We start from the raw sequence: 72089 nt of genomic DNA, 5'->3' as shown, positions 1-72089 counted from the left end.
CAGACAGAAGGAGCTCAGTACTGTAGCTTAGAGAGACATTTTGGAGATGGCTATTGAAAGCAGACTTTTGTTGATGCTTTGGAGATACTAGCCCAGACTTTGCCCTGAGAAGCTAAGCCTAGAGACATTTTGGAGAATGCCATTTTGAAATGCAACTTGGGAGCAAGCAGACACCAGCCATGTGCCTTCTGAGCTAACAGAGGTTTTCTGGATGCCAATGGCCTTTCTCCAGTGAAGGTATACTCATGTTTATGCCTTTGGACACTTTTATGGACTCAGAACTATAAATGTTAACCAAATAAAACCCTTTGTAAAAGCCAATCCATTTCTGGTATTTTGCATTCCAACAGCATTAGCAAATCAGAACAGATACCAAAAGCCTCTTTGACAGCTCCCCAAAGCCATGCTTTCCTGACCTGCCTGGAAAATGGCCCCATTCAGCAACCTGCTCCCTGCAGCCCTGAGGAGGCCTTGAGTCTAAATCTCCACCACCTCTGCCTTTCTCTGGTGCTGATTTGAAATGATGGCTGCCACCACATTTTTCTGGGGCAAACTGAAACAGTAGCTCAGAGCCAGAACCCAGCAATCCAAATTCACAAATCAGAAACTGGGATCAGTGCTTGGCTGTGCCCCCTCCCCTGGTTTTGGGGAAGAGGATTTTTGTGCCCCTTACTGTCACCAGCAGCTAGCCAGGGAGAGGATCCCAAGGCAACTGGCTGTGAGAGAGGAGGATGAGTGCTGGTATCCATCACACAGAGAGAGCTACTTACAGTTCTTTAAAGTAGTTTATCAGCCTCTTCTTCCCACTCTTTCTTGGATGCTGCACAGTGTTCTTCTGCCCTCTAGAGCCCCAGAACAGTTGTTTCAGACATTCTTGCCTGTTTACTGGCTGTTTTCTTGGAGTAACAGAGTCTTGGAGCTCTCTACTCTGCCATCTTCCCCAGGCTAGCCCAATGATAGTTTTTTTCATATTTTTAAATTGTAGAATATAACATATATGCATAGAAGTGATAACTCTCCAAGTGCAATTTAACAAGCAGTCAGAGACCAAATTTCAAAGAATATCATAGGTCACAGTTTCATAGTTTCATTCACTTCCCCATTGTGGAATATAACACATACATAAAAAGGCAGTATCTTTCAAATTACAATTTAACAAGTAGCTATTGAATGAATTTCAAAGAGTGCTATAGGTTACAGTTCCACCATTTCAATTCTTTTCTTCTATTTTAATATCCTACCAAGAAAAAGAAAATTATATAGAGATTCAGTATTCATAATCCATTGTTAAAATCCATCTTGTCTGTTTCCACCCCTTCCTCTAGTTTAATCACTTTCCTGATCTTCATGGATGTCTAGGCAGTGACCACCCTAACTTGTTCATGTTGAAAACAGCTGTTGACATTATGGGAGAAGGGGACACATCTGGTTGATATTCTTGAAGAGCCTACCGCCTCTAGGATTTTGGACTTAGCTGGAATAGGGATTCTCTGAAGGATTTAAGATTCTGGAGAATAAACTTAATGAGTGAAATTTTATAGAGACTCAGATAGGGATTCAGGTATTCTTTAAGGTTTGGGGACTATTATTGACTTGGGCTTATCATACTGTGGTCATTTGGCATATCTACATGAAGGTTGCATAAGAGTGACCTCCAGGACAGCCTCTCGACTCTATTTGAATTCTCTTAGCCACTGAAACCTTATTTTGTTGCCTTTCTTTCCCCCTTTTTTCGTTAAAAAGGCATTCTCAATCCCTCAAAGCAAGGGTCAGGCTCATTTCCTGAATCCATGTCCCACATCACCAGGAAGACACATTCATCTTGGGGTTGATGTCCCATGTTGGGGTGAGGGAAGGGTGATGGATTTATTTGCAGAGTTAGGCTTAGAGAGAGAAAGTCCACATTTGAGCAACAAAAGAGGTTCTCTGGAGGTGACTCCTAGGCATAATTATAGATGGGCTTAGCCTACCCTTTACAACTGTAAGTCTCACCCAAGCAAGCTTCAAGATTGAGGGCTTGACTTATAAAAGTGTGGGGTTCCTAAGTTCACATAGCATATATTATGTCTATGAAAATATCCATATTGCACATTATCATCACTTAGTTGTACAGTCCTCATCAATCTCCGTTTAAAACACTTCTTCTGACACAAAACACCTCGTAGCTCTTGTCATCCCTTAATTGTTTGTCCCTAGTATTTGTGTGGTACTAGTGTGGTATTCCCATTAATTACAGTCCCTAGTATGCAATAGGTAGTATTTTTGATAATGTCAATATTGTGCTTCTTCAAGCATAATCACCTCCCTGAAATTCATTATACATTATGGAACGATTTTTTTAAGAGTGTGGTTATTACATAGTGGAAAATATTTACTATGTTTATTATTATATATTTTCCTGGGGTTGTTGTGAAGTGGGGTGGATATGCAAAGGACATAAAGAGTGACTCAGACCCACTATATTCCTACATTGGGTTAGGAGAGATAGAAAAAAATCTAGGAATACACAGGGAGAAAGCTGCCTTTCATTTTTTTGCAGTGAAACTGCTTTAGGTTTAAAAGGAGAATCAAACCCAAAGAAAACCTTGTTTCTAAAGGGAGTTTAGCTAAAAAGACTAAAATGTTTCACTGACTTTTTTCTCAGAAATCCCATTATTTAAAATAATTAAGATTGAGTCACAGTGCTTCAGGTCTAGTATTTTCACAGCCCAACTTTTTCAAACCCCTGTGCTTCTGAGCCATGCACAGCCACACATAGCATGAGTCAGTTACTTGCTGGTATGCCCCAGCAGTCAGGTCATCATAATCCAGGATTTGGCAGCCTGTCTCCATGAATGACCTTTACAACTTGAACATGCGACTTCAGTTTCAGTAGCTTTGAGAAGTATATAATGCTAACAAGATTAAGGATATTAAATATATTAATTAAGAAACCAGTTCTTGCCAACTTTCTTCTGAAAGATGACTGCGCAAAGCAGCTGACATCTGGCTACTCCAGGGTTTGTGCTTGGAGCCAGAATAGGTACTTTAACAGGATTAAGCAATGTTTATAAGCATATTCAACTGGAATCTGTGGTATGCATTGATAAACTATGAGTCAGCTCAAAGAAAAGGGGCATAGATTAAAGACAGGAAAAAGTCTCTTCAGCTAACAACTGCTAAACAAAGTATATGAGGGTATCCCAGTTTATAAAATGAAATACTTTGGTCTCAAAGCTTTTTGGTGCATTTTTCAGATGTAAGTTAATTCAATCTTATAAAAATTACAAATGTAATGAGGAGGTGGAGGAGGTTGTTTTTCATATGAAAAATTCTAGGTATTGGATGATTTGTCCTAAGTTGATGAGGGGCAGAATCATAAGAAATTAAGGAGACACATACTATACAGTAAGTGGCCAGGTATATAGAGGCTGTGACTCATATTGCAGATTTATTTTCAAGAGAAAGTGATTCTGACTTACCTAGCAGATTATTGCCTTTGGCTCTGATTTTCAACTACGTCAGGATCACCCATTAAAGGTATTTGTATCCAAACTAGAAAATTCAAGCTTATCCTTAGCTCTTCTCTGTCTCTATATCCAAATCCAAAGAGCACAACTTTGTCTGATTATGTTCCAAGAATTCTGTTCCTCTCTATTCTTACCTTCATTTATTTGTATGAGAAAAATCATTATTTCCTACCCAGACTTTTGCAAACAACAATAAAAATTTCTCTCGTCTTTCACATAACTTTTTCCTCATTCTGCTTCTACTCCAGATCTATCTTCCAAAAAAGCAAATTTGATCTCTCTTTCTCATGCTTAAAAAACCCCTTTTGCATTCACATTGCTTACTAGATAAAATCCAAACACCTCAGCATGAGTCTTTTTCTTCTCATCTCAACTTCTTTCTCCAAGTCCATCTGCTACCACTTTCTCCACTATCTTTCAAATGCATCAGGTCCTTAAACACCCTTTCTCTTGCCATGCTATTGCTTTTGTTTTCAATGTCCTTCCTTATTTCTATGTGTAGTCAATTTCTAACCTGTCTTTGAAACCAATATCCATTACTACATTTCTGAAGCTTCCCTGAACTATTCCTCTGGAATTAGTAGTTCCATGCTTTATATAGAGAAGTTCAATATTCAGGGTACAACTCAAAGTCCAATTCTAAATATTTTGCTACTCATGTCTTCCCACTGAACCAAGTATTTGTGAATTTATCCCACCTTTGAGATAATATCATTACAACTGCAAAAATTTCCTTTTAAAACACAGGCAACTTCAGGAGAACTAACACATTTACAAAATACATGGAATTTACCTAACATTTTGCAGTTTATAATACATTTTCAATTATTGGATTTCAAATCAGGAAGACAAATATTTATAATCAATCACCTTTGAGGAAAATGTCTTGTCTATTTTATATTGTTTCTCTTCAGCTAAGTGTTTTCCTAGACTTCTTTTTTTTCTTTATTAAAGAATTTGTGGGTTTACAGAACATTCATTCATAAAATATGGACACCCGTACACCATGCCACCAACAACACTTTGCATTTGTGTGGAATATTTGCTTCAATTGATTATAGCATATTTTTTCAATTGTACTATTAATTAAAGTCCATGATTTAACTTAAGGTTCACCATGTAGTGTAGTTCAATGGATTTTTTTAAAAAAATTATTACAATTTAACGTTTCCCCTTTTGATCATATTCAGATATATATCTCAGCCCTGTTAATTACATTCACAATATGTGCTATCATCACCACCATCCACTACCAAAATATTTCCATCATTCTGAATAGGAACCTTGTACATTTTAAGCCTTAACTTCCCATCTCTTTCCCCATTCCCTATTCTTATTCCCATTCCCTATCTCCTGGCAGCCTGTATTATAGAATCTGCTTGTATGAGTTTATTTATTCTAATTATTTCAAATTAGGGAGATCATACAATATTTATCATTTTGTGCCTGACTTATTTCACTCAGCATGATGTCTTCAAGTTTCATCCAAGTTATTGCAAGAATCAGGACTTCTATAGGTGAATAATGTTTCATTGCATGCATATACCACATTTTAATTTTCCATTAATCAGTTGATGGATACTTGGGTTGCTTCCTTCTTTTGGCAATTGTGAGTAATGCTACTATGAACATCAGTGTGTGAATATCTGTTTGAGTCTCTGCTTTCAACTATTTCGGATATATACTGAATAGTGGAATTGTAGGGTCATATGGTAGTTCTATACTTAACTTTCTGAGGGACCCTAAACTGTATTCCACAGCAGTTGCATCATTTTACATTGCATCCAGCAATGAATGAGTGTTACTATGCTCCACTTCCTCTCCAACATTTGCTATTTTCCATTTTTTAAATAGCAGCCATTTTAATGGGTGTGAAATATTATCTCATTCTGGTTTTGATTTGCACTTCCCTGATGGCTAATGTTATTGAGGATCTTTTCATGTGCTTTCTGGCCCTATGTATGTCTTCTTTGGAGATATGTCTGTTCAAGTCTTTTGCCAGTTATTTATTTATTTTTTCTTGCAATTTTATTGAGAGATAGTCACATCCATGCAATCATCCAAACTGTACAATCAGTTGTTCACAGAATCATCATATAGCTCTGCATTCATCACCACATTCAATTTTTGAACATTTTCATTACTCCAAAAAAAAAAAAAAAACAAAAATAAAAACTAAGAATAAAAATGAAAGGAAAAGGAGCACCCAAAACCATTCATCTTCCCCATTCCCCCATTAGTCATTTACTTTTTTTCCCCCATTTCTCTACTTATCTGTCTGTACAGTGGATAAATGGAGTGTGAGCCATGGGTTTTCTACAATCACATGTTCACACCATAAAAGCTATATACTTATAGACTTGTATTCAAGAAACAAGGCTACTGGGTTGCAGTTCAAGAGTATCAGGTAATTTCCTTGTAACTACTCCAATACACTAAAAACTAAAAAGGGATATCTATATAATGCATAAGAATAACCTCCAGAATGACCTTGACTCCATTTGAAATCTCTCAGCCCCTGAAACTTTACTTTGTTCCATGTTGCTTCCCCCTTTTGGTCAAGAAGGCATTCTCAATCCCACAGTGGTCTGTGCAGAGTCATCCCTGGGAGTCATATCCAACATTGCCAGGAAGATTTACACCCCTGGGAGTCATGTCCCACATAGAGGGTAGGGCAAGTTCACCTGCCAAGTTGGCTTAGAGAGGTCACATCTAAGCAACAAAAGAGTTGCCTTGGGGGTGACTCTTAGGCACAATTATAAGTAGGCTTAGGCTCTCCTTTGCAGAAACAACCTTCATAAGGGCAAGCCCCAAGATCGAGGGTTCAGCCTACTAAATTGGGAGCCTTCAATATTTAGGGAAAGCTACCCAACTCATTCTATTAAGCCAACATCACCCTAATACCAAAGCCAAAGATGCTACAAGAAGAGAAAAGTATAGACCAAGCTCTTTAATGAATATAGAAGCAAAAATTCTCAACAAAGTACTCACAAATCAAATCCAGCAGCACATTAAAAGAATTATACATCATGACCAAGAGGGATTTATTCCAGGCATACAAGGCTCGTTCAACACAAGAAAATCTATTAATGTAATACATCACATCAATAAAACAAAGCAGAAAAAACACATGATCACCTGCGTTCTCAACTTTAACTCTCAAAGTTTCCTCATTTATGTTAGTTCATATTAGTGAGACTATACAGTATTGGTCCTTTTGTTTCTGGCTAATTTAGCTCAACATAACATCCTTAAGGTTCATCCATGTTGTTAGATACTTCATGACTTTATTCTGTCTTACAGCTGAATAATATTTCATTGTATGTACACCAGAGTTTATTTATCCACTTTTCTATTGATGGACATTTGGACTGTTACCATCTCTTGGCAATCGTGAATAATGCCACTATAAACATTGGTGTGCAAATGTCCATTTGTGCCTTTACCTTCAGTTTCTCTGAGTATATACCTAGTAATGGGATTGCTGGATCATAAGGCAATTCTATGCTTAGCTTCCTGAGGAACTGCCACACACTACTTTCCAGAATGGTTGCAACATTTTATATTCCCACCAGTTGTAGATAAGTGTGCCTCTTTCTCCACATCTGTTCCAGCACTTGTAATTCTGTTTTTTTGTTAATGGCCATTTTAGTAAGTTTGAGATAATATCTCATTGTGATTTTGATTTGCATTTCCCTAATAGCAAGTGAAGTTGAACATCTTTTCATATGTTTTTGAGCCATTTGTACTTCCTCTTCAGAAAAGTGTCTGTCCATGTCTTTTGCCCATGTTAATTGGGTTGTTTGTCTTTTTGTTGTTGAGTTGTAGGGCCTTTTTATATATTCTGCATATTAAACTCTTATCTAATGTGTGGTTTCCAATTATTGTCTCCCATTGAATAGGCTGCCTTTTTACTTTTCTGGTAAAGTCCTTTGATGCACAAAAGTGTTCAGTTTTGAGGAGATCCCATTTATCTATTTATTTCTTTCAATGCTTGTGCTTTGGGCATAAGGTCTAGGAAACCACCTCCTATCACAAGATCTTTAAGGTATTTCCTATATTTTCTTCTAAAAGTTTTATGGTCTTAGCTGTAATGTTTAGGTCTTTGATCCATTTCAAGTTAATTTTTGTATAAGGTGTGAGATAGGAATCCTCTTTCATTCTTTTGGATATGGCTATCCAGTTCTACAAACACCGTTTATTGAAGAAGCTGCTCTATCCTGGTTGCATTGGCTTGACCACATTATCAAATATAAACTGTCATCAGGCCAAAGGATAAAAGACAATACTGACTGGGTTTTAAAACTACAACTTTTGTGTGAGTCCAAGGGAGGAGATGTTTATTTGGTGAAGGATCTATATTTCCTATAGTACCCTAGATAATTTAACTTGTGCGATCAGTTTGTTTGAACACCATAGGTGCACGAAGCATTGAATGGGAAGTGGGATTTGGTAAGTTTGTACAGGATGGGGTGAAATTCCAATATATCCCAGAGTGATATCGTCAGAGAGTAAAAGTGTATTTGCAGGACCTCCCAAAGAACTGGGGAGAAATGTGGAAATGTTGGACTTTCCCACCTGGGTTATTGCTGATTTTCTTGCTAATGTTGATCACTGCCAATTTGGTGGGCCAACCCGTTGATCTGGCACTTCCCTTGTGAGGCTTGTTGCTGCAAAGGAGAGGCTAAGGATGTTGAATTCTGTAAAATGCCTTTTTTTGCATCAATTGAGATGATCATGTGGTTTTTCCACTTTGATTTATTAATGTGGTGTATTACATTAATTGATTTTCTTGTGTAGAACCAGCCTTGCATACCTAGAATAAATGCCATTTTGTCATGGTGTATAATGCTTTCAATGTGCTGCTGGATTTGATTTGTGAGTATTTTTTTGAGGATTTTTGCATCTATATTCATTAAAGACATTGGTCCATACTTTTCTTGTAGTATCTTTGTCTGGCTTTGGTATTAGGATGATGTTGGCTCCATAGAATAAGTTAGGTAGCTTTCCCACCTCTTCAGTTTTTTTGAAGAGATTGAACAGGGTTGGTACTAATTCTTTCATGAATGCTTGGTAGAATTCACACATGAAACCATCTGGTCCTGGACTTTCCTTTTTTGGGAACTTTTTGATGACTGATTGAATTTCTTTACTTTTGATTGGTTTGTTGAGGTCATCCAATTCTTCTTGAGTCAATGTTGGTTGTTCATGCTTTTCTAGGAAGTTTTGCATTTTGTCTAAGTTGTCTAGTTTATTAGCATATAGTTGTTCATAGCATCCTCTCATTATCTCCTTTATTTCTGCAGGGTCGGTGGTTATGTCCCCTTGCCCACTTCCAATATTATTTATTTGCATCCTTTGTCATTGTTTTGGTTAGGCTAGCTAAGGGTCCATTGATTTTATTGATTTTCTCCAAGAACCAGCTTCTGATTCTGTTGATTCTTTCTATTGTTTTCATGTTTTCTATTTCATTTATTTCTTCTGTAATCTGTTATTTCTCTCCTCCTGTTTGCTTTGGGGTTAGTTTGCTGTCTTTCCTCTAGTTCCTCCAGGTGAACAGTTAATTCCTTGATTTTTGCTCTTTCTTCTTTTTTAATATAGTCACTTAAGGCAATAAATTTCCTTCTCAGTGCCACCTTTGCGGCATCACATAAGTTTGATATGCTGTGTTTTCCTTGTCATTTGCCTCAAGATATTTACTAATTTCTCTTGTAATTTCTTCCTTAACATACTGGTTGTTTAAGAGTGTGTTGTTCAACCTCCAAGGATTAGTGAACTTTTCAGTCTTCTGCTTGTTATTGATTTCCAGCTTCATTCTATTATGATCTGAGAAAGTGTTTTGTATAATATCAATATTTTTAAATTTATTGAGACTTGCTTTGTGACCCAACATGTGGTCTACCCTGGAGAATGTTCCATGTGCACTTGAAAAAAGGTGTATCCTACTGTTGTTGGGTATAGTGTTCTATAAATGTCTGTTAAGTCTAGTTCATTTATTGTACTATTCAACATCTGTTTCCTTATTGAATGTCTGTCTAGATATTCTAGCCATTGATGAGATCAGTGTTTGGAAGTCTCCAACTATTATTGTAGAGGTGTCTACTTCTCTCTTCAGTGTTGTCAGTGTGTGGTTCATATATTTTGGGGCACTCTGGCTCAGTGCATAAATATTTATGATTTTTATGTCTTTGATGAATTATCCCTGTTATTAATATATAGTGTCCTTCTTTGTCTCTTTTAATTGGTTTACATTTGAAGTCTAATTTGTCTGATATTAGTATAGCTACACCAGCTCTTTTCTGTTTGTTATTATGAAAAAATACCTTTTTCCAACCTTTCACTTTCCAGCTATTTTGTCATTATATCTAAGATGAGTCACCTGTAGGCAGTATATAGATGGGTCCAGTATATAGTGGGTTTTTGAACCCACTTTGCCCATCTATGTCTTTTTATTGGACAGTTTAATTCATTAACATTTAATGTTATTACTGTAAGGGCAGCACTTTCTTATACCATTTTGTCTTTTGGATTTTATTTGTCATATCTTATCTTTTTTCCTCTCTTTCCTTTTACCATTCTTGATAGTCTTCATTTCCACACTCTTTGCAAAACCTCTCTCTCTTGTCTTTTCCTATCAGCCTGTAGCAACCCCTCAACTATTTTTTGTAAGGCACGTCTCTTATTCACAAACTCTCTCAGTGTCTGTCTGAAAATGTTTTAAACTCTTCCTCATATTGAATGACAGTTTTTCTGGATATGGAATTCTTGGTTGGCAGTTTTCCTCTTTCAGTATCTTAAATATGTCATACCATTGCCTTCTCACCTCTATGGTTTCTGCTGAGAAAATTTGCACATAGTCTTGTTGAGCTTGTCTTGTATATGATGCATTGCTTTTCTCTTGCTTTTAGAATTCTCTGTCTTTGACATTTGACAACCTGATTATTAAGTGTCTTAGAGCAGGTCTATTTGGGTCTATTCTGTTTGGGGTATGCTGTGCTTCTTGAATCTGTCATTTTATGTCTTTCAAAAGAGTTAGGAAATTTTCAGTGGTTATTTCCTCCATTATTTTTTCTGCTCCTTTTCTCTTCTCTTCTCTAGGACATCCATTACACATATATGCATACACTTCATTTGTCTTTAAACTCCCTGAGACCCTACTCACATTTTTCCGTTCTTTTCCCTATCTGTTCCTTTGTTTGTAGGATTTCAGATGTCCTTTAGTTCACTAATCTTTTCTTCTGCCTCTTCAAATCTGGTGTTGTAAGTCTCCATTGTGTTTTTCATCTCTTCTATTGTGCCTTTCATTCCCATAAGTTCTGCCATTTGCTTTTTTTAAACTTTTGAGTTCTTCCTTATGTTCACTCAATGTCTTCTTAATATCCTTCATCTCTTTTGCCATAACTTCCTTCAACTCATTGATTTGTTTCTGAATTGATTTTGTTTGAACATCTTTAATTAGTTGTTTCAACTCCTGTATCTCATTTGAAGTGTTAGTTTGTTCCTTTGACTGGGCCATATCTTCATTTTTCCTAGTGTTACTCATAATTTTGTGTTGGTGTCTAGGCATCTGGCTTTCTTGATTAGTTTATTATAGTGGTTGTTTTCTTTCTTTTACTTTGGATTTTCTCTTTGATTGGCTTTGTTCTTTGTTCTTTGGCATTCCATTCAACTGTTCTAGACCTCTAACAACTTCTGTTTAACTGATAAGAATTTTTCATCTTTTTTTATTCTGTTTATTGCCCTGTCCATATGTCTCTCTTGATAGCCAGTTGTCAGATTAGTTCTGCCCCCAGTCTTCTCTTATAGCCAGGCACTCATAGCAGCCTGCCTCTGGAAGGCAGGCACTGGGCACTAAAGCAAATTTTCTGTGTGTGGATAAAACAAGTCTGCCGGCACCCATTGGTTTTCTGTTTTTCACCAGTCAGCAAGCCCTGGGTTTGTTTTAGAGCACCACTTTAACTGTTGTCCATATTTTTCAACTTAAACAGGGTCAGTTTCTCATGAATGGGTGTAGACCAGCTCCACTGGGCCTGGGATAAGGTCTGGAGATGTTCTGAGAATTCTTAAAATTTCCTTGCACTTTCCAGTGTGCCCAGCAGATGGCACTGTTCCGTGACTTAGTTGTCCTCAGAAGGTGTTTACCTTCTGGATCCAAGGCTGTGTCTGACCAGGTGAGGCTGAATTATCTCTTGAAGCTCAGCTGTGTCTGGCTGGGTGGGGATTGATTATCTCTTGCAGCCCATCTGAGTCTGGTTGGGTGGGGCTTAGTTGCTTCCATGGAAATAATTTAATCAAAGGTCTTGTCATCAGTTGACTGAGTCACATCTCCATGGAAACAATCAACAGTTTCCACCCAACAAAATTGGATTAAATGATAATGACTCTTCTCCATCATTCAGTGCCCTATAGTAGTGGACATATACATAAAGCTAAAGGATTTAACAAAACTGTAAAGACAAAATATCTTCAGGGATTTCAAAATTCTTTTTTTAGAGGACAGTGTAATACCTATTTGTGCCATTAATACTTGTTAAAAGATTATATTTTACCATTTCAAAAATGCATTGACTTAAGTGTTTTACTTATTTTGCATTGTTCTAATAAGTTTGATTTTGATGGTAATTGTATGTCATAAGATGTTTGCTTAAAAACGGTTTCTGGAATCATTTTGGTAACTTAAAGCCTTGTCAAATTTATTGACCTTTTTGAAGAATCAACTTTTTGTTTTGCTGATTCTATTTTATTTTGGTTTCTCTTTCATTTTTTTTCCACTTTAATCTTTGTTATTTCCTTTCTTTTGATTGCTTTGGGTTTAATTTGCTCCTCTTTTTTCCTGGTTCTTCCAGTTTTCAAGTTAGATCTCTTATTTGATGTCTTTTGACTTTTATAATATAAGCATTTAGAACTATAAATTTCCCTCTCAGCACTGCCTTACTTGCATCCCATGTTTTGGTATGCTGTCTTTTCATTTTTATTTGCCTCATTTGCCTAATTTCACTTTTGTTTTCCTATTTAACTCATTGGCTGTTTAAGAGTATACTGTTTAACTTCCACATATTTGTGAATTTTTCATTTCTCTGTTATTGATTTTTAGTTTCATTCTGTTGTGGTCAGAAAATATACATTGTATAATTTCAGTATTTTTGAACTTATTGAGATTTGTCACCTAACATATGGTCTATCCTCAGAATGATCCGTGGACACTCAAGAAGAATGCATATTCTGTTTTTGTTGGGTGAAATGTTCTATATATGTCTGTTAGGTCTAGTTGGCTTAGAGTATCATTCAATCTTGTATTTCATTATTGATCTTCTGATTAGGTGTTCTATTCACTATTGTGAGAGGTGTATTAAAGTCACCTTCTATTAATGTAGAACTGTTAAATTCTCCCTTTAATACTGTCAATATTTGCTTCATATGTTTCAGGGATCTGCAACATATATAAATATATATATTAGGTGCATATATATTTATAATTGTTACTTCTTGTTAAATTGTCCCATATCAAAATACAATCACCATTTTTGTCCCTCATAACTGTTTTTGACTTTAGTCTATTTTATCTAATATTAGTATAGCTACCCCAACTCTCCTTTGGTTACTACTTACATGGCATATTTTTTCCATCCTTTCACTTTCAACCTACTTGATTCTTCAAATACATGGTGAGTCTGTAGAAAGCAAATAGGTGGGTCTTATCCACTCTGCCATTCTTTACCATTTGACTGGAGATTTTAATCCATTTACTCTTAAAGTACTACTGGTAATAAAGGATTTTTCTGTCATCTTGCTACTTAGCCTTTGTGAGTCTTATGCCTTTTTTGTCTCTCAGTTCCCTTGATGTCTACATTTATATTTATTTGATTTTTTGTGTTGTACCATATTAAGTGCTGTTTTAGTTTGCTAGGCTACCAAAAGCAGATGCCATAAAATGGGTTGGCTTTTAACAATGGGAAATTATTAGCTTACCAGCTTCCAGTTTTGAAAATGTCCAAATTAAGGCACCATCAAGGCAGTGCTTTCTTCCCAAAGACCAGCTGCTGGCAATCCTGGACTTATCTGTCGCATAGCAAGGCACATGACAGCATCTGCTTGTCTCTTCCTTCTCTTCTAGGTTTTGTTGCTTTCAGATTCTTGCTTCTGTGGCTTTCCCTCTTCATCTGAATTTCATTCTCTTATGGAAGACTCCAGGAAGAAAATTAAGACCCACTCTGAATGAGGTGGGTCACACCTTAACTTAAGTAGCTTCACCCCAAAATCCTATTTATATTGGATCCACACCCACAGGAATGGATTAACTTTAAGAACTTTTCTGGGGGGTACATACAGCTTCAAGCCACCATAAATACCTTCTCATTTCTCAAACAAATGTTTTATCTATTTTCCTTGTGGTAACCACGGGGTTAAAATTCAGCATCCTAAATATATTACAATCATATTTGGTTTGATACCAACTTAACTTCATATGCTTGCACATATTCTTTTCTTATACCCTTTTTCTTTTTTACTTGTTACCATTATTTCTATGTGTCCAAAGACTTGGATAACATAGCTTTATCATTACTTTTTGTGTGTTTGCCTTTTAGCACCTGTAGGAAGTAAGAAATTGAGTTACACATTAAACAAGTCACTAAAATAATACTGGCATTTATAATTACCCAAATAGTTATCTTTTATGACAGGTCTTTATTTCTTTATGCCACTTTGACTACTGTCTTGTGTCCTTTCCTTTCAGTCTGAAGAACTCCATTTAATCTTGCTTATAGGGCAAGACTACTGGTAATGAACCCCTCAATTTTTGTTTATCCTAAAGTGTCTTAATCACACTCGTTTCTGAAATTCTCACCACATACAAAATTCTTGGCTGGCAGTTGTTTTCTTTCAGCACTTTAATTATTTCAACCCACTGCCTTGTCACCTCCATTGTTTCTGATGAGAAAGTGGCATTCAATTTAATTGAGGACTCCCTTGTATGTAAAACATTGCTTTTCTCTTTCAGTTTTCAGACCCCTCTCTTTATCCTCTGCATTTGATAGTGTGATCAAAATATGACAGGATATATTCTTCTTCCTTTTTATCCTGTTTGGTGTTCTCTTGGCTTCCTGGAGGTGCATTTTCATGTCTTTTGCTAAGTTTGGGAAGTTCTCTGTCATTGTGTCTTTGAATATTCCTTCTGCCCCTTTCTCTCTTCTCCTTCTGGGACTCCCATAATGCATATATTGATGTGTTTGATTGTGTCCCAGAGTTGTCTTAGGCTATTTTAGCTTTTAATTTAATTTGTTTCTTTCTGCTCCTCAGCCTGGCTTATTCCAAGCATCTTGCCTTTGAGTTCACTGATTCTTTCTTCTGCCAGCTCAAGTCTGCTCTTGAAACCTTCCTGGGCATTTTTCATTTCAGTTCTTGTTGTTTTGTTAGGTTCCTTTTTAAAATTTACACACAAAGGGATCAGCATCTCAGAATTCGGAGATAGCCATTACAATTCTGGAATAGCTGTGACTGCTGTAAGAGCTTAAAATCTAGGGATCATTACAATAAGCGTTCCCCTGATAAGCTGTGCTCTAAGATTCAATTCTGAGCTTACACATTATAGTTAGTCCATATTGGTGAGGCATTATAGTGTTTGCCTTTGTTTCTGGCATACTTCACTCAAAATGCCATCTATAGGATCCATTCACCTCATTGTGAGTCTCACAGCTTCACTTCTTCTTGCAGTTACTCAGTATTCCATTGTATGCACACACAATGGTTCACCATTCTGTTCCTCAGTCGATGTACCCTTAGGCTCCTTGTGCATTTTAAAGGTCATTTTTAAGGTCTTTGTTTGGCATGTCCACATTCTCATCATCTTCATTGATATTTTCTGGATTTTTATCCTTTTCTTTTGGGTGGGCCATCATAAACTGTGTCAAACTGCAGATGACATCTTGTTAACCTGATTTTATCACTACTAGTATATTTTGAATATTTTCATTTCTTTGGCCTTACTTTGAAGCTAAAATTTATAAAATATACTTTGAAGTTCTTTGGAAAACTAAGAGAGGGTCAACTACAGAGTTAAGGCAAGTCATGGTTCAGTTGTGTACTGGTGCTTGTCCAAGGCCACATGGAATGACAGGGCCTTACCTTATTTTACTAGAAAGATGATGACCTACTTTAATTCATATATTTAATTGTCATATATTTTGACAGCAATTGAACTTTCTTTCTCTCCTCTTTCCCTCCCTTCCTCTCTCTCTCTTTCTCTGAACTAAGGTCCAGAGGTATTTTTCTAAGGCTATATTACTATCTATCTATCTATCTATCCATCATCTATCTACCTACCTATTTCTTTTTTCTATTACATATCTATTATTGCCTTATACAAATCCCTCTGGGACTTAGTTTCTCCATCTATAAAATGAGTGGTAGCAAGATAATTTAAAAGCCTTATCTAACCCTTATATTTCCAGTTTCTGAATCAATTTTCCAGGCTGTTGCTTAAATATTATCAACCTAATATTTATCATTATAATCCAAGTAGTTGTTATGCCATTCTTTTCAATGTTATAACAGTCTTGTTCAACTAATTTCCCAGCAATCTCTGGTAGGCCTATGATTTTGCAAACTGGCTGCTACTTCAAGACTTTCAAACAGAGGCTAAATTCAATGCCAAACCTCAAACTATGTTACTTAGTAATATGTTCTGTTTCTTTGAACACCAGATTCTTTAGCACTGGTTTATGGCCAAGTGATCTATTTTTCATATTCTACACTGCATTTCTAATGCAACTCTAATTGTAATTTAGCTTTTCCCAAGTTACTATGACAGTAGTTTCCAAACTTTTCAATTCTGAAAACTTAAATCAGTTCTCCATCTTAATTTTCACTCCTAAAAGTATAAAAAGATCAAATACATGATAAGGTAATTTAACATTATCAGAGTTGGAAGAGACCTTAAAGTTGGCCTTGCCCAACCTTCTCACTGGACAGTTGTGGAGGGAACCTCAGGTTCAGTGAGAAATGGTTTGATTCTAGTCATACAGGAAGTTTGGGTCAAAGCCAGGAGGGCTCCCAGGTCTACCAGTTTCTAACTCAATCATCTTTCGACAATAACATGTTGCCTTTCTGATGTGGGTTTGTAAAAGCATCTCTTCTGATAAGTAATCAGAAATTTTCCTTTATTTTACACTAAAGGAAATGGTGTTCAGCAATCACATTGCTACTTTCCATCCTCCTGACCTTTAGATTTTATGCTAAGTGATTTCCTGGAAGTGAATCTTACCACATCAGATACTTTATTTTTCCCAAAGTCATTAACTTGTTCTACCTTCTGAATTCATTGTGGCTCACAGCCCCTTGAGGAATTTCTAAATGTCTTAGACGTTTCAGAAATGTTCTGGGTCAAATTACCATTTAGAAAGAGGACACTTAAATTAGAGGAGAATAAAAGAGTTGAAAATCAACTGATTTACTCCCTGAAGGAAGCAGGAATGTCTCAATTATGCGCGGTATCAGGTCAGACTTCTCTGGAGATTTTACAATGATATATGCTTCCACTGTCCCTGAAAAACCAAGCATTTATGGATAACCTAATTTAGTTTTAAAAATAATTGCTATAAAGGTCAATATTCACCTTACATCAGACTAAAACATATGCCTTTTAAAATTCATTAGAGCATTTTGATTCACTTAGAAAGAAAAACTATGTACTTGTTATTACATCTTGATTTTCTTTCTTCATTTTGTTTTCCTGGTTCAAATCCTGTTCACCTTTTGGGTTCACAAATCTTCCTCAATTCCAGGTGCTCACCACCTCTCAGAAACTCTTATGGCACTTTGCCCCTCTCCTGTGCCACTTATGCTTTGTTTTAAATGAGAATAAATTATGCTTCTATATTTTCTCCCCCAGTACTGTGTAAACAAATTATGTAAGATGCCAAACTGGATTCATTCTTTAACCCCAGAAGCCAATATAGGACCTAGAATATAGGACTTCAACAGATGCTTGGATCTTATTTAGCAAGAGCTGATACATGTTTTGTTCTGTTCACTGTGCCACCAAGAGAAATCCTTGGAAATGTATGAGTGAATGGTAGTTATAAAAATAAGTGTTTTCTTAAAATCAGTGCCAAGAGATTCCAGATTGTTCTATGTGTTTTCAAAGGAATAGAAGTTATCAGTTTCATGTTTAAGGCTAAAAAAAGAGAGTCAGATGATTTTGTATGTAAGGAAAACAAAAATTGCAAACCATTTAAACCACCCAACCGAAACACAAATAGGAATGGGTGTTACATATTTACATTTGACTGAACGTTTACTTTTAAATGAGGACTGGACCTAATGTTAGCTCAGTTTCCAAAAAGTGATAATTTACCAGCAAACAGTCAAGTTTGCCTGCATGGCAACAGGCTTGGCAGTGCTGAGAAGAGGGACCAAACAAAGAGAAGTGAACAAATTACCCAAAGTGTCAACCCAGCCTATTTATTTGACACTTTTCAACTTCCTCAACAAATAAAGGCACAAAAGCTGAGTTAGGTCAGTCACTCTTCTTGGTTTTTGTCTTGGGGAACTTATTTTACTCACAAGCAAAAGAATGTAAAGTTAGCTTTTCCAACTTGTATGAAAGCATTTAACAATATGAATCAAATCCATAAGGCATCAGCTGAAACCATTAGCTTTAAAACAAACCCTGATGGAATTTAAGTCAAATCTTTGTTCTCAAAAGATCTCCTAAATTGCAGGTCAATTTTACATCTGCCAACAAAATGCCCACTGAACTAAGAGTGAAGCAATGTAGTCATGGGAATGATGAGCTGCCATATTTCTTAAGATCATAAATTTTTTATATGGGATTAAAAGAACATCAAAGTGAGGAATAAATAAAATACACCAAATCTCACATTATTGAAGATTTACCATTGGAAGAAATCCAAAATGTTATTGATACCTCATCTGTCTCTCAAGCACCCATACAAATGATTTCAGTCTCCTTTGAATATCTGCAAGGGCAGGAAACTAATTCAGTACCTACTAGAGCAGTCCATGCCATCTTTAAGTGAATTTGTTAGAATATGTGTCAATATCTGTTACCTTGAAATTTCTATTCATGGTGCAATTCTATTTCTCATAACCACAGAATATCTATTCTGCCCTCATGACAAACTTTCCAATAGCAGAAACTTGTAACTTCTCATCTTCTCCAGGTGAAATACCCTTACTTTCATCATCTGTTTCTCTTGTGTGATGTCAACATCCCTCACTATTACTGTTTTTCTCCTTTTCACACACCAAAGTATATGTTTATAAAGCTTAGACTTAAATACAAAGCACAAGACATTTTTTCCATGGTTCATTTCCTGGTTTGCCTTATTCATTGATGGTTTCTTAATAAAATATACTAATAATTAATGCAAAGTATTTTACAAAGGTAAGATTACAAAATGTTTAAGGATTAATCCAATGAAAAATACTCATAGTTTATATAAATTAGAAAGAGCTTATTATATAAAATAAGTACAGAAACATCTAATGATTATAAAGATTTCAATTTTTACAAATTAATTGAGTAATTCAATTTTCCTTCTACATGATTTTTCTTAGAACTGTATAATGAAAAAATAAACATATGGAAACATAAACAGGTAAGAACATCAAATAGTATTATAAAAGGAACAATGGACATAAATTTAAACATATTTTAATAAATTAAAACTTATTTTACTGATAAAACATGCAAAATAGAAAATTGTTCACATATGAATTTAACATATTTGAGGAGGCATTTGCAAAGCAATGGAGAACTTGGGCTTATTTAATAATAGTTAAGGAATAAATGTTTAGAAATTTTTAAAAATTATTTAACTTCTCAAGAAGTGCCAAAATTACATAACGGCAGATTAAAAAGTCAAATACATAATAAGGAAATGTAATCAGTTTTGTAAAAGAATAATATTTTGTAAGTTTTAAAGTCATAGAAAATTACAAAGTTCTTGCCAACTTCATCCTTACTAGGTCCAATTAGCATCATGGATCAGTATAGTGATCTAGCATAATATTATGTGAAACTTAAAGATAATCAGTGTCCTTGCTAACTATTGTGATATGGAGAGTAGGAGAATTAACATAGTCAGTGTCAAATAATAAATTTGTATTGCTATCTATCCTATAGAAACACATTATTTTTTCCTTTATTGATGGGGAGTTTGAAGAACACATTCTCAATATCATTAGTTGCAAGCCACATGCAGATTTTCTTGCCTTGTTTCAATAAGAATCCACATCTGATACTACAGCTGCAATTGGTCTTAACATTCGGTTAGGGTGACTGTATTTCTCTGTCATCTGCCGTGACCCATCTGAGCTTTGCAGGCATCACACACCTGAACTGAATAGGGGATTACCACCCTAACATACTTCATATCTTTGATGATGACACTAATCTCTGCAGTTCCTATGTAATACTGTTTCTGACTTTATCTTGGCGGTGAAGTGAAGCAGTTTTAGGGGCTTTCACTTGACCCTTCTTATCATAATATCTCTTACTCCACAGTCAAGAAAATCAATGTGAGGGATCTACCAGTTGCTAAATTTGGACACTTGGAACCACAGAAGTGACCAGAAGATGTGCTTACAGAGCTGTTTCACAAACAGTGAGATGTATTTGATGATAATTCCCTCTAACACCTGGCCTCTATAACTCCTCATCCTAACAGAGGGGGCACACTGGCAATTCAGAGCCCATGGGTTTTATCCAGTGCCAGTTCACATTCTGAATCAAACTTCCCTAGAAAAATCTGTTTATTTCCTTTTCTCCAGTGAACTGTTACTCTAGTAAATGACTGTAGGTTTCTTTGAGGGAGGGTTTGAGGAATTTTGATTTTACGTACATGAGGTGACACTGTAGAATCTTTCCTCAGAAACATAAAGCTTTCTTTATTCTTAAGGGGCACTTAATTCTTGGAATTGACTCATCTAAGGAAAGTGGATGGGGGATGACTGTTTTCCTTTCAAGTGGCTATCATCAGCTTTCAGCTCAACAACGGAAAAGCAATAGACTGTTTTTGGTTATAAAATGACAGTCAATTTATCTTATCCCTAGGACCACTATGGTCAATTAGTCATCATCACAGATGCCTCAGGTTCTGGACACCCTGGTTGCCAAATCAGCCTTCTAGATATATCCAGCTTAACTTCGTTGGTTAAGTGCCAATACCTGGCATGTGCTAGTCCAGATCCAATTATACTCATTGAAACAGGATTCCAGCTCCATGTGCTACCTGCTACAATCAACCTTGGCTGGTAAAGCACAGTGAGCATGGATATTCTCAATAAAACCAATACTCCCTTCATTTATGTGTTCCTATGGCCTTAGTGAATAGCTTGTCCTCTGGGCCTTCTTAGGGAATATAGAACAAGTGATTGGCTCTCTAGTTGCCCACCTACATTATAACTTGCCTGTCTCCCTTTGCCTCTGACCCTTTACACACATTTCTGCTAATGAAGTTCCGTCATTTCCATCTCATTTCTGTTTGTAATTTTGTCCAAATTCTGCAAAACCATTCCAGAAGTGTTTTAAGAACATCCCTAGGTGCCCAGGCCATAATGTTAATTCCTGAGTAGGAGAATTCTCCTGTATCAATAAATATTCTCTTATTCTGCTTTGTATTCAGCCCTTTCACCACAGCCCAATACTCTCAGAGTACACATCCTCATAGTTTTACTGGTTCCCTCTTATACAGATTAGACAGAAGTTGAAACATTTTTGGCAAGAAAGCTATCTATGATCTGAGCAGGGTCTGTATTTCTTTTCTCAATCTATGCTGAAACTTTGCCCTGGTTTTTGGTCTGGGGGCAATGGACAGATCTTGGGGAAGAAGAGCCTTCTTTTGTAAGATATTCACCACACATAAGGTCTTTGCATAGAATCCAAGCAAGGAGAAAATGCCCTCTTCTAGTAAGGAGAATGGAATGGCTTCTTCCAGTCAAAAGGATTCAATGGAGTATGGAACTTACGGTTCTCACACAGGCTTACCCAAATATTTCTATCTCAGTTCTCAACATCTTTTTCCCTCCCTATGAGAGCCATGACTTTAGCGTGGAAGACTCATTACACTTTCGCATTTAGTCTTCTTTGCAATCTTTCACTCTAATAATTATATCCTGAGCCTGATTTTAAGATCAGCCTACCCTTTGAATTAAAAAAATAAGGGTATTTTAAATTCTATTAGGGAAATATTTTGGCCTTCTGAGTCTTCCCTGAGTTAATCATTGGCTGACTTGATCATGTCTTTCTCATTCTTCATGGCTTCTAAATAAATTAACAAAAGTCTGCCAACTCCACAATACTAAAAATTACCATTACTCTCACAATGTTCAGGTGTCATAGGATCATTGACTCTGTTTTTCTGTCATCCCAATTCACCACAGAGTCTTAGCATGTTGTCACCATCCCCGTCACCTCCTAAAGAGAGGTCCTTGCACCCATCTGACTGGTGAGTGATATAATTCCAAATTCCATCCTGTGTGTCTAACTTCTAAAGCTTTTTTCATTGTCAATTCTTTCAGTCTGAGTTCCTCTTAAAGTGGACTCTAAAGCAAGCAGCTTATAGTACCAGAGAGCAAAAGTAAGCAAATGAGAAAAGTGAGGCAGGGAATGAACACAAATACCAGTAAAAGAGCTGGGCATCACTGTGGAGAACCAGGGATTAATTCTGGCATCCTCTAAAAAACAATGTGGAATACACCTCAGAATTATCCCTGGTGGATGAAAACCTTGGGGACATTTGTCCACTCACTTCTATGCCCCATTGATTGAGATTTCCTTCAGCAGTATTAATTACCCTATACTTAGAGGTTATCTCTGTCAGAGCAGCTACCATGGCTTTGCAGGAAGCAAAGCTGGGAGTCTCTGAGATACACTTTTGATGGGAGACAAAGGAAGTACAGGGTACTATCTATCATAGCTTCACTGAAAACAGATGGGCAGAAAGAGCAAGTGTGTCTTGCTGCATCACATATATAAGGTAAAAATTATGATTATCATGCCAATTCCTCTTTATAGAAGTATTTTTTGATTTATCTTTTTCTGCAGGACAAGTTCCATACTCCCTAGCAAGTCATACAAGATCCTCTTTAAATTGACTTTTACTTACTCTTTTAACCTCATATACATAGAAATCTATTCCCTATATGCATGTGGTGGGTTTGAAGTTGCATGTACCACAGAAAAGATCATGTTCTTTTAATCCATTCCTGTGGATGTAGACCTATTGTGGGTGGGACCGTGGATTAGTATATTTTAGTTGATACATGCCTTAGGTGGGTCTTAATGCTCTTATTAGTGTCATTTATAACAGGATAAAACACATAGAGAAATTCAGAGAAACTCACAGAAGAAAGTCCCAGAGAAGCTGAGAGAGAAAAGAGAGAAGCTAAGAGAGACAGAAGCTAAAAAAGAGAAACACACGGAAGCTCAGAAGAAAGTTACAGATGGAGGAGCCAGAAGCTGAAAGCAATGGAATCCAGGAGAGAAGAACTGGCAGATGCCATCATGTGCCTTCTATGTGACAGAGAAGTCCCAGATCACCAGTAGCCTTTCTGCAGGAAGAAGATTTCATCCTACTGATGCCTTAATTTGAATACTTTCACAGCCTCAGAACTGCAAACTTGTAAGCTAATAATCCCCATTGTTAAAAGGCAGTCCATTTCTGGTATATTGCAGTTTTTCAGCTTTAGCAGACTAGAACAATATCCCTCTGTCTATTCATCTCTCTATACATCTATTCACCATATAATGCTCCTTCTTGGTGTCCACAAGGGTCTACATTTCCATAACATCTTTTCTTTGCAGTGCTATCTCCTCTACCTGACATATAATTAAATTTCACCACCCTTCTTATACAGAATAAACTTAAACTTCCTTGCAGTATTCAAAGTCTTCTACCACTGGAGTCTTTCCTGCTTCATCATCATAGCATTACTTACAAACACTCTAGAAACTTCTTATTACTTATTTTTTTTTTAAATCTCAATACAATGGTCATATGTAATGTGAAGCATTTTGAGTCTCCCTCTCTGTACCCCCAAGGATGGAGTGAGTCACAGCAACCTCATTCTTTCTTGGTGATTTTTTTATATTACTATTATACCACTTGTCACACTACACTCTGATTATCTGTCACCTCCATTAGAATGTAAGCTGTTAACAATTTGACATATTGTCTAATTTGGATCTTTGTATCTACAATACTAGATGCTCATTAGTTAAGTGTTGAATCAATAAGGGACAGAAGGTCAGATTTTAAAATTTTATATAAAAATAAAAATAGTGCCATAAAAAGTGACTCTGCTGATTCAAGACTATTTAAAATTAAATAAACATGGATTTTAAATGTAATATTATACATATATATTTATACCTTAAATTATAATAAGAGTGACTGAGTTAAAATTTTATGAAACATTTCAGTGAAAATAGACCTAAATTAGGGTAGACATACAGAAAGTAATGTGTATCATTGCATTATATTTCTAAAAAGAACAGAAAATAATTCAAGGTATTTGGATAATGAAGCAATAAACAGAAAGATAGGACATATTTGAGTAATGAATTATATTTCATTCAAATTTGTGGAGAAATATTATGAATAATGTAAACATACCATCAATAAGGATGCTGATATTTTCAAAAAAAGATTCAATATCTGGCAAGTGTGAATATATTTTTGTAGAAAAGTAAGATTTATTTGGTGGAGAAGGAAAAGCTTTTATTTCTCAGAGAGCAACAGCTTTTTGACAGTTGAATTAAAAAGATTAACAAATTATTTAATTTTTCTGGTCTTTTTCTTCAATAATAAAATGAGGAAGATGGACTATTTAAGCTGAAATTATGATTCAGGTGAATAAAAGTATTAAGATCTCTGCTTCCACCACCAAAGGTATCATATTTTAGTACTTTAAACAACATTTTTTCCTACTTTATGAAGAAAAGATCCAGCACTTTAATTTTCCACTAGGCCTCATTAATTATGTAGCCAGACTTTTCCTGGGATATGGATGTTCAGGGCAGTGTGCAAGTGTATCCATGTGACTTGGACCTTTTTAAGTCTTCTTTCAGATCACAGTTGATTTTGTCAGGATATTTCTTGTTAAGAACACATTTAAAATTCCAGAAAGATGTCAGAACAGGAGAGGCAGAACAAACTTCTCCTCTGTGAAAGGGACTAGAGAAGGGCAGAGGGCACCCAGAACTGTGATTCCAGGGTATGACTGACTGGAGAGGGAACTCAACAATGCATAGTAGGGACTTGGATGGAGAGGTGAAGAGACTGTGCCTAAAGGCTGGAGTGAATGTGTTTAACCAGGACTGGAAAATAACCCTTCACAGCCCCACAGTTGAGAACTCCTGTGAGGGAACTTGGGATTCAGTGGACTTACAGTGACTACATTTACTCTTCCTCTACTGAAACCCACAGTGTGCATGGGTAAAACAAAGCAAAAGGTGAGTGCCATGCACAGAAGTGCCAGGAGCCCTTTCCCAACCACAGAGTCTCATGGGCACATGGTGGACAGGATCATGGGTGCATTTGAGCTAAGGGGTGAGACACATGGCCCTGAAGCATGGGGGTGGTTGACTCAGAGGCCTGGGAATTATTAGACACACTTTGCCCTGAAGCAGATTCTCTGCCATGCTGCACATGCCCCATCTCCCCAATCCCAGGGCTGGCAGCCCACAGTGCACATGGAGAACTGGTGTGCTGATTGGATTTCCACCTGGTTTGGACCCTGTACAGCACATAGGCAAAGTTGGGCGAAGGCTGGCTTGAAGTGAAAGGTGTCTCAAGAGCTCCATCTGTTGGGAAGACAGGGAAAATGCACTCCAGCAAGCCATAGCTCTGCCAAATTATAGATAATTTATGCATATCAAATAATCCTGCATATCTCAAAATAACCATATTTATGCATATCAAATAATCCTGCATATCTCAAAATAACCATATTGAGATAAGAAAATGCCCCAAAGCCAACAAAAAATCACAAAACATATGAAGACTCAAGTAGATATGGATGAGCCAAATGACCAAATTAAAAAGCCAGAGGGGACACAGAATCTGGAGCAATTAATCAAAGAAGTTCACACAGATAGCCAAACAGCTTCAATTGGTTGGCTAAATAAATAAACAATATCATGAGGAGTCTAGAAGAGTGTAAAGAAGAATTTGAAAGAGCAAATAAATAGCAAATCTTATGGAAATAAAGTGTACTTAGATCAAATAAAAAATACGCTAGAGACACACAACAGCAAATTTGAGGAGGCAGAAGAAAGAATAAGTGAATTAGAGGACAACACAATTGAATGTGAATACACACAAGAATTAAAGGTGAAAGAAATAAAACAAAATTTGAAATGGATCTCAGGGAAATGAAAGACAACATGAAGCATGCAAATATAAGAATCAATGGTGTCCCAGAAGGAGAAAAGAAGACTAAAAGGATAGGGAGAGTACTTGAGGACATAGTTGGGGAAAACTTCCCAACCCTTCTAAATGACATAAATAAGCAAATCAAAGAAGCCTAATGAACTCTAAATAGAATATATCCAAATAGATCCACTCTGAGACATATGCTAATCAGATTGTCAAATGCTGAAGAGAAGTAGAAAGTCCTGAAGACAGCAAGAGAGATGCAATTCACCACATACAAGGGAAACCACATAAGACTAGGTACTGACTACTCAGCAGACACCATGGAGGTGAGAAGGTAGTGGTATGATATATTTAAGATTCTAAAAGACAAAAATTGCCATTCAAGAATTCTTTATCCAGCAAAGCTCTCCTTCAAAATTGAGAGAGAGCTTAAAATTTTCATATACAAATGCTGAGAGAATTTGATAACAGGAGAACTGCCCTGCAAGAAATACTAAAGAAAGCTCTACCAGGTGAGAAAAAAAAGAAAGGAGGGAGAGGTTTGGAGAACGGCACAGAACTGAAGAATATTAGTAAGGATAACTTAGAAGAAAAATTAGAGAAGGGGGAGAAATAGATTTGATAATTAAAAACCAAAGGAAAAGATGGCTGATTCTAGCACAGTCTTCACAGTAATAACTGTGAATGTGAATTGATTAAACACCCCAATTAAAAGATACAGACTGGTAGGGTGGATTTAAAAGTATGACCCACTGATATGCTGTTTACAGGAGACTCATCTTAGACCCTGTGACACAAAGAGGAATGAAAGTGAAAGGATGGAAAAAAAAATATTTCACACAATTTGCAACCAAAAGAAAGCTGGGGTAGCTATACTAATAGCAAACAAAATAGACTTTATGCAAAGATATCATAATAGACAAAGAAGGACACTATGTATTAATAAAAGGGATAATTCACCAAGAAGAAATAACAATCATAAATGTTTATGCACCCAATCAAGGAGCTGCAAAGTACATAAGAAAAACATTGGCTAAACTGAAGGAAGCAATAGACATAGCAAAAGCAATATACATTTCTATACACCACTCTCTTGTATAGATAGAACAACTAGACAGAGGACCAATAAGGAAACAGAGAACTTAAACAATGTGATAAATGAGTTAGACTTAACAGACATATATAGATCATTATATCCCAAAGTACCAGGACATACATTCTTCTCTAGCACTCATGGAACATTTTCCAGAATAAATAATATGCTAGGGCATAAAAAAAGTCTTAATAAACTAAAAAATATTGAAATTATTCAAAGAATGTTCTCTGACAATAAAGGAATTCAACTAGAAGTCAGTAAGCAACAATGAACCAGATCTTTCACAAGTGACACACCCATAAACAATCAGTGGGTCAAAGAAGAAATTGCAAGAGAAATTAGTAAATATCTAGAGATGAATGAAAATAAGAACACAACATATCAAAACCTATGGGATGCAGTGAAGGCAGTGCTCAGAAGGAAATTTATAGCTCTAAATGCATATATCAAAAAGGAAGAAAGAGCCAAAACAAAAAACCTAAATGAACAACTGAAGAGGCTAAAGAATGATCAGCAAACTAACCCTAAAGCAAATGGAAGAAAAGAAATAATAATGATTAAAGCAGAAATACATGAGCTGGAGAACAACAACAACAACAAAACAATAATGAGACTAAATAAAACCCAAGGTTAGTTCTTTGGGAAGATCAAATAAAACCAAAATTTGGGTCCTTGACAAACCCTCAGCTTGACTGACAAAGTCAAAAGGAGAGAAGACCCTAATAAACAAAATCAGAAATGAGAGGGGCATGTCATTCTGGATCACAAGGAAATTTCAAAAATCATAAGAGGATATTATTAACTGTACAACAACAAAATGTAGAATTTAGAGGAAATGGATAATTTGCAGGAAACACATGAACCTAGATTGACCAGAGAAGAAATAGAAGGCCTCAACAAACCAATCACATGTAAAGAGATCCAGTCAGTCATAAAATAGCTTCCTACAAATAAAAGCCCAGGGCCAGATGCCTTCATAGGGGAATTTTACCAAACTTACCAAAAAGAAGTGACACCAATCCTACTCAAACTCTTTAAAAAATTGAAGAAAATGAAACACTACCTAACTTATTTTATGAAGCCAACATCACTCTAATACCAAAACCAGATAAACATGTTACAAGAAAGGAAAACTACAGGCCAATCTCCCTTATGAATATAGAGTCAAAAATTCTCAACAAAATACTTGAAAATTGAATCCAAAGACACATTAAAAAAATCATACACCATGACCAAGTAGGGTTCATCCCAGGCATGCAAGGGTGGTTCAACATAAGAAAATCAATCAATGTAATACAACACATAAACAAATCAACAGGGAAAAATCAAATGATCATCTCAATAGATGCGGAAAAAGCATTTGGCACAATTCAGCATCCTTTTTTGATAAAAACACTCCAAAAGGTAGGAATTGAAGGAAACTTCCTTAATGTGATAAAGGGCATATATGAAAATCCCACAGCCAGCATAGAACTCAATGGTGAGAGACTGAAAGCCTTCCCTCTAAGATCAGGAATGAGACAAGGATGCCTGCTGTCACCACTATTATTCAATATTTTGCTATAAGTGCTAGCCAGAGAAATCTACCAGACAAAGAAATAAAAGGCTTCCAAATTAGAAAGGAAGAAGTAGAACTGTCATTATTTGCAAATGAAATGATCTCACATTTGGAAAATCCTGAGAAATTGAAGACAAAGATACTTGAGGTAATAACAAATTCAGCAGAGTGGCAGTGTGCTGGTTCCAATCTATTATGTACTCCAAAATGCCATTATCTTTGGTGCAATCTTATGTGGGCAGACTTATTAGTGTTGATTAGATTGTAATTCTTTGAGTGTTTCCATGGAGATGTGACCTACCCAACTGTAGGTGATAACTCTGGGTAAGTTCCATTGGCATATGGCCCCACCCATTCAGCATGATTAGTTTACCAGAGCACTAGGTAAGCTCAGACAGAAAGAGTGAGTTTGCTACAGCCAGGAGGGATACTTTGAAGAATGCACAGGAGGGGAGAGAGGAGCTTCAGCTTACAGAGATATTTGGAGATGATATTTGAAAGCAGACTTTTGCTACAGAGAAGCTAAGAGGGGACAAATGCCCTGAGAGCAGTTAAGAGTGACATTTTTGAGGAGCTGAAGCCTAGGGAGGAACATCCTGGGAGAAAGCCATTTTGAAACCAGAACTCTGGAGCAGATGCCTGTCACATGCCTTCCCAGCTAACAGAGGTTTTCTGGATGTCATTGGCCATCCTCCATTGAAGGTACCCAATTGTTGATATGTTACCTTGGACATCTTATGGCCTGTGTAACAAAATTAACCCTCTTTCATAAAAGCCAATCCATTTCCAGCAGCATTAGCAAACCAGAACTGATTTTGGTACCAGAGAAGTGGGGTGCTGCCGAGTATGCAAATACCAAACATGCTGGAACAACTTATTAAATTGATAGGGGGAAGATTCTGGAAGAATTGTGTGGAACTTGACAGAAAAGGCCTCAAGTGCTTTGAAGAGACTGTTGGTAGAAATATGGACTCTAAAGATACTTCTGATGAGGACTTGAGCAGAAATGATGAATGAATTGTTGTGAACTGTAAGAAAGGCAATCTTTATTTTAAAGTGGCAGAGAATTTGGCAACCTTGAGTCCAAGTAACAGGTGGAAGGAAGAATTTGAGAGCAATGAGCTGGGATACTTGGCTGATGAGATTTTGAAACTAGAAGTTGTAGACATAGCGTGGCTTCTCCTTGCAGCTTATAGTAAAATGCGAGCAGAGAGAGATAAACTTAGAACTGAACTCTTGGATTCAAAGAAACCAGAAACTGATGGTTTGGAAAATTCTGGGCTTCCAAGAGGTGGAACCCCAGAAGCTACAGCCCAACATGAGGATTTAACCAAACATGGAAACTGGCTGCCATTTTAGTACAAGCCAGGTTTGGAGATGGATTTATACAGAAAGGATTTATGGAAACTCCTGTTGTCTGATGGTTTTGTCCCCAGTGAACTTCATGCCAAGCCAACAAGAATTTATGAGATCTATTTAGATGGAGACACTGCTGGTCTGAACTGGAGAAGGGATAGATTGAAGGAAAAGTTTCTTCAAAGACAGAGCCATGGAGATTGATGTCTGGAGTCAAGAAATCTTGGGCAGGGAGAATGGAGCAGCGCACAGGCATGGAAAGGGCATTCTGCCTCGATGCTCAGGAAGAGTGTTTCCACCCCAGGCCTCAGAGAGGGTGGAGCACATTCCCAGTGGATTGAGAAGAGTCTGACTACCACCCCCAATGTTCTGAAGGGGTTGAGCATGTGCCCCAGAGATGGAAGAGAATCTGGGTGATGCCCCAAAGTTTGAGGAGGGTGGGCCAAGAAGGTGGGCTCCCCAATGTGTGGATATGTTGGAGCACTCACCCCAGAATTTGGAGAGAAAAGGGCTGCCATGAAGGCGGAAAGGGTTGGACTCCCACTCTCTCAAGCCCCAAGGGTAAATGACTCTCAGCCTTTGAAGTCTAAGGAATTTGCCCTGCAGGTTTTAGGAACTATTTCGGTCCCTTAAATCCTGTTTTCCTCACTGTTTCTCCTTATGGCAATGGAAATGTTTATCCCATGAATGTCCCTCCTTTGTATATTGGAAGCAGATAACCTGTTCTGAGTTTCACAGGTCCAAAGCCAGAGGGGAATTTTTCTTTTGGACAGACCACACCTGTAACTGATTTTGATGGGATCTTGTACTTACCTATTGTTACTGAAATGATTTAAGTTTTTATGATATTGTGATGGGATGAATATATTTTGTATATGGAAAGATCATGTCATTTTGGAATCCAGGAGGTGGAATGTGCTGTTTTGAATGTATTATGTACTCCAAAATGCCACTATCTTTGCTGCAATCTTCTGCAGGAAGACTTATTAGTGTCAATTAGATTGTAATTCTTTGATTGAGTGTTTCCATGGAGATATGACCCACCCAACTGTAGGTGATAACTCTCATTATATAATTTCCATGGACATATGGCTCTGCCCATTCATCATGATTAGTTTCCTAGAGCACTCTATAAGCTCAGACAGAAGGAGCAAGCTTGCTACAGCCAGGAGGGGCACTTTGAAGAATGCATGGGAGATGAGAAGGGAGCTTCAGCTTACAGAGACATTTGGAGATGGCCTTTGAAAATAGACTTTTGCTCTGGAGAAGCTAAGAGAGGACAAACACCCCAAGAGCAATTAAGAGTGACATTTTTAAGGAGCTGAAGCCCAGGGAGGAATGTCCTGGGAGAAAGCCATTTTGAACCCAGGGCTCCAGAGCACACACACAGCAGACACATGCCTTCCCAGCTAACAGAGGTTTTCTGGATGTCATTGGCCATCCTCCAGTGAATGTACCCAACTGTTGATGTGTTACCTTGGACACTTTATGGCCTTAGGACTGTAACCATGTAACCAAATTAACACCCTTTTATAAAAGCCAATCCATTTCTGGTGTTTTGTATTCCAGCAGCATTAGCAAACTGGAACAGGCAGGATACAAGATTAATGCACATAAGTCAGTAATGTTCCTATACACTAGCAATGACCTAACTGAAGAGGTAATCAAGAAAAAATTAAGAACCACCAGATCCCAAATGGCCTCAATAGGATGACTGTACATATTAATTACAAATGTCCATTTGTAATTTGAACTATAAATTATAGAAGTGGATGAAATATAATTTATCAGGTGTCATAATAAAACAATCTCAGACAGATTTTAAAAATTGTCTTTCCCTGTCATATATCATAATGTTAAAAATGCAAAACACTTTTCTAATAATTTTTAGCTGAAGTAGGAGGGCAGATTCATTTTGGACATTTCTATAGCATCTTACTTTTTCAGAGCTGTAGTAAATTCAACGTTATGGGTACTATCTTACCCCTTAAAACTCGGCTATTTTTGAGGGTCAAGGATGTCAAAGACTTAAAAGAACAGTTTGCTCTCTCTGCTTACTTTTTTGATCTTGCTTATTTGGAATGCATACAAGGACATGGATTACTTTTGAACCAGGTCCTACCAATTTCACAACCTCCTGCTCTGGCATGTTTTAAAGAAGGTGGTTTTAATAGATATAAAATCCAACTCATCCAACTAATCATCTAAGACTTATTTCTGAAATGCGTTTTGGGATGTTGTGTGTGGACTTGCAAAGATTTTAAACCATTTTAAAATTAATTTTAAAAAATTGTCTAACTCTTGTTCTTTTTAGAGATGCATTCCTCATTTCTTTAAAGTGCATTTTGGACAACATGCATTTTTCTACTTTTAGTTTGTGAATAATTTCAAACTTACAGAAAGCCACAAAAATAGAAATAGTAAAAAGAATATCTGTATGACTTTTATTCAAATTAATCTATTATTAATATTTTAACCCATTTTATCTATTATTCTCTCTCTCTCATCGCTCTCTTTCTAGCTGCCTCTACTAGGAGGCCTGATACCAGCTGCTAGGAAGCCCATTTCCTAACTCCTCCTTTCCTTGCTTGAGGTCCACCTACTCATTCTTATTAATAAGTGACTTTCTTCACTGAAAACTTAATTCCTGTATCCTTCTTTCCCTGTAGAAATTAGTCATGACCAGTTCCAACTGAATCTGGAGACTGGAGACTAGAGCATGTGCAAAAGGATAAAACTTTGACCTAAATTTACCTATGTTTAATTATAATACTAAAAAAACACACCTCTCATCTTGTCAAGACTGCCAATTTTTAACATGTTATGTTACTATCAAGCATGATTTGTAACAGTGCATGCTCCACTTAACCCAGCCTTCTGACCTGCTTCATCTCATCCTGATTTGAATCACCCCCCTAGACCAACCCTTTCCAAATTGCATAAATAAAATAAACCTCCTCAGCTCAGTAAGACAGATTTGAGTCTTATCTCCCATCCTCTTGCCGGGCTTGCAATAAATAAATTCTTTCTTTTCTCAAAATCCTGCTGTCTTAATATTGGCTTTTGTGCATCAGGCAACAAGCCTACTTGCTCAGTAACAATTTGGTGACTCCACTGGAATGATAAGCATCTCAGGACCCCTTGACTTAGGCCCTGTGGCCCCAGCAGGATGGAATTCTTAGGATTAGTGGCCACCTAGACCTGTTTGTTTAGAGGCTGGATGATTGTGATATTCTTTTGTTCCTTCTGGTGTCACAGACCCTTTGGCACAATCTAATTTCAAGAAGAGAAACAGTTCTAGTAACAGACATCTTCTGAGTGAGTAACTGGGCTGAGTCTCTTGTCAAAGCTTGTTGGCTAGGATTGTAGGTTTGAGTCCCACCCTAGTGCCATGTCTGCCTAAAGTGGTTCATGTCCCCATCTGCTAGGATTGTGGATTTGAGTCCTCCCTAGAATTTGTTATTGGGAAAAAGCCCCAAGATTTATGAGAATTAGATACAGAAAGTACTCACAGTTTTTGCTTCTGGTTCTGGGTAAGCTTACAAGGTTTAGAAATCAGGTTCAAGTCCTATTAGGCCAAGCTAACCCTGGGAAATCTTCTGTTGGTACCAGATAATAGTGTTAAAAGTGCATCTGACTTCTGTCCTTTGAAATGAATTTTGGATAATTGGTCTATATTTAGTTATGAATCAATAAAAAAAGAAAAAGGTGATATTCTTTTGTAACACAGCCTGGCCACAATATAAACTAGAATCTGGGGAACAGTGGCCAGAAAAATGGATCTCTTAACTATAAGGCTGTGTTCCAATTAGGTATATATTGTAAAAGAGTAGAGAAATAGAATTAAATCTCATATGTTCAACTTTTCATGTCTTTGTATCAGAATGAGAATTTACAGAAAAAATTACAAAACTATGGTTTAAACTGATAAGTTTTTATGTTTATGTGTTTTTGTGTCTGATTCATGGCTAAAAATACTTTTAATTGAAGCCACAGGCTTTCTAATTGTGTCTGTTTGTTTGATGTATATTTTCCTACCTCTGGATAGTAATAGAAAATTATCAAATAAAAACTTCTTAGGGGAGCTCTATTCAAATTGCTTAAAGATAAATAAGCATGTATATAAATATACATATACCTATACCTATAGCTATACATATACCTATACATATATCTATACCTATACCTATGCATATTCATATAGATATACAGATATATGCATGTATACACACACACACACACACACATACACATGCACACACACATACATATGTACTGGGTTTCAGAAACTTAAAAAAGCCATGCTTCAAATACTCTTTAAACTCCTCCTGTCTTCCTCCTTGCTGTCCTAGCTTAGCCTAACTCCCCTTCTATAATGATGAGATTTCTCATATCCTATGGAAAACAGTGAGTTTTGCATGAGAATTCAATCTTATCATTCAAATTTATGAGCCTGAATACTCAAACCTTTACCAGTTAAGTTACAGCATTGCTGGTGAATGTCATGCAGAAATCTGGATAGGCAAAACTATTTGAGGAAAAAAAAAAACAGAAAAATAAATCCTCCCAAGCTAAAGAGCAGCTAAATAAGCACCAATAAACCATCTAGCACCAGGGTTCAGGGTGCTAGTAATTATAAATGCTGTAAACAGCCTGGACATTGGAAAGAAACCTCTTAGAACTTCCCAAAAGCAGCACCAGCCTCACCTCATCATCCCTCATGCTCTTTGCCCTGTAAGAAAGCAGTGTCTTTCAATGTAACTGCTAGGGCTGACCAAGGCAAAAGCAGACACTTTTCCAATTGTCTGCATCATATCTTTAGGTGAAATAGATCTGACAATTGGAAACAATAAAAGGAGAGCATAGAGTCTCTGGGCAACACTAGGGTTACCTTATCTGTCTTAAATCCCAGCAGCCTCATTTGGAAACTTTAAAGCCAAATTCAACAGACCAGGCCACATTCCTTCTGTCTCACTTATCCCTGTCCCCAGGGTCTCCTAAACATTGACTGAATATGAATGAACCAGTTAAGGCAGCTTGGGAGAAGGGCTAAATCCTGGAAAATGGGGGAAGTAGGAGTTTGATTTAGAATTTTTTTTTACTGGGCCTGGAGATTAGAAATGATAGACCAAGGGGAATGTTGTGGAATAGGCCATGTTTGTCCTGAGGGAATTCCCCAATTTACAATAATTTTTTCTAATAATATATTTGCAGCAGTAGCCTCAATAGATAAATCATTATTAAAACATATTTATAGACTTGGGATGGGAGTAATTGAATAAAATCCAATTGCCATATTTCAAAAGGTCCAAAAGGTAAAAGGAAAATGTCCTTGAGAGCTATGGAAAAGTTTTCCTGGGTTATGATTGGGCCAAAATAAATATTTATAGTATATTTTTTATAGCCTTATAGTCAATATGCTTTTTTTTAAGTTAAATTCAGTTTTATTCAGTTATATTCACATACCATACAATCATCCATGGTGTACAATCAACTCTTCATAGTACCATCATATAGTTATGGATTCATCACCCCATTCTATTTTTGAACATTTTCCTTACACCGGAAAGAATCAGAATAAAAGTAAGAAATAAAAGTAAAAAAGCACACCCAAATCATTCCCCCCCACCCTATTTTTTATTTAGTTTTTGACCCCATTTTTCTACACATTCATCCATACACTGGATAAAGGGAGTGCAATCACACTGTCACCCATTGTAAGCTACATTGCTATACAATTGTCCTCAAGAGTCCAAGCTACTGGCTTGGAGTTTGATAGTTTCAGGTATTTACTTCTAGCTATTCCAATACATTAAAACTTAAAAAGGGTTATCTATATAGTGTGTAAGAATGTCCTCCAGAGTGACCTCTTGACTCCATTCAAAATCTCTCAGCCGCTGAAACTTTGTTTTGTTTCATTTAGCATCCCCCTTTTGGTCAAGAACATGTTCTCAGTCCCACAATGTTGGGTCCAGATTCATCATCAGAAGTCATATCCTGCATTGCCAGGGAGATTTACATCCCTGGGAGTCAGGTCCCACACATGAGGGGAGGGCAGTGAGTTCACCTGCCAAGTTGAGTTAGCTAGAGCTAGAAGGCCACATATGAGCAACAAAGAGGTACTCAGGGGGAGACTCTTAGGCACAATTACAAGCAGGCTTACCCTCTCCTTTGCAGTAATGAGCCTCTCAAGGGCAAGACCCAAGATATAGGGCTCAGCTTATCAAACCACCAGTCCTCAATTTTTGTGAGAACATCAGCAACAATCCAGGTGAGGAAGTCCAACACCTCCTCATTTTCCCCCAGCTCCTCAGGGGGGGCCCTGCATACATATTTTTATTCTCTGCCCAGATTGCTTTGGGATGTGTCACTATTTCACTCTAACCATACAAACCTACCTTATCTCACTTCCTATTCAAAGTTCCATGTAATTATGGTATTTGAACCAGCTGACTGTAGAAGTTATGTTATTTAAAAAATAAAGATCCTTCACCAAATAGGCATCTCTTCTCTTGGTTTCACATGGAAGTGGAAGTTTTAAAATACAGTCTCAACCTTTATCCTTTGGTCCGATTTGCCCTAGTCTTAACAAGATCTGCTTCATTCATATCTCTAGTTGAAGTCTGGACTCTTTTTCAGTTTTTGTAACTGTTGCTGTATGCACTAATACTGACATTCATATCTGCCAAGCTCTAGCTCTGGGTTTCAGGTGTCACACAGATATCCAATGTTCCAGAGACCAATCAGTTTATACACCAAGGGATCAGCATCTCAGAGTTTGGAGATAGCCATTACAGTTCAGGAATAGATTTGACTGACCTCCAGAGAGGCTATACCTTCTGCCTCTTCATTAACAGTAAATAGGTACATCCCTTTGTCCATATCTTCTCCAGCATGTTTATCCCTATTTATATTTTTCCTATAGTTTTATGGAGATATATTCACACACTATACAATTATCCAGAGTGTACACTCAGTTGTCCATTGTATCATCATATAGTTGTACATTTGTCACCACAGTCAGAACTTGACCATATTGATTACCATGAAAAAAAGTCTTTTGGTGAATAATAAAAAAGATAATAGAAAGAAAAATAAAAACATCATACAATACAATATAATAGTAAGGATAGACAACACCACCACTACCAAGAATCCCATATCCCTCCCTTATATGCCCCCACATACACATTTAACTTTGGTATATTGCCTTTGTTACATTTAATGGAAGCATATTACAATATTACTGTTGACTATAGACTCCAGTTTGCTTTGATTATGTTTTTTTCCCCACTACCATCCCTTTTTCAGCACTCTGCATGGTTGACATTCATTTGTTCTCCCACATGTAAAACAAAATTTATATTTGTACATTTAGTTAAAGTCTTTGGCCACTCCAGTTTTGCTAAGTTACACAGTCCCAGTCTTTATCATCTATCTTTCCTTCTGGTGACATACATTCCCCTATCCCAAATCTTTCAGCATTACCCACAGATATCTTTGTTCAATGTACTTATAATATTGTGCTACCATCACACAATATTATGCTATCCATCCTGGATCTATATAATAAATCATATCTTATTTTTTCCTCTCTCTTATTTTACCTTTCCTGATAATCTTCATTTCTACACTCTTCTCCAAGCTTTTCTCTCCTGTCTTTTCCTATCAGCCTATAGCACTACCTTTAGTATTTCTTGTAGCACTGGTCTCTTATTCACAACTCTTTCAGTGTCTATTTGTCTGAAAATATTTTAATCTCTCCCTCATTTTGAAGGACAATTTTGCTGGATATAGAATTCTTGGTTGGCATTTTTTCCCTTTCAGTATCTTAAATATATCATACCACTGTCTTCTTGCCTCCATGGTTTCTGTGGAGAAATCTGTATATTGTCGTATCAAGCTTCCCCTGTGTGCCAGTTTGAATGTATTATGTCCCCCCAAATGCCATTATCTTTGATGTAATCTTGTGTGGGTGGACCTATCAGTGTTAATTAGATTGTAATTCTTTGTGTGTTTCCATGGAGATATGCCCCACCCAACTGTGGGTGATGACTCTCGATAATTTCCACAGAGGTGTTACCCACCATTCAGTGTGGGTCTAAATTAAATCATTAGAGGCACATAAATGAGCTGGTGAACAGAAGGGACTCAGTGCAGCTGAGAGTGACATTTTGAAGAGGAGCTACAGCCAAGAGGGACATTTTGAAGAAAGCACAGGAGCTGAGAGAGGAACTGCAGTTTACAGAGACATTTTGGAGACAGTCTTTGAAAGCAGACTTTTGCTCTGGAGAAGCTAAGAAAGGACAAACACCCCAAGCGCAACTGAGAGTGACATTTTGGAGAGAAGCTGAAGCCTAGAGAGGAACATCCTGGGAGAAAGTCATTTTGAAACTAGAACTCCGGAGCAGAAGCGAGCCATATGCCTTCCCAGCTAACAGAGGTTTTCCAGACACCATTGGCCATCCTCCAGTGAAGGTACCCAATTGTTGATGCATTACCTTGGACAGTTTATGGCCTTAAGACTGTAACTGTGTAACCAAATAAACCCCTTTTATAAAAGCCAATCCTTTTCTGGTGTTTTGCATTCTGGCAGCATTAGCAAACTAGAACACCTTGTATGCGATAGATTGCTTTTTTCTTGCTGCTTTCAGAATTCTCTCTTTGTCTTTGACATTGGACAATCCAATCAGAAGTGTCTTGGAGTAGGTCTATTTGGATCTACTCTATTTGGGGGCTGTATTTCTTGAATCTGTAATTTTCTGTCTTTCATAAGAGCTGGGAAATTTTCAGTGAATATTTCTTGTATTATTCTTTCTGCCCCCTTTCCCCTCTGGGATACCCATAACACTTTTATTCATATGCTTTATGTTGTCACTCAGTTCCCTAAGTTCCTGCTCATATTTTTTCCATGCTTTTCACCATCTGTTCTTTCGTGTGTATGAATTCAAACATCTTGTCTTCTGGTTCACTGATCCTTTCTTCTGCCTGTTCAAATCTACTGTTGTGTCCCTCCATTGTGTTTTTCATCTCCTCTATTGTGCCCTTCTTTCCTATAAGTTCTGCCGTTTGTTTTTTCAAGTTTATGAATTCTTCTTTATGGTCATCCAGTGTCTTCTTTATATCCTGCATCTCTTTTGCCATATCTTCCCTCAACTTATTGAATTGATTTAGCATTAGTAGCCTCAACTCAGTTGAACTGTTGGTTTGTTGCTTTGTCAGGTCCATATTTTTGTGTTTCCTAGTATGGCTCATTATCTTAAGTTGTCTAGGCATGTGTTTTCCTTGATTAATTTATTCTGGAGCTGATTTTCAGTCTTTTACCTAGGGGTTTTCTTGTTGGTTGGCTTTGTTCTCTAACCTTTGGTGTTCGGTTCAAACTATTCTAGACCTCTAACTTAAGTTCTATTTAATTGATCAGAATTTTTCACCTCTTGTTTTTCTATTTCTTGCCCTGCCTCTATGCAGCCTTTTTGTCAGAGGGTCTCCTCAGACATGGTTGATCCAAGTCAGGTTTTCCCAGTCTAGACAGACCCTGGTCTCAGAAGGAGGATATGGAATTTTCCTGAGAATGGACTTGGTGTTTTCCCTATCCTGTCCAGAAGGTGATGCTTGTCAGCCCATAGCTCCCCTAGCAGTGTAAGGAGGTTCAGTGCCTTTAGTTGTCCTTGTGACTCTGTTTCTGTCAGGGGTGTGGCTGACTGAAACTGGTTTCTGATTTCCAGCCCCTGGGGTCTGAGTTCCCAGAAGAAGGTCTGCCAACTAAGCTGGACCTCCCTCCACTCTCCCAATCCTAGGAACTCCAGCTGTCTCCCAGGGGCACTATTCCCGTATCCCCTCTCCTCTTTGGGGCAACTACAGCTTAATTCCTTGGTCAACCTGAGTTGCCAATTAAAGACTTGGGTGGAGCCTTTCTTCAGAAATGAATCTGGAATTCATAGAAGTTCTGGGTACTGTGTCTCCCCCCAAGACTTGCCTAGACCTTCAAGTTGTGCTGTCTGATAGAAAATAACCACATATGTTACTTTAAATTTTTGAGTCCCATATGTTACTTTTAAATAAATTAAAAAAAAAAAGAAGACCCTTTTTAAAGCCCTTCCCCAGCCTGGAATTTTGTGTCAGAATAGAGTGTTTAAAGATGTGCTTTGGGCTAATATCTGGTTAATTACTCTCTAACAGCTTCAATTCTGCCCTTGCTGGGGGCTACTGAAGTGTAAAAAGATAAGGATTCAGTGAGAAAGGAGAAGGGACAAAATGAAGAAAAAAACAAAAACAAAAACAAAAAGCAAACCTTTTGGAGCCAAGGAAAGGGTGTCAGCTTTTATATGCCTCACTTCCCAGAGTCCAGCCCTTGTCTAGCACCTCCAGCTCCAAAAGTTAATTAATTCTGTGGTTGAGGCTAGGTTGAGCCCCTCTTCTTGCTCTCAGTACATTGTGTTATTTTTGTTGTTGTTGTTTTGTTTTGTTTTTGTTTTTTTTTTATTTTCCCTTTCAGGGAGCCAGCTGCAAGACAGTCCATCCATCCATGTGGTCTGGGCAGGGAGGGGAGCCCAGCCCCTGGTCAGGAGAACCTAGAGATTTTGCTGCAATCTCAGCTTTTCCACTTTTTCCAAACTTGTGTATGATGCGTGACTTGTCACTGTTTCATACAGTTCCTGGGTAATTACCAGCTGCCATACAGGAGTGACTAAATTCCACGCCTCACCACTCTACCATCTTGCCTCACCCTCCTCAATATGCTTCTAAAATTATTCATAATTTGGGGATGCTGTAGAAAGAAAAACTTTTTTAACCTTCAATGAAAGAAAAAGGAAACAATTTGGAACAATGCTACCTGTGTTTATAAGCCCATAGCTAAGTCATGGTTTTAAACAAGTCCTCCCTGCCCCAGAAAACTGTTTCAGAAATTATTCATAATATATCTCATTGGAATACTGATAAAAGTTAAACTGAGAGAAGCAATATATCTGGAAACCATCCCCTAAAGTAACTAGGTCCTTTGAACTATCATGTTAACTGCAATACAAGCCTACAATTTTATTTTACTTGGGCATGTTCTCCCTAAATTTATACAGGTTTACTGATAAAATAAGCTAGCACTTTACCTATTAACTCTTTTTTTTTTATCATCATTTTATTGAGATATATTCACATACCACGCAGTCATACAAAACAAATTGTACTTTCGATTGTTTACAGTACCATTACATAGTTGTACATTCATCACCTAAATCAATCCCTGACACCTTCATTAGCACACACACAAAAATAACAAGAATAATAATTAGAGTGAAAAAGAGCAATTGAAGTAAAAAAGAACACTGGGTACCTTTGTCTGTTTGTTTCCTTCCCCTACTTTTCTACACATCCATCCATAAACTAGACAAAGTGGAGTTTGGTCCTTATGGCTTTCCCAATCCCATTGTCACCCCTCATAAGCTACATTTTTATAGAACTGTCTTTGAGATTCATGGGTTCTGGGTTGTAGTTTGATAGTTTCAGGTATCCACCACCAGCTACCCCAATTCTTTAGAACCTAAAAAGGCTTGTCTAAAGTGTGCGTAAGAGTGCGCACCAGAGTGATCTCTCGGCTCGTTTAGGAATCTCTCTGCCACTGAAGCTTATTTCATTTCCTTTCACATCCCCCTTTTGGTCAAGAAGATGTTCTCCGTCCCACGATGCCGGGTCTACATTCCTCCCCGGGAGTCATATTCCACGTTGCCAGGGAGATTCACTCCCCTGGGTGTCTGATCCCACGTAGGGGGGAGGGCAGTGATTTCACCTTTCAAGTTGGCTTAGCCAGAGAGAGAGGGCCACATCTGAGCAACAAAGAGGCATTCAGGAGGAGACTCTTAGGCACAAATATAGGGAGGCCTAGCCTCTCCTTTGCAGCAACCGTCTTCCCAAGGGTAAAACTTATGGTAGAGGGCTCAACCCATCAAACCACCAGTCCCCTATGTCTGTGGTCATGTTAGCAACCATGGAGGTGGGGTAGGCGAATACCCCTGCATTCTCCACAGGCTCCTCAAGGGGGCACTACATCTTTTTTTTTTTTTCCTTGTTTTTCTTTTTTTTTTTTTTTTTTAACTTTCCCTTCTTTTTTAAATCAACTGTATGAAAAAAAAAGTTAAAAAGAAAACAAACATACAATAAAAGAACATTTCAAAGAGATCATAACAAGGGGGTAAGAAAAAGACAACTAACCTAAGATAACTGCTTAACTTCCAACATGTTCCTACTTTACCCCAAGAAAGTTACATAATATAGCAACATTTCTGTGAACTTGTTCCTACTATATCCATCAGAAATTAACAGACCATAGTCATTTCTGGGCATCCCCAGAACGTTAAATAGCTTATCTGTTCTTCTTGGATTATTGTTCCTCCTTCCTTAATTGCTCTCTACTGCTAGTTCCCCTACATTCTACATTATAAACCATTTGTTTTACATTTTTCAAAGTTCACATTAGTGGTAGCATATAATATTTCTCTTTTTGTGCCTGGCTTATTTCGCTCAGCATTATGTCTTCAAGGTTCATCCATGTTGTCATATGTTTCACGAGATCGTTCCTTCTTACTGCCGCGTAGTATTCCATCGTGTGTATATACCACATTTTATTTATCCACTCATCTGTTGAAGGACATTTGGGTTGTTTCCATCACTTGGCAATTGTGAATAATGCTGCTATGAACATTGGCGTGCAGATATCTGTTCGTGTCACTGCTTTCCGATCTTCCGGGTATATACCAAGAAGTGCAATCGCTGGATCGAATGGTAGCTCTATATCTAGTTTTCTAAGGTACTTCCAGACTGACTTCCAGAGTGGCTGAACCATTATACAGTCCCACCAACAATGAATAAGAGTTCCAATTTCTCCACATCCCCTCCAGCATTTGTAGTTTCCTGTTTGTTTAATGGCAGCCATTCTAACCGGTGTTAGATGGTATCTCATTGTGGTTTTAATTTGCATCTCTCTAATAGCTAGTGAAGCTGAACATTTTTTCATGTGTTTCTTGGCCATTTGTATTTCCTCTTCAGAGAACTGTCTTTTCATATCTTTTGCCCATTTTATAATTGGGCTGTCTGTACTATTGTCATTGAGTTGTAGGATTTCTTTGTATATGCAAGATATCAGTCTTTTGTCAGATACATGGTTTCCAAAAATTTTTTCCCATTGAGTTGGCTGCCTCTTTACCTTTTTGAGAAATTCCTTTGAGGTGCAGAAACTTCTAAGCTTGAGGAGTTCCCATTTATCTATTTTCTCTTTTGTTGCTTGTGCTTTGGGTGTAAAGTCTAGGAAGTGGCCGCCTAATACAAGGTCTTGAAGATGTTTTCCTACATTATCTTCTAGGAGTTTTATGGTACTTTCTTTTATATTGAGATCTTTGGTCCATTTTGAGTTAATTTTTGTGTAGGGGGTGAGGTAGGGGTCCTCTTTCATTCTTTTGGATATGGATATCCAACTCTCCCAGCCCCATTTGTTGAAAAGACCATTATGGCTCAGTTCAGTGACTTTGGGGGCTTTATCAAAGATCAGTCGGCCATAGATCTGAGGGTCTATCTCTGAATTCTCAATTTGATTCCATTGATCTATATGTCTATCTTTGTGCCAGTACAATGCTGTTTTGGCAACTGTGGCTTTATAATAAGCTTCAAAGTCAGGGAGTGTAAGTCCTCCCACTTCGTTTTTCTTTTTTAGAGTGTCTTTAGCAATTCGAGGCATCTTCCCTTTCCAAATAAATTTGATAACTAGCTTTTCCAAGTCTGCAAAGTAGGTTGTTGGAATTTTGATTGGGATTGCATTGAATCTGTAGATGAGTTTGCGTAGAATTGAAATCTTAATGACATTTAGCCTTCCTATCCACGAACATGGAATATTTTTCCATCTTTTAAGGTCCCCTTCTATTTCTTTTAGTAGAGTTATGTAGTTTTCTTTGTATAGGTCTTTTACATCTTTGGTTAAGTTTATTCCTAGGTACTTGATTTTTTTAGTTGCTATTGAAAATGGTATCTTTTTCTTGAGTGTCTCTTCAGTTTGTTCATTTCTAGCATATAGAAACATTACTGACTTATGTGCATTAATCTTGTATCCCGCTACTTTGCTAAATTTTTTTATTAGCTCTAGTAGGTGTATCGTTGATTTCTCAGGGTTTTCTAGATATACGATCATATCATCTGCAAACAATGACAGTTTTACTTCTTCTTTTCCAATTTGGATGCCTTTTATTTCTTTGTCTTGCCGGATTGCCCTGGCTAGCACTTCCAGCACAATGTTGGCTGTGGGTTTTTCATATATGCTCTTTATCATGTTGAGGAAGTTTCCTTCAATTCCTACCTTTTGAAGTGTTTTTATCAAAAAGGGATGCTGGATTTTGTCAAATGCTTTTTCAGCATCTATTGAGATGATCAATTGATTTTTCCCTTTTGACTTGTAAATGTGTTGTAATACATTGATTGTTTTTCTTATGTTGAACCATCCTTGCATGCCTGGAATGAACCCCACTTGGTCATGGTGTATGATTTTTTTAATGTGTCTTTGGATTCGATTTGCAAGTATTTTGTTGAGGATTTTTGCATCTATATTCATTAGGGAGATTGGCCGGTAGTTTTCCTTTTTTGTAGCATCTTTGCCTGGTTTTGGTATTAGATTGATGTTAGCTTCATAAAATGAGTTAGGTAGTGTTCCATTTTTTTCAATGTTTTGAAAGAGTTTGAGTAAGATTGGTGTCAGTTCTTTCTGGAAAGTTTGGTAGAATTCCCCTGTGAAGCCATCTGGCCCTGGGCATTTATTTGTGGGAAGATTTTTGATGACTGATTGGATCTCTTTGCTTGTGATGGGTTGGTTGAGGTCTTCTATTTCTTCTCTGGTCAGTCTAGGTTGTTCGTATGTTTCCAGGAAATTGTCCATTTCCTCTACATTATCCAGTTTGTTGTCATACAGTTGTTCATAGTATCCTCTTATAATTTTTTTAATTTCTTCAGGATCTGCAGTTATGTCACCTTTTTCATTCATTATTTTGTTTATATGGGTCTTCTCTCTTTTGGATTTTGTCAGTCTAGCTAGGGGCTTGTCAATCTTGTTGATCTTCTCAAAGAACCAACTTTTGGTGATATTTATCCTCTCTATTGTTTTTTTTGTTCAATATGTCATTTATTTCTGCTTTAATCCTTGTTATTTCTTTTCTTCTACTTGGTTTAGGATTGATTTGCTGTTCATTTTCTAGCTTCTTCAGTTGATCCATTAGTTCTTTGATTTTGGCTCTTTCTTCCTTTTTAATATATGCATTTAGTGCTATAAATTTCCCCCTTAGCACTGCTTTTGCTGCATCCCATAGGTTTTGATATGTTGTGTTCTCATTTTCATTCATCTCTATGTATTTAGCAATTTCTCTTGCTATTTCTTCTTTAACCCACTGATTGTTTAGGAGTGTGTTGTTTAACCTCCAGGTATTTGTGAATTTTCTAAGTCTCTGATGGTTATTGACTTCTAATTGTATTCCATTGTGGTCAGAGAATGTGCTTTGAATAATTTCAATCTTTTTAAATTTATTGAGGCTTGTTTTATGTCCCAGCATATGATCTATTCTGGAGAAAGTTCCGTGAGCACTAGAAAGGTATGTGTATCCTGGTGATTTGGGATGTAATGTCCTGTATATGTCTGTTAAATCTAATTCATTTATCAGATTGTTTAGGTTTTCAATTTCCTTATTGGTCTTCTGTCTGGTTGATCTATCTATAGGAGAGAGTGATGTGTTGAAGTCTCCCACAATTATTGTGGAAACATCAATTGCTTCCTTTAGTTTTGCCAGTGTTTCTCTCATGTATTTTGTGGCACCTTGATTGGGTGCATAGACATTTACGATTGTTATTTCTTCTTGCTGAATTGCCCCTTTTATTAGTATGTAGTGGCCTTCTTTGTCTCTCAAAACATCCCTGCATTTGAAGTCTATTTTATCTGAGATTAATATTGCTACACCTGCTTTCTTTTGGCTGTAGCTTGCATGAAATATTTTTTTCCATCCTTTCACTTTCAGTTTCTTTGTGTCCCTGTGTCTAAGATGAGTCTCTTGTATGCAACATATTGATGGTTCATTTTTTTTGATCCATTCTGCGAATCTATATCTTTTAATTGGGGAGTTTAATCCATTTACATTCAACGTTATAACCGTGAAGGCATTTCTTGAATTGGCCATCTTATCCTTTGGTTTATGTTTGCCATATTTTTCCCTCTCTCTATTAATATCCTTTATTGTACCCATACCGAATCTCTTTAGTACTGAACCTTTCTCCAAGTCTCTCTGTCCTGTCTTTGTTTCTCTGTCTGTAGAGCTCCCTTTAGTATCTCCAGTAGGGCAGGTCTCTTGTTAGCAAATTCTCTCAGCATTTGTTTGTCTGTGAAAAATTTAAGCTCTCTCTCAAATTTGAAGGAAAGCTTTGCTGGATAAAGTATTCTTGGATGGAAATTTTTCTCACTCAGAATTTTAAATATATCGTGCCACTGTCTTCTTGCCTCCATGGTGGCTGCTGAGTAGTCACTACTTAGTCTTATGCTGTTTCCTTTGTATGTGGTGAATTGCTTTTCTCTTGCTGCTTTCAGAACTTGCTCCTTCTCTTCTGTGTTTGACAGTGTGATCAGTATATGTCTCGGAGTGGGTTTATTTGGATTTATTCTATTTGGAGTTCGCTGAGCATTTATGATTTGTGTATTTATGTTGTTTTGAAGATTTGGGAAGTTTTCCCCAACAATTTCTTTGAATACTCTTCCTAGACCTTTACCCTTTTCTTCCCCTTCTGGGACACCAATGAGTCTTATATTTGGACGTTTCATATTATCTATCATATCCCTGAGGTCCATTTTGATTTTTTCAATTTTTTTCCCCATTCTTTCTTTTATTCTTTCATTTTCCATTCTGTCATCTTCCAGGTCACTGATTCGTTGTTCAACTTCCTCTAGTCTTGTACTATGAGTGTCCAGAATGTTTTTAATTTGGTCCACAGTTTCTTTAATTTCCATAAGATCATCCATTTTTTTATTTAGTCTTGCAATGTCTTCTTTATGCTCTTCTAGAGTCTTCTTGATTTCCTTCATATCCCGTACTATGGTCTCATTGTTCATCTTTAGTTCTTTGAGTAGCTGCTCTAGGTGCTGTGTCTCTTCTGGTCCTTTGATTTGGATGCTTGGGCTTGGGTTATCCATATCGTCTGTTTTTTTCATATGCTTTATAATTTTCTGTTGTTTTTGGCCTCGTGGCATTTGCTGAACTTGATAGGGTTCTTTTAGGGTTTGAAGACCTATTGAAGTCCTTATCTCTAATTTATCAGATCTACAGCTTCGTGGAGTACACTTTCTCTAACTAACCAGCAGGTGGCGTCCACGAGCCACCTGTTCTCCACAAGCCAGTTCTCCCCTGCTTAGCCTTTTTTTTGGTGAGTGGGGGAGTGAGTCTTGTGGGGCCCAATTGGTGTACCAAGCTTGCGTGTGTAGTTGGTGTTGCCTGCCCTGTATATGGGGTGTGTTTCTGGGCAGTCGGGGAGGGGGGTGGCCCTAACAATCAAATCTCCCTGATGATCCTAGAGTTTTAAAGCTGCTGCAATAGTCTAATCCTTCAGTTCAGTCCTGCCACAGTTTGTCTCTGCCACTGACCCACAAGTCTTTGGTATTGGCGTATGGCTCCTGAGACTTGCAAGTGGGCACCTCTTCCAGGCCGTGCACCCCGGGTCCTCTGTTGAGGGATGACTGTGCTATGTCACAGGTGAGTGCCGTCCCCCCAGGGCAGTTCTGGGCTGCTGGGCTGTGTAGGGAGGCTCCCAGTCTGCTCAAATGATGGCTGAATGGGGCTTTGTTAATTCACACTGCTCCACCTTCCCAGCTCTGGGACAATCAGCTGAGGTTGCAGGGAAGGCTAATGTCCACGCCCAGTTTTGTGGTGTGTGCCTGTTATTTGAAGCACTTCCATCACACTGGGTTGTCTGGGGCAGCTCTGGGCTATGGGGCTGGCGATGGGCAGGAGTGTTTCCTGTCCACCAGGATGGTGGCTGTGAGCGGACACCCCCCTTTTCTTGGGAAGTTGTGGTGTTTAGTGAATTTTCTCAGCCACTGGATTATTGCCTTTTGTCTCAGAGCTCTCTTAGTTCTGCTCTTGACTTGACGTGCCCAAATTGCAATTCTTTGAAGCTTTCTGTATTGGGCTTCTTAGAGTAATTGTTTTAGAAAAAGAAAAAAGGATTAAAAAAAAAAAAAGAAAAAAAAAAAGGGCCCTCCTCAGAGATCTAATGGGTTATTGAAATGCTAATAGACAAAGCAACCAGGGCCATTAAGGAAAGGTCCACAGGGCAGAGAGATCAGCTTTTCTTCGGGATTTGCATATGGGCCTCAAGGCCTGAGCTCCGCCCTTCCCCTTTCTGTGTTCACCAGAACTCCAAAAATTCTCTGCTTTTATTTTGGAGTTTTTCGTGTTATTTTTTTTTTTTCTATGCCTGTCTCCTCTCTGCTGGGCTGGGAGCTCTCAGATTCTCTGGTGTCTGGTCTCAGTCTATCTATGGTTGGAATTTGAATCATTAGAATGAGTTTCCGAGAAGGGCTACCACTGCAGTTCTCCCTTCTCCTTCCCGGAGCTGGCAGCCCGTCCTCTAACGGGACTGAGCCTGGCAGGGAGGGGCGCGGGTCCCCTGGCTGCAAAAACTTACAGATTTCGCTGATCTCAGTAGTTCGACATTTTCATGAGTGTTGTATGAAGTATGCCCAAAGACAGATTGCTCTGTGGTGTCCAGTCCACGCAGTTCCTGGCTTTTTACCTACTTTCCTGGAGGAGTAACTAAAACTTACAGTTCACCAGTCCGCCATCTTGCCCCGCCTCCTACCTATTAACTCTTTAAGATGGTGAAAATGCAAATTTGTGTTTAATGTAATTGAGTTATCATTTTGATAAACTTTATTTTAAGAATAATAGTGCTTTATAGGATGTTTGAAAATAGTTTCATAGATTTTTCTGGCAACTTGAAATGTGCAGGTATGTAAAGTATAAAATATATGCTTTGTTGAAAAAAGGAGTATAGTTTTGTTCTGAAATAAAGTGACTTGTTTTTCACAGAATGACAAGCAAGAGTGTATAAGACAAAGCCTGGGTAAACATGGAAAGTTACTGAGGGATAATGGAAATGAATTTTATTAGCCATGGTTGATGCTAACTAAGATTTGATAAACTTATTTATAATATTTTAAGAGCTTTCATATCAAACAATATTTTCATACAAAACTGGAGTTTGATTTTCTGCCTGTTAAAATAACAAAAAGTTCTCATATCATTGATATGTTCTTAATGAGAGGTTATAAAAAGTTTTTCTTAACCATCTGAGTATTCTGCCTAGAAGACAAAGATTCTATGTCATATCAGAATAACATCCTCATTGATATTTATGTTAACCTTATCATCCTTTACTGTTTTGGAAGACAAGTCTTCTCACTTTTAAAGGAACTCAGTCTTTTTCTTGCCATCAAATTAGCTCCTTTACTCTTTTGTTGTCCCTTTGATTAAATAGGGAACCAAACATACTGTTTCACAGTGACCCATTTTCCTGTTTAACTTAATGTTCAAACCTGACAACTTTGACATTTTGTTTTCCCAAAAATCAAACCCTAAAGGATATATATATTTTTTTTAATTTCAAATTGTTGCAAACGATTTTTTCTCTCTCCTTGTAAAAAATAGAGGTGCTAGAAATAGTTTGGTTATTTGTTATGTTATGAGTTGTATGGGAAGTGTTATAAAAATTCAAAGGGATTTTCTAACCTTCAGTTGATTGAATTTGTATTGGTGAAATGTAATTCATATAACTATTTAGAGAATGTCTAAAATTCCATGGGATTTGATAATGTTCTCACTTTCGATGTTATGTCTTGAAATTGTTCTGCATGATATTAGACAACAGTGTAGTAGTTGTTTTAGTTTGCTAAAGCTGAGGAAATGCAATATACCAGCAATTGGTTGGCTGTTACAATGGGGCTCTATTAACTTACAAACTTGCAGTTCTCAGGTCATGAAAATGTTGAAATCAAAGCATCAACAGGGTGATGCCTTCTTCCTGAAGAAAGTTTGCTGGCAATCTGGGACAACTCTGTCACATAGCAGTGTCTGCTGGTCCTTCTTGCCTGGATTTCATTGTTTTCATCTTCTTGCCACGCCATCTGTAGCTTTCTGAGCTCCTGTGTATTTCTCTCTTAGCTTCTGTGTCCTTTCTCTGTCTTTTTCTCTGGGGATTTTTCTGTGCCTTCTCTCTGTCTTTTATCCTCTAATAAAAGAGGACTCCAGAAAGAGGATTAAGACCCACCTTGGGCACTCCTTAACTGAAATAACCTAATCAAAATGTCCCACCCACAATTGGTCTACACCCACAGAAATGGATTTAAAGGACATGATTTTTATGGGTTACATACAGCTTCAAACCATCACAGTGGTGTTGGTCATGGTTTTAGTTATTTCTTTTTAAATGTTACATGTCACTGAAACAACCAAAGTTCCTTGTCAGTTACATTGTTTTACTCTGATGCTCCTCTGAAAGTGCATTTGGGCAGCCACAGGTCAGAACTTCATAATCCCAAAAAAAAAAAAGACTCCAAAAGGGAGGCAAGGCAAGTATATACACTGCATTCTACCTGTTAACAGGACCCTGATAATAATATACAGGTGAAATAGAAAAAAATTCTGCTATGATCTGTGGTTGATGACCTAAATATAAATATCAAATGTTTTTGTTTCTGGAAATAATTTCATGTGGAAAATGCTCATAAGTGAATTAGGGCCTAGATTGTAGGTTCTTGCAGCAGTCACATTTGTTTCTGGGCATTAGTTATGATTTCTAAATTTTAAGGTGCTTTGTTCTTTGTGTGTGACCTGGTATGGTAGCTCCCTGTAACTTTGGGTGTCTATGCGACCCCTGAGACTCAGAGTTGGAATTCTCCGGCTCTGGAGGTATTGAAGGAACAGCATTAATTCTAGAAGATGACTACATTTAGCAACTGTTGAAGAAGGTAAAGAAGGGATCAGACTTAAACTGGGGATGTGAATGGGGCTAATCTGGTTAGGACTAAGGTAATTCAGAATACAGGGTAGAGGATGATACTATTTGTGTTTTGGGTCTTTAATTTCTGCATGAGACCAAAGGAGAAAATATTTGTTTTGCAAAAATTTAAATTTCTGGTATAACACAATCTAATTTAGCCTGTCTGGTCAGTTTATTTGGACAACTTAATTCAGCTATATTTGACATGGAAACTAGAATACGGTATGAGATCTTGGTATTCTGTTCAGTGTAATTTAATACCCTAGGCACTTCAGATTATTTGGGGCATAAAATGAAAAAAGTATTTTCAAAGTCCCTGGTGAGAATGGGAAGGAAAACATAAAACTGTAAACTCCCCCACCTGGAAAACTCCTGCTATTCTCTCAAGTAATAGCAGCTCCCAACTTACTGAAACTATAATCAAGGAACTTTGCAAGGTATAAATCTAGATCCACTTCTCTTAGAAAACATAAATTATCCCCATTTAAACATATAACTGGGAGGCTTATGAAAATCAACTCTGTCATATATGAATTCCACCTCATAAAATGAAATATGCTAGTGAGCCAAACCTCTATCTTGAGGCTTGCACTTATGAAATTTATTTCTGTAATGATGAAACCAAGCCTAATTATAATTAATGCATAAATCCACCCCCTGGAAACTTCCTTGTCGCTCAAATCTAGCCTCTCTCTAAATCAAACTGCAAATCAACTCACTACTTTTTTCCCTACATGGGACATGACTCCTGGGGATGAGCCCCTGGCACCAAGGGGTTAATATCAAATGTAGAGCAACAATGCTTTCAGAGAAAGATCTTGATTAAATGGGGGAAATGTTAAAATAAATAAAATAAAATACAGTTTCTATGGAGAAGAGATTTCAAATGGGATTGGGAAGTCATTCCAGAGGTTACTCTTACACAGGTTTCAGTCAGATGGCACAAACTGCCACAATATACAAACAAAGCCTCAAGCAACAATAATCCTTTAAAAACCTAGGAATATCGAGACACCATAAACAAGACACATGGCTACATAAAATCAGCACCCTCCTTAGCAAGCTCTGTCTAGAAATCTATAAAAAGTTATTTTCCCAAAATGACATGATATATTCACTTATAAATCCCCTAATCATTCTTCGTCTATTTTTTATTCATTTTATTGAGATATATTCACATACCATGCAGTCATACAAAACAAATTGTGCATTCAGTTGTCCACAGTACCATTACATAGATGTGCCTTCATCACCAAAATCAATCCCTGACACCTTCATTACCACAAACAAAAAATAACAAGAATAATAATTAAAGTGAAAAAGAGCAATTAAAGTAAAAAAGAACACTGGGTGCCTTTGTTTCTTTTTCCCTTTCTCCATTTTTCTACTCATTCATCCATAAACTAGACAAAGTGGGGTGTGGTCCTTATGGCTTTCCCATTCCCATTGTCACCCCTTATAAGCTACATTTTTATACAATTGTCTTCAAGATTCTTGGGTTCTGGGTTGTAGTTTGATAGTTTCAGATATCTACCACCAGCTAGCCTAACTCATTAGAACTTAAAAAGGGTTGTCTATATTGTGCATAAGAGTGTCCACCAGAGTGACCTCTCGGCTCCTTTTGGAATCTGCCACTGAAGCTTATTTCATTCCTTTCATTTCCCCCTTTTGGTAAAGAAGATGTTCTCCATCCCATGATGCTGGGTCTACATTCCTCCCCGGGAGTCATATTCCACATTGCCAGGGAGATTAACTCCCCTGGGTGTCTAATCCCATGTAGGGGGGAGGGCAGTGATTTCACCTGCCAAGTTGGCTTAGCTAGAGAGAGGGCCACATCTGAGCAACAAAGGGGCACTCAGGAGGAGACTCTTAGGCACAATTATAGGGAGGCCTAGCCTCTGCTTTGCAGCCACAGTCTTCCCAAGGGCAAGTCCTGTGGTAGAAGGCTCAACCCATCCAACCACCAGTCCCCTATGTCTGTGAGCACATAAGCAACCATCGAGGTGGGGAAACCCAATACCCCTGCATTCTCCACCAGCTCCTCAAGGGGCTCTGCATATTTTTTTCCTTGTTTTTTATTTTTTTTAATTAACTTTTTTTTTAAATCAACTGTATAAAAAATAAAAAAAATTTAAAAATTTAAAAAAAACATACAGTAAAGGAACATTTCAAAGAGCCCATAACAAGGGAGTAAGAAAAAGACAACTAACCTAAGATAACTACTTTACTTTCAACATGTTCCTACTCTATCCCAAGAAAGTAACCTAAAATAATAACACTTCTGTGAACTTGCTCCTACTATACCCATTGGAAATTAACAGACCACAGTCATTCCTGGGCATTCCCAGAATGTTAAATTTATCCATGATAGCTTATCTGTTCTTATTGGATTATCATTCCCCCTTCCTTAAATGCTCTATATCGCTAGTTCCCCTACATTCTACATTATAAACCATTTGTTTTACATTTTTCAAAGTTCACAATAGTGGTAGTATATAATATTTCTCTTTTTGTGCCTGGCTTATTTAGCTCAGCATTATGTCTTCAAGGTTCATCTATGTTGTCATATGTTGCACGACACTGTTCCTTCTTACAGCCGCATAGTATTCCATCGTGTGTATATACCACATTTTATTTATCCACACATCTGTTGAAGGACATTTGGATTGTTTCTATTTCTTGGAAATTGTGAGTAATGCTGCTGTGAACATTGGCGTACAGAAATCTGTTTGTGTCACTGCTTTCAGATCTTCTGGGTATATACCAAGAAGTGCAATTGCTGGATTGAAGGGTAATGCTATATCTAGTTTTCTAAGGAAGCATCAGACTGACATCCAGAGTGGCTGAACCATTATACAGTTCCACCAACAATGAATAAGAGTTCCAATTTCACCATATCCCCTCCAGCATTTGTAGTTTCCTGTTTGTTTAATGGCAGCCATTTTAATTGGTGTGAGATGGTATCTCATTGTGGTCCTAATTTGCATCTAATAGCTAGTGAAGCTGAACATTTTTTTGTGTGTTTCTTGGCCATTTGTATTTCCTCTTCGGAGAACTGTCTTTTCATGTCTTTTGCCCATTTTATAATTGGGCTGTCTGTACTATCATCATTGAGTTGTAGGATTTCTTTATATATGCAAGAGATCAGTCTTTTATCAGATACATGGTTTCCAAAATTTTTTTCCCATTGAGTTGGCTCCTCCTCACCTTTTTGACAAATTCCTTTGAGGTACAGAAACTTCTAAGCTTGAGGAGTTCCCATTTATCTATTTTTTCTTTTGCTGCTTGTCCTTTGGGTGTAAAGTCTAGGAAGTGGCCACCTAATACAAGGTCTTGGAAATGTTTCCTACATTATGTTCTAGGAGTTTATGGTACTTTCTTTTACATTGAGATCTTTGATCCACTTAGAGTTAATTTTTGTATAAGATGTGAGGTATGGTTCCTCTTTCACTCTTTTGGATATGAATATCCAACTCTCCCAGCCCCATTTGTTGAAAAGACCATTATGTCCCAGTTCAGTGACTTTGGGGCCTTATCAAAGATCAGTCAGCCATAGATCTGGGGGTCTATGTCCAAATTCTCAATTGAATTCCATTGATCAATGAGTCTATCTTTGTGCCAGTACCATGCTGTTTTGACAACTGTGGCTTTATAATAAGCTTCAAAGCCAGGGAGTGTAAAGTCCTCCCACTTCATTTTTCTTTTTTAGAGTGTCTTTAGCAATTCAAGGCATCTTCCCTTTCCAAATAAATTTGATTACTAGCTTTTCCAAGTCTGCAAAGTAGGTTGTTGGAATTTTGATTGGGATTGCATTGAATCTGTAGATGAGTTTGGGTAGAATTGACATCTTAATGACATTTAGCCTTCCTATCCATGAACATGGAATATTTTTCCACCTTTTAAGGTCCCCTTCTATTTCTTTTAGTAGAGTTATGTAGATTTCTTTGTATAGGTCTTTTACATATTTGGTTAAGTTTATTCCTAGGTACTTGATTTTTTTAGTTGCTATTGAAAATGGTATCTTTTTCTTGAGTGTCTCTTCAGTTTGTTCATTTCTAGCATATGAAAACATTACTGATTTATGTGCATTAATCTTATATCTTGCTACTTTGCTAAATTTGTTTATTAGCTCTAGTAGCTGTATTGTCAATTTCTTACGGTTTTCCAGATATAAGATCATATCATCTGCAAATAATGACAGTTTTACTTCTTCTTTTCCAATTTGGATGCCTTTTATTTCTTTGTCTTGCCGGATTGCCCTGGCTAGCCATTCCAGCACAATGTTGACTAACAGTGGTGATAGCGGGCATCCTTGTCTCATTCCTGATCTTAGAAGGAAGGCTTTCAGTCTCTCACCATTGAGTATTATGCTGGCTGTGGGTTTTTCATATATGCTCTTTATCATATTGAGGAAGTTTCCTTCAATTCCTACCTTTTGAAGTGTCTCATCAAAAAGGATGTTGGATTTTGTTGAATGCTTTTTCAGCATCTATTGAGATGATCATTTGATTTTTCCCTTTTGATTTGTTAATGTGTTGTACTACATTGCTTTTCTTATGTTGAACCATCCTTGCATGCCTGGAATGAACTCCACTTGATCATGGTATATGATTTTTTTAATGTGTCTTTGGATTTGATTTGGAAGTATTTTGTTGAGAATTTTTGCATCTAGATTCATGAGGGAAATTGGCCAGTAGTTTTCCTTTTTTGTAGCATCTTTGCCTTGTTTGGTATTAGATTGATGTTAGCTTCATAAAATGAGTTAGGTAGTGTTCCATTTTCTTCAATGTTTAGAAAGAGTTTAAGTAGGATTGGTGTCAGTTCTTTTTGGAAAGTTTGGTAGAATTCCCCTGTGAAGTCATCTGGCCCTGGGCATTTTTTTATGGGAAGCTTTTAGATGACTGATTGAATCTCTTTGCTTGTGATTGGTTGGTTGAGGTTTTCTGTTTCTTCTCTGGTCAGTGTAAGTTGTTCATATGTTTCCGGGAAATTGTCCATTTCCTCTACATTATCCAGTTTGTTGGCATACACTTGTTCATAGTATCCTCTTATAATTTTTTTTTAATTTCTTCAGGATCCTCAGTAATGTCACCTTTCTCATTCATTATTTTGTTTATATGGGTCTTCTCTCTTTTTGATTTTGTCAGTTTAACTAGGGGCTTGTCAATGTTGTTGATCTTCTCAAAGAACCAACTTTTGGTGTTGTTTATCCTCTCTATTGTTTTTTTGTTCTCTATGTCATTTATTTCTGCTTTTATCCTTGTTATTTCTTTTCTTCTACTTGGTTTAGGATTGATTTGCTGTTCATTTTCTAGCTTCTTCAGTTGATCCATTAGTTCTTTGATTTTGGCTCTTTCTTGCTTTTTAATATATGCGTTTAGTGCTATAAATTTCCCCCTCAGTACCTCTTTTGCTGCATCCCATAGGTTATGGTATGTTGTGTTCTCATTTTCATTCATCTCTATATATTTAACAATTTCTCTTGCTATTTCTTCTTTAACCCACTGATTGTTTAGGAGTGTGTTGTTTAACCTCCAGGTATTTGTAAATTTTCTAAGTCTCTGATGGTTATTGGCTTCTAATTGTATTCCATTGTGGTCAGAGAATGTGCTTTGAATAATTTCAATTTTTTTAAAATGTATTGAGGCTTGTCTTATGTCCCAGCATGTGATCTATTCTGGAGAAAGTTCCATGAGCACTAGAGAAGAATGTGTATCCTGGTGATTTGGGATGTAATATTCTATATATGTCTGTTAAATCCAATTCATTTATCAGATTGTTTAGGTTTTCAATTCCCTTGTTGGTCTTCTGTCTGGTTGCTCTATCTATAGGAGAGAGTGATGTGTTGAAGTCTCCCACAATTATTGTGGAAACATCAATTGCTTCCTTTAGTTTTGCCAGTGTTTCTCTCATGTATTTTGTGGCACCTTGATTGGGTGCATAGACATTTATGATTGTTATTTCTTTTTGTTGAATTGCCCCTTTTATTAGTATGTAGTGGCCTTCTTTGTCTCTCTTAACATCCTTGCATTTAAAGTCTATTTTATCTGAGATTAATATTGCTACACCTGCTTTCTTTTGGTTGTAGCTTGCATGAAATACTTTTTTCCATCCTTTCACTTTCAATTTCTTTGTGTCTCTGTGTCTAAGATGAGTCTCTGTATGCAACATATTGATGGTTCATTTTTTTTTGATCCATTCTGAGAATCTATATCTTTTAATTGGGGAGTTTAATCCATTTACATTCAATGTTATTACCGTGAAGGCATTTCTTGAATCAGCCATCTTATCCTTTGTTTTATGGTTGTCATATATATTTTTTCCCTCTCTCTATTAATATCCTTTAAGGTACCCATACTGAATCTCTTTAGTACTGAACCTTTCTCCATGTCTTTCTCTCCTTTCTTTGTTTCTCTGTCTGTAGAGCTCCCTTCAGTATCTCCAGTAGGGCAGGTCTCTTGTTAGCAAATTCTCTCAGCATTTGTTTTTCTGTGAAAAATTTAAGCTCTCCCTCAAATTTGAAGGAGAACTTTGCTGGATAAAGTATCCTTGGTTGGAAATTTTTCTCACTCAGAATTTTAAATATGTCATGCCACTGCGTTCTCACCTCCATGGTGGCTGCTGAGTAGTCACTACTTAGTCTTATGCTGTTTCCTTTGTAAGTGGTGAATTACTCTTCTCTTCCTGCCTTCAGAACTTGCTCCTTCTCTTCCATATTTGACAGTGTGATCAGAATATGTCTCAGAGTGGTTTCATTTGGGTTTATTGTATTTGGAGTTCACTGGGCATTTATAATTTGTGTATTATGGTGTTTAGAAGATTTGGGAAGTTTTCCCCAACAACTTCTTAAAATACTCTTTCTAGACCTTTACCCTTCTCTTTCCCTTCTGGAACACCAATGAGTCTTATATTTGGATGTTTTATATTATCTATCATATCCTTGAGTTCCATTTCAATTTTTTTTATTTTTTCCCCATTCTTTTTTTTTTTTGCTCTTTTATTTTCTATCTGTCATCTTCCAGGTCACTGATTCATTGCTCAACTTCCTCTAGTCTTGTACTATGAGTATCCAGAATCTTTTTAATTTGGTCTACAGTTTCTTTAATTTCTATAAGATCATCTATTTTCTTATTTACTCTTGCAATGTCTTCTTTGTGCTCTTCTAGGGTCTTCTTGATGTCCTTCATACTTTGCTCTTCTTCATGTCCTTTATATCCTGTGCCATGATCTCATTCATCTTTAGTTCTTTGATTATTTGCTCCAGATACTTTGTCTCCTCTGATCTTTTGATTTGGGTGCTTGGGCTTGGTTTATCCATATCGTCTGTTTTTTTTATATGCTTTAAAATTTTTAAATTTTCTGTTGTTTTTGGCCTCTTGGCATTTGCTTAACTTGATAGGGTTCTTTTAGGATTTGTAGACTGATTGAAATCCTTACCTTTAATTTGTCAGTTCTGCAGCTTCGTGGAGTACACTTTCTCTAACTAAGAAGCAGTTGGCATCTATGAGCCACCAATTCCCCTCAGGCCAGTTCTCCCCTGCTTTGCCTTTGTGGTGAGTGAGGAGTAAGTCTTTTGGGGTCCAATTGTTGTACCAAGCTTGCACATGTAGTTGGTGTTGCCTGCCCTGTATATGGGGCATGTGTCTGGGTGGTTGTGGGGGAGCAGCTCTAACAATCAAATCTCCCTGGTGTTCCTGGAGATTTAAAGTTGACACAATAGTCCAATCCTTCAGTTCAGTCCTGCCAAAGTTTGTCTCTGCTGCTGTCCCACAAGTCTTTGGTATTAGTGTATGGCCCCTGAGACTTGTGAGTGGGTTCCTCTTCCAGGCCGTGCACCCCAGGTCCTCTGTTGAGGGATGACTGTGCTATGTCACAGGTGAGTGCTGTCCCCCCAGGGTGGTTCTGGGCTGCAAGGCTATGTAGGGAGGCTCCCAGTCTGTTGAAAGGATGGCTGAATGGGGTGTGTTAATTCATACTGCTCTGCCTTCTCAACTCTGGAACAACCAGCTAAGGGTGCAGGGAAGGCTAATGACCACACTCAATTTTGTGGTGTGTGCATGTGTTATTGGAAGCACTTCCATCACACTGGGTTGTCTGGGGCAGCTCTGGGATATGGGACCAGCAAAGGGCAAGAGTGTTCCCTGTCCACACAGGATGATGGCTGTGAGAGGACTCCCCCCTTTTCCTGGGAAGCTGTGGTGTTTACTGAATTTTCTCAGCCACTGGACTTACTGCCTTTTGTCTCAGAGCTGTCTTAGTTCTGCTCTTGTCTTGACCTGCCCAAATTGCAAGCCTTTGAGGCTCTCTGTATTCTTCTTAGAGTAATTGTTTTAGAAAAAGAAAAAGATAAAAAAAAAAGGCCCTCCTGGCAGATCTAATGGGTTATGGAAATGCTAAGAGACAAAGCAATTAGGTCCATTAAGGAAAGGTCCAGGGGGCAGAGAAACTGTTTTTCCTTCTGGATTTACATATGAGCCTGACTCTACCTGAGCTCTGCCCTTCCCCTTTCTATGTTCATCAGAATTCCAAAAAGCCTCCACTTTTATTTGTGGGTTTTTCTTGCTGTTTTTGCTATCCCTATCTCCTCTCTGCCAGGCTGGCTGCTCCTGGATTCTCTGGTGTCTGGTCTCAGTCTATCTATACTTGGAGTTTGGATCAGTAGAATGAGTTTCCAATGAGAGCCACCACTGCAGTTCTCCCTTCTCATTCCCAGTGCTGACTGCTCCTCCTCCCATGGGACTGAGCCTAGCAGGGAGGCGTGTGGGTCCCCGGCCACAAAAACTTACAGATTTCACTGATCTCAGCAGTTCCATGTGTTCTTGAGTGTCGTATGAAGTATGCCCAACGTCAAATTGCTCTGCGGTGTCTGGTCCACACAGTTCCTGGGTTTCTACCTACTTCCCTGGAGGAGTAACTAAAACATACATCTCACCACTCCACCATCTTGCCCTGCCTCCCCTTCTATTTTTTTTAAACCTATAATTTTCAATTGACTTATTAAATTTATTTCTCAGAGACCCAATGCCTCCAGGCTGTTTCTACACTGGTTAAGCCCTGAAACCTAGAGGCACCAATACCTCCAAGAATGACAGAATTCATAAGTACCTTCAACTATGAGGAAGCCAGACTCATTCCATAAACCCTTATCTTTGCCCTACATCAGTAAGAAACAACTAAAAGGGTCATCAACCCATAGCCCTCAGGATTGAGAAATGTAACAACAGAAGGGAAGACTGAAACCAGCTGTTAGCAATTTCCTAATCCCTTCCTTAACTTCTTGGAGTCCATCTACTCATGTTTAATAAGTGACTTGCTTCACTGAAAGCCTAATTCCCATATCCTTCTTGCCCTGTACAAACTAGCGAAGATGAGTGTCAACTAGATCTGGAGACTGGAGCATGCACAAAAGGATAAAACTTTGACCTAAAGTTACCCATACTTAATTATAATACTACTTATACTAATAATAAGTATAATATTAATTATAACACTTAATTATTAGACTAAAAAATATGCCCCTCATCATATCAAGGCCCCCATTTTTTTACATGCAATGTGTGAACAGGTATGATTTGTAACTGTGCATGCTCCACTTAACCCAGCTTCTTGACCTGTGTCATCTCACCCCATTCTAAGTCACTCCCTTAGACCAATCCCTTCCAAATTGCATAAATAACATAAGCCTCCTCAGCTTAGCAAGACAGATTTGAGCCTTATCTCCCATCTTCTTGCCTGGCCTGGTAATAAATAAACTCTTTCTTTTCTTGAAATTCTGATGTCATAATATTGGCTTCTATGTACATTGGACAATGAGCTCACTTGCTCAGTAACACTCCTGAAATAGGGACTTTATATTCCTGCTCAGGCTGACCATATTTCTGAGTGTGCAGGCAATGAAGGGAGACAGGGTTATTTCTTGAAAAGAACAAGCATCATCTTGCAAAGTATGAGCCTCAAATGTCACCAAAGAGAACATAGTCCAAGACACAGAACACTCATGGTAGAAAAACAAAGACTTTCAGCATCACACAGACATAGACACATTAATGTCAGAGCTTGTAGGTAAAAAAGAAAGCCTCCAATAAAAATCAGTCAATAAAGATTTAATATTTCAAGCTTAAACTTGAAGCAAATTATTCCAGAGCACATAGTCAGTCATTCCAAAAACTTTTTTTTTTGTTTTTATAAACTTTGAGTTAAGGAACAACTTCATATATTATAAAATACAGAAATCTGTAGTAGATTGCCCCTCCTGATACAAAATTTCATGTAGCAGTTCCCAAAGTGGGAAAAACCAGGCAAGTAGTTCTTTAAAAAACTGTATCCTAAAGGGCTTATTTCTGTATGTGTTTGGTACATGTTATATTTGTATATTTTGCACTGTGAAATAATGAGAATAACAATGCAGATTACATGCCATTTTATTAAGTTCTATTTATGCCCATTAATATGCTCTGAGATAAGCATTATTTTTAAAATATTTTTACAGAAGAGGAAACAGGCTCAGAGAAAGGAGGTTAGGTTTCTCAGGATCTTGAGATTTACATTAGTGCCCTTTGACTCCCACACCCTAGGGTTCTTCTCCTGTTTGAGAAAAGGGTCAAATAAGGCTCTTAAGGTGAGGAAACAGACTTCACAGAACTTCCACTAGGATAAATCCTTTGCCTTAATACAAAAGTAGAATGATTTGGGCAAAGGGAGAACTAGAAAGGTGAGAAGACTACATACACAAAGCTGTATTTTATAGAGATTAAAATTGGGCTTGATTGTATGCTGACTTTTTAGAAAATGTCATATGTACATCAAAACTAAGGGCTTGACCCTATATCGGCAAACAAATGAAGGTGCCTCAAAATACCAGGGAATGTATCGGGTAAGGTGAATGAAAGAAAAGATTATTAACACATGGCCCTTTCCCATAAGGCATTCATAGTCTGGCTAGGGATATTTACATATGATTCACTGTCATGTAAGCCAGACAGTCACAGGTGCTGTAAGAAAGGGCCAGGGTGTTATGATCTTATTGGAGAGGGATCTGGCTATGGAGGTGAGGTTTCAAGATGTTCAATGGTAAATTAAGTCTTAGAACACTTAGCATTGTTAATCAATTACGATTCAACACATATTTGTGAGAAAATGAAAACAGATATTTATGAAAATGGGGACATTTTCTTGTTGCTAACAATAATCCTGCAGTTCTAGCAATATCAAAGTTAAAAGGGAAAAATATTTAAAAGCTAAAATTAACTTATACATAGAAATGCAATTTCAATTGACAACTGAATATGCTTCATTATTGAGTGAGGAATACACCTTTTGCCTTCTTTCCAGACAATGAGTGTATCAATATGTGGCAACCCGTGGCCTGAGCAAAACAAGCCTGCAGATCTTTGGTGCACAGCAGTCTGCATGTCCTAGGCAGCTAGATGTTTAACCTACTGTCTTTGTAAGCCAGTAAGGAGAAAAAGGGTAAATTGACCTTAAAATGTAACTTTATGGGAAGCAGGCAGGATGTGAGAGGCTTTTAGTCTCACAAAAAGAGCAAATTGTAATTGTTCAAGTGCTATTCTAGTCCTTCCTGCACCACCCCCCAGGTCAAAGTAATCTGTTCCTACATCTATGCTCCCCCCACCCTTAGGAATGTCTTTGTCTAAAACCCTTATAAAAGGGCTTGCTGTTCTCTGAATCACATGACCGATTTTCCCTGCAAAGGTGGTACCTACCCGGTGAGAGAAAAGCCATTTGAATTCTGCCTCCCTGTGAGTAAGCCCCAAATAAAGTTCATGTTTCAGCAAATGCTGGGCATTGTCTTTGGTCCTTTGACTGCTAAAGCCCCCTCCGGCTGTGACACAATAATAGATGAGATAAGGATAAAAAAAATGAGGAAAACACAAAGACTTAAGGTACAAAACAATAAAAGGAGCTTATCAAGGGGCTGAAGCTTATTGCATAAAAGTACTATTTTTTTGATTAACCATTAGGATTTAGAGGCCTGTATGCTATAGTCAAAAGGCAACATACAAATCCTGTTCTAATTAAATAATTTAATTTTATGTAATTTTCCATCTTTAACTTTAAAAAAATTAACTTAAAATACTCGAACTTGAATTGAATCAATCCTACATATTTGAGCTGTTTAATTTGGTTTTGTTCACTTGCAATTACCATCTGGGATTGAAAATATATTCTGCCAAAGTAGGCCGAGGGAGGCATTTGTATGGGTTTCCCATCTGGATCTCAGATACTAGGCCAGCAATCTCTTGGGAGACCTCTCACTGGGTCCCGGCCAAATTTAGTATTGTTATTTTGAATATTTAATGTTAACATTAAGCCAACAGGAGTTTAACTGAGTTGTGGAAGATATATAGGAAAGACAGGTCCTTCAATAAGTGAACAAATAGTGATTAAAAGTATAACCTTTGTAATCAGGTATTGATGCTTGGATTTAGGTACTTACTGCCTGTTTGATCTTAGGCAAGTTATTTAATTCCTCTAAACCTCAAGTTCTTGTATGCAGTTATTGAAAGAAGCATGGGAGAAATATAAATAAATAAATTATCACAATACTTATTACCTAGCAGGAGCACAAGAAATAATAGATTTTGAAATTAAAACTTTCTATACCAGAATATAGAAATGGATTGAGTAATCAAAATTATCATTTTTTAAATGTATTGCCTAAACAGTGTGTATAAATAACACATGTAAAAAGTGAAAAAAAAAAGGTCACCCAAAATTTCATGCACTACCTCAAAACTCAAGCACTAATTCTTATGTTTTTAAAACTATTGAAATGTGTGCTTACAGTGTTTACATAGCTAAATTCACTATGGATAGTTTCGTGTGCTACTAAAATTTAAGCTTCATAAGGACAAGGCAGTATCTGTTTTATTTACTGCTGTGTACACAGTGTGCAATGTCTATTTGTTGATTGGAATTGAATTTGGAGTTTTTCACTCTATCTTATAGTATCCATGTTTTCTGTGCATAGTATAGTCTCCATAACCATTAGCTTTAATGAGTGGAATGTAATTTATCTAAATCTATGTTCCTGTGACCATAGTGCCTAGCCTTCAGGAGATAATCCTGTTTTATGACTGTTATAAATCAATAAATGCCTGTTACTATTTTTTTCTCTAAAAAGCACCCCAATTTCAATTAATAACATAATTTTGATTGTTGTCACTTATTGATAACTATTAATAATACCATGATGGACATTTTCTTTATATATAGCATTTCATATTTTGATGTTATTTCTATAGGAGAAATAGACAACATTAGGGTTTAGTCTAGTAAGGATATTTTGGAATAAGTTGTAAATGTTTCCATTTGGGCTTATTTAGTCTTCATTCCTAGATGGAAAATGTAGAAGGAATGAGAGAAGCTTTAATTTTTCTTTACTGCAATAAAATTAGCTAATTATAACAATAATAGTCTTTAATTTTTCTTTATTGAGATAAAATTAGCTAATAATTATAACAATATTAGTCTTCAAATGACATCAGTTGAATTTTTTTTTTTTCTTCTCCACAGCATTAATTAATTGCCAGCTATCTGGAGCTCTGTTAAGTGCTATGAGAGAGTGAGGGTTGGAACTTGGAAGAGGTTGGAGAGGAATCAAGAAAGAAATTGGTGAACTAATGTTCACCTCCTAGCTTTTCCACTTACTAGCAATGGACAAGTTAGATGGTTTCTCAGTACCTTAGTTCTCATATCTGTAAAGTGGCTAATAATTCCCTCCTAGGGTTGTGTGAATCAGCACTATTATGAAAAGTATATGAGCTAACATATATAAAGAGCTTGGAAGAGTGACATGCATAATAAATGTTTATGAAACATTAGCTATAATCTTTATGATAAAGCAGTTATAATATAGCATGAAAGATACAGATAAAGTATTAAAAGGGAAATGAAAGAAAGAAAAATTAAATTCACCTGGGAGGATCAGTGATAGCCTAACATAGGAAATGGCTTTAACTTGGGCTTTGAAGAGTGTGTAGGAAACCAGTAGACAGAGATGAGAAAAGCATTCCATGATGAGGAAAGAGCATCAGTAATTAAAAAGCTTGGAACATCTGGAATTGTCAATTAGCCTTGTTTTGGTGGGGAGGGGCCTACAGGATGTAAGAGGAGGTTTTCAAATAATGCAGCATGATATTGTGTTGAAAACATGAGTCAGAGCAATACATTAGGAAGTTTTATATATTAAGCTAGAAAATTAAGATTTTATCTTCTTAAGCAATGAAACATTATCAGAGTTTTTCTGAGCAACTGACAGCAATGTTAACAATGGTTGAGGAGTAGAAAAGACTCTACACAACTAGGTCTCTAAATGGGATTGTGCCTGATAATGGAGAGGTTAGAGTTAAGGGCATGGGGGCTTTTTGCCAGAATGAGAATATTTATGCTATTAACTGAACTAAGAAAAATGCTGTACTTGTGAATAATCTGTAAGGGAAGTCTGGCTCTTAGGTCTGTCAATCCTGTGTATTTCTACCCCTCTAAGTTTGGCAGCAGATGGTTTCCATTATTGTTATTGTTGTTTAACATTTACTGAGTGCCGACAGCATGCAGAGCCTGGTGTGCAACGTTGGGAAGAAGGCATAGCTCCACAGTTCCACTCCCACCTCCGTCTGGTCCCTTCACTCTGTTATTGCCCCATTTTCTTGGCACCTGTACGTTGGTCACTGGTTTGTTATTCACTTAATAATTATCAACCACATGATAAAAAGTGAAAGGTTTTAGAGAATTTTGAAAGTGCATTCGTTGGTCAGTCAATAATTCATGGGAGGTGAGTACCTGATAGTGCCTAAAATTTTGCTCAAATAAATGTTGTGTGACTTACACATATTTAGTGCATGTAATGAGCTTTGCATTTATTAGCTTATCTTAAGCTTAACAAATATAGAAGTGACATTTTTATTTCAAAAGGTTTTAAATCACAGAAAAATGCATAAAATATTACAAATATCAGTTTATCGCACACAGAGGCACACATTTTTAAATTAAAGATTAAGATCATCTTATTACAGATAAAGTTGAAATCCCTTTTGTTCCCCACTCCAGTACTATCCTCCTTTCTCCTCACCTCCCCCCGAAGCAACCACTATCATAGGTTTAATATACATGCTTTCAGCCCATGTTATTTTACTTCTGCTACATACATGTGCATCTTTGTAGAATATATAGTATAGCATTGTGTATTTTAAATTTTAATTAAAATCTTTTACAGTATACCTTTTATTCTGAAAATTGTTCACTTGACGTTTTATTTATAATCTCTCTGATGAAATTTAACCATTATTTAGTTTTACATGCCTAATTTAGGAATGTGTTAAAGTTTATTCATTTATTCTCCTTTTGGAGGATGTTTTAAAAATTAATTTTATTTAAAGATTCACAAAATTTATAAACATTATACCCATCAAGCAACATCCCCTTTCTCCACCTTCCATCCCCTTCCCATCCCCCCCAACACCCCCCACTGCCCGCCTCTGGTAGCCTCCAATCTACTTTCTGTCTCAATGAGTTTGCTATTTCTAGAGATTTCATATAATTGAAATCATACTGCATTTGTGCTTATGTCCCTTTCTTATTTCATTGTTTGCAAGGTTTATTCATGTAGCAGCATGTCTCAGAATTTCATTTTTGCAGCTGAATAACATTCCATTGTGTGCATATACCATCTTTTGTTTTTCCATTCATTTGCTGATAGACACTTGTGTTTTTTCAACCTTTTAGCTATAGTTCATAATGCTGCTATGATCTGGATTGTGCCTCCTGGGAAAAAAATTGTGTGATCACAGTTTTCACTTTTATTTGTTTTCTTTATTTCAGTGATCACAGGTCTGTGCTGCCTGTGGTCTAATATCTGAAAACTGTGTTTTGCCCAGTTTTTTAAAGTATGAGGTGAAATCCAATACCTGTTACTCCATTATGGCTAAAAACAGGAGTCCAATATAACCATTTTAATAGGAAACTCAATTTCCATGCTGCTCATAGTTTATTTTTCATTCTCCAATTTTTAATTAGTTCTTTACTTAATTTGTCTATTAATAGAAATATGGATGCTTTAAATTTAACCTGAGGAAAATCAGCTACATTTGGTTCGAGTCAAATAAACATGAGTTCAAATGCTAGCTCCACCATCTACTAAGTCAGTCCCCAAGCAGTTTATATGCCTTACCAGGGCTTTTATTTCCTCACCTGAAAACTGGATAATAACTACTTCACAGAATTGTTGGTCATGAAGTGCCTGGAACATTATGTGCCCTTAGTGATTGCTAATATCCTGGGCACATTTTTTCTGGGATGTGACCCTCTTCTGGCCCCAACATTTTTTTTCTGGGAAGTACGCCACTCTTCTCCTCCATCCAATGGATATAGAACATAAAGTCATTTTGTATACTATGTCTATGTTCCTGAGCCACATTTGATTCAGTCTAGAGGTAGATATCTAGTGGTTGTTAAGAATTGAAGCTCAGGAATCACATGCAGCAGCCACGTTTCCTACCATGAATACTGGAGAAAAGGAGGAAAGAGAGAAAGAGAGAGAGAGAGAGAGAGAGAGAGAGAGAGAGAGAGAGAGAGAGAGAGAGAGAGACTCAAGATGGAAAAATATTTCTAATAATATTCAATTCTTTCGATTTAATTTTTCCTAAGGCCTAGACATCACCTTCATTCTAGTCCATTAGTTTAATGGGACATATAATACCTTTGCATTAACTTTTATTTTGGCTTGTTAGTTGAAATTTGATTTTTGGCCTTTGCAACTCAAAGATTCCTCACTAATAGTTTTTATATTTTCTCTAACTTTGATTTTATTTGTTACCTTAGAAATTATTGCTCATACATTTCTCTTTTCATAATAATCCAGATAATGATTCACCCTTTCGTACTCCACACTGAAGGATTTAAAGGAAGATTATTTCTAAAATATAATGAGTTTTTAAATGGCATGCAGTGTAAAACTCAGTATAATTATAAAGTGATCAACAAAACTACTACTCTAAAAGATAGATTTTATATTCCTTTTAATATATGTGCATGCACTGTTTCCTATATTCCTATGTTTTTAATTATAAATGACTTAAATTATAGTCCAGAATTTTGCACAAAGTAATGAAACATGAATATTGTTCTTGGCCACAGTAACATGAATTCAGAACTTAACAATTGGTGTAGAATATGTAAATACTAAATAGGTTTTCCAAAGTAACCAAAAATGTAACAGTGAAATACAGTAACAGCTGAACTTCAATTACATTAAAAAAATTACACAAAGTATTGCTTAACACAAATGTATGCCTTTAATATCTCACTACAATGTTAGAAAGGCCCAAGGAATAGTGCTGACATACTATGAACCATCCTCAGGAAAGAACCAACTGGATTAAACAGACTCAGAAATCTATATGGAACATAAAGACAATATCTGGTCCATAATTCTGCTTTCAAGTAGTTATCAATTGTCTTTATTTCATATATGGGTAACTATGGCCAAGAAATATATAATGCTTTGTTTAAGTTTCCACTAGTTTTCAAAGATAAAATCGCGGCAAGAATCTGCATCTTCTATATTTAGTTTGTTTATCTGTTCATTCCTTTATTCATTAAATTACTCATACATAGAAAAACTATATACTTTGCTAGTTATTGTAAAATAAATGGTAAATAAGCCAGACAGAATAATATAAATGGTAGATGAGCCCATGAAACAATTACCTTTCCTATACATATAATAGTTGACATTCTATTATGGAAGAATTATCCTGTTTTATTTATTTATGCTTAATTGACTCATGGATTCTTATTTCAATCAGTAAGTTATAACTCACTACTATTATTCTTTATTTTAATGCTCCAATTTTCACAAATTTGTCTAGTGTGAGCCCATTAAAACTGGCTTTTGACTTGTAATCATTCTTTCATTATACCCTTATTTTCTGGCATGCTAAGTTGTCCCAGTATTATCCTGAACATTCCCACCTCAGATATAGAATTAGGCATTTCTCCAAGGAGTCCTGGTTCTTGTCAGTAGACAAAGATATTTAGGAAACCAAGATGCACTCATTGCTAGCTGTCTTGATATGGTACACTGAGAAGGACCCAATATCATATCTTTGATATTCCTTCCAAAATGCATACCATGAATCTAATCACAAGTAAACATTAGACAAGTCCAAACTGAGAGAAATTTTACAAACTAAATGGCCCATGCTCTTCAAAGATGCCTAGGTAATTGTTCCAGGTTGCTAATACTGCCGTTATGCAAAACACCAGAAAGGATTGGCTTTCATAAAGTGGGTTTATTTGGTTAAAAAGTTATAGTCTTAAGGCCATTAAGTGACCAAGGTAAGGCATCAACAATAGGGTATTTTCACTGAAGAATGGCAATAGTGTCCAAAAACCTCTGTTAGCTGGGAAGGCACATGGCTGGCATCTGCTTGCTCCCAGGTTGCATTGTGAAATGGTGTTCTCCAAAATGTCAGTGTCAGCTTCCAACAGCCGTCTTCAAAATGTGTCTCTCAGCTGCAGCCCCTTTGTAAGACTACTGTGAACTAATGAAGGCCCACACTGAATGGGTGGGGTCACACCTCCATGGAAACATTCAATCAGAGGTCACACCATAACCAAAGGTGTCACTCACAGTTGGGTGGGTCATGTCTCCAGGGAAACAACCTAATCTCAGTATCCCATGAGACTGGATTAAAAGATCATGACTTTTTCTGGGGCACATAAGATGTCCAAACTGGCACAGTAATGAATGAAAAAAAAAAAAAAAAGAATTCTACTATGTTAAAAGAAAGCAAAGAAACATGATGACAGTTATGGGTTGAATTATGTCCCCAAAGATGATATATTGAAGTCCTAGATTCTGGTTTTACAAATGTGACCTTATTTGGAAATAGGGTCTTTGACAATGTGGTTAGTGAAGATGCAGCCACACTGGACTAGGGTTGGCCCTAATACACTATGATTGGTGTACTTAAAAGAAGAAGAAATTTGGATACAGACAGACAGATGGACAGACACCAGGGAGAAAACCAATGGAAAATGTAGGAGTCTGAGATTGCAGTGATGTATCTATAAGCCAAGAAACACCAAAGATTGTCGACAAACCCCAGAATCTAGAAAAAGCAAGGAAGGATTCTTCCCTGTAGGTTTCAGATGGAACATGGCCCTGCTGACAGCTTGATTTTGGATTTCTATCTTCCAGAAATGTGAAACAATAAATTTTTGTGGTTCTTAGCCAAGCACTTTGTGATACATTGTTTTGGTAGCCCTAAGAAACCAAAACAATGACTAAATTCAACATGTGATCCTAAATCGGACCATGGCATAGTAAAAAATATAAATATACCAAGTAATTAAGTATAATTGTGATTAGTGCTGATAGAAAGGTGGAAGATGCAGGTTTCTAAATGATACTAATCTGGGAGATAAAATAAAGGAAATGTAAATTATTTAATATATGGAATCTCCAGGCAGTTTGATATGATATCAGTTTTTGAAGGAATGAGACACAAGTACAATTCCAAGTCATATCAATTACTAGCACCTCTCAACTGAATAATACATTTAATTATACTAACTCTTATTTATTGTGAATGAGATAGTTACATGAAGGAATTTAAAAAACTCTAAAGCATTTAACAAATCAAAATCATTGTTAAATCTAGATCAGAATGTCTTCTTTCCTATTTATTTTTTTAAACTTTTAATTTTAAAGAATTTCAAACGTACAGGAAAGTTACAAAAATAATAGAGAACTCCAATAAACCCCTACCCAGATACTAACATTTACCAACTTTTAATATTTTACTAAATTGTTATAGCATTCTATCTGTCTATCTATCTACTCTATGTCTATCATTTTCTATATATTTTCTAAACATCTGAGAGTAGGTTGCACACATCATATTCCTTTTACACTTAGTAATTCCATGTATATATCCTAAGAAATAGGGTGCTCACTTATGTAACCACAATAAGTATAGTTATCAAGTTGAAGAAATTTGATGTTAGTATAAAGCCTACAGTCTGTATTCAAATTTTCTCAATTTTTCCGATAACGTCCTGTGAGGCATTCAGCCTGGGATCATGTACTGCATTTAATTGTCATTTTCTCTTTTGTCCCCCATGTTTATTTTTTTTAAAATGAATCATATATACAACATAAAATTTCTCTTCTTAAACATTTGGAAACATAAATTTCAGTGGCATTAATCATATTTACAATGTTGTGCTACTATCACCACCATCCATTACAAAACTTTTACATTATCCAAAACAGAAGTGCTACACCCATTATGTATTAACTCCCTATTCCTCCTATCCCCTGACTCTGTATTCTCTTTTCTGTCTCTATGAATTTGCAGATTCTACTCATTTCATATAAGTGGAATTCTACAATATCTGTGCTTATGTGCCTATATTATTTCATTCAATGTAATGTCTTCAAGGTTTATCCAAGTTGTAGTAGCAAGTATCCAAACCTTTCTCTCTCTCTCTCTCTCTTTTTTTTTTTTTGAATGCTCTCAGCCACTTAAATTTTATTTTGTTTCATTTCACTTCCCCCTTTTGGTCAAGAAGGCTCTCTCAATCCTCTGATGCCAGGTCCAGGTTCATCCCTGGGAGTCATGTCTCACATTGCCCGGGAGATTTATACCCTGGGAGTCATGTCCCATGCAGTGGGGAGGGCAGCAAGTCCATCTGATGAGCTGGCTTAGAGAAGGAGGCCACATCTGAGCAATGAAAGTGGTTCTCTGGGGGAGACTCAGGCACAATTATAAGTAGGCTTAGTCTCTCCTTTGCAGTAGCAAGCTTCCTAAGGGCAAGCTCCAAGATTGAGGACTTGGCCTTCTAAATGGTAGTCCCCAATGCTTGTAAGAATAACAGTAATTCCCCAGGTGGACAAGTTTAATATTTCCACATTTTCCCCCATTCCCTCAAGGGGATTTTGTAAATACATTTTTATTCTCTGCCCAAATTACTCTGGGATGTATCTGCACTTCAAACTAACCTGTACAAACCAACAAGATCTCACTCCCTATTCAAAGTTCCAAGTATTTATGGTGTTTGAATAAACTGACTGTACAAGT

This window comes from Choloepus didactylus, chromosome 1, assembly GCF_015220235.1.
Source record: "Choloepus didactylus isolate mChoDid1 chromosome 1, mChoDid1.pri, whole genome shotgun sequence".
NCBI classification, from domain to species: Eukaryota; Metazoa; Chordata; class Mammalia; order Pilosa; family Megalonychidae; genus Choloepus; species Choloepus didactylus.
The sequence above is the reverse complement of the archived record's forward strand: the minus strand, read 5'-3'. Positions refer to the sequence as shown.